Genomic DNA, 72,089 nt, shown 5'->3' with positions numbered 1-72,089 from the left:
CAATGCTACTGTGATCAGGAGTTTGGGAACATTTGGTCTCCCCTGAGAGTTGTTCTGCAGTTTTCTGGGAAATTTGTGATTATGTTCCCTTGCCCCTATGCTACTCATCTTGGTCTGTCCCAGCTTATTTCCTATAATGTATAATTTCTGATGAACTATCTGTCCCTTTGATGGGAGTGACCAATCTATGTAAGAGGGTCAGCTTTTTCCTACCTGGTACTAATGGTAGCTCTGCATGTGAGCCAAGGCTAGGAGGTTCCCTGTTGCCCCTTGCTGCATACATTTCTGATCTCCCTACCTTGCTAGCCTCAGTGTAATAAAACACAGTGTATTTGTCTCCCTGAGAGTTCAAAATGAGCCCTTTTGGATTTCTTCTTCCTCACTTTCTCCTACAGACATACAGGGAATTCTTCAGCCTTTCCTGTCTGTTTTACAGAGCTTCCCTTGCTAGATGTACCAGATAAGGTGCTTTTAATTTCTGCAGGAGGTAGGGGCTGTGTATGTCTCCCTTCCCAGAGGTTTGAATTCTGCTAGGGAATGGTGTTCTGCCTTGCTGTAAATAATCTCAGGTGTTCAACTGTTTTCTAAATTCCAATCCTGTTTTGTGTAGTCCTCAGTCTTCTAGCCTCACTTGGCAGGGGCCTAAAAGTCCCTTTGTTATGCAACTTTATGGTGTCCCTGTGCAGTTGTATTCAGTGGAAGAAAACTGTGCTTTCAGTCTTGCTCATTTGCTTTCAGAGCAGCTGTCCACTGGGTCCCTGCCCTACACACTTCATCTCCCCCTTTGAAAACCTTCTGTGGCATACCCACTGCAATACTGCTTTTTTCATTGGGCACACCACCTTTCCAAAGTCTCTTACATCATGGCTGACCACAGCCTGCTTGTGCAGCTCCTGATAGTTTTGGGAGATAGAGTTCCTCTGTCTCTGGCAGTCTCTCAATTGATGTTTGGCACTGGAGCTACAGACATACTTCTTGCTATGTGTGTGTAGCTTGGATCTCCCCAACTTCATATATCCTTCCAAGTCAACCCAACCTGAGGTCTCAGGCTTCCCATCCCTGGGTTGGAGGAAGTCAGAAAGCTATAATTTATGACTAGTCTTTCCACTGCTGCAGGTGCCAAGCATGGAGTATTTCCCTTTCAACTTATAAAATCTCCTCACTACCCATTGTGAAGTGTCTTCAGTACTCCTTGGCTTCCAAACTTCATATCAGCCAAAATTATGTTGATTGTTCATCTTATTTGTAAGATAAACAGCTGACAATCCAAGTTGGGGAAAAATACAAGTGATCTTGGCTTCCACTTACTTGGCCACTATATTCTTTGTCCCAGAATAAGAAACTAGGATTTTAGAAGTCCAGACCTGCCTGTAAATAAGCTAGAGATCTTGTTTCTTATTCCCTAGCTCTACCCTAACACATACAAATACTTTTTTTCATGAGGAAGCCAAGATTCAGAGACATAAAATTCTTTCACTCAAAGCTCACTGTTCAACATATTACTGGTCCATCAGTGTTTCATTCCACCTTGTAAAAACACATAATGCTGCATAGAGTCATACTCTTTGCTCCTACTTCATTTTTTTTTTCTAAAATGGAAAAATACCCTCTCACTTGTCTTGGGAAGTCTTCAAGAAAGTGTAGTATATATTTGGTCACTTCATAAAGGACATGTCTAAATTTGGCAACAACAGGTTCTGTCACTACTACTTTCTAACCATATATCTTTACGTAACTAGTCCATAACTCATTTGAAAACAGTGAACATGTTGGATATGGAAGGCTGGGCAAAAGCCCAATTTTTCTTTTTATATCCAACTCTTCTCCAGAAGGAATTAAAAGCAGATGTGGATTAAAGTTCAGGGTAGGGTTTTGAGTGATTAGCATCCCCAAGCTAATTATATAAACTGAACTATAGACAGTACCTTGTATTTTTAAAGTCTTGTTTTATTTTATTTTAAAATAAATATATTTTTATTATATTTTTATTATCATTTAGTATTCTTTTGCACCCCTCCTCAGCTTTTATCACCCTGTTGTCCATGTCAATGATATTTTTTTTTTTGCTCAATCCCTCCACCCCCTACATTCCTGTGACCGCCACTAGCTGTCATTTGCTCTCCACAAATAAGTCTGTCTCTCTTTTTTGTTTGTTAGTTTAGTTTGTTGATTAGATTCCACATACAAGTGAAATCATATGGTATTTGTCTTTCTCTGATGGGCTTATTTCACTCCTCATAATGTTCTTCATGTCCATTTAAACCACTGCAGAAGGTAAATTTTTCTTCTTTTTTTCAGCTGAGTAGGATTCCATTGTGTAAATGTCCCATAGTTGTTTTACCCACTCATCTACTGATGGACACTTGGGCTACTTCAATATTTAGGTGATTGTAAATAATGATGCAATGAACATAGGGGTGTTTATGTTCTTTCAAATTGTTTTGAATTCCTTTGGATATATTCCCAGAAGTGGGATTGCTGGATCAAAAGGAAGATCCATTTTTAATTTTTTGAAGTATCTCCATACTACTTTCCACAGTGGCTACACCCATCTGCATTCCCACCAGAGTGCAAAAGTTTCCCCTTTCTCCACATCCTTGCCAGATTTTTTTGGATTTATTGATGATAGCCATTCTGACAAGTATGAGATGCTATTGGATGGCAGTTTTAATTTGTATTTATCTGACAATTAATGACATTAAGCATATTTGCATATGTCTATTGACCATCTGTATCCCCTCAATGGAGAAGTGTCTGTTCAGATCTTTGCACATTTTCCATCACTTTGTTCCTTTGGTGTTGAGTTTTGTAAGTACCTGATAAATTTTGGATATTAAATTCTTATGAGATGTATCAGTGAATATGTTCTTCCATTCTGTGAGTTGTCTTTTTATTTTGTTGACAATTCCCTTTGCTCTGCAAAACTTTGTAGTTTGATGAAGTCATATTTGTTTAATATTTTCCCTTGTCTGGGGAGATATATCCAATTAAAATGTTTCTACCAGGAGTATCCAAGGTTTTGGAGTTCTGTCCAAGATGGAGGCATAGGTAAAAATGCTTTGCTTCCTCACACAATGAAAAGAAGGATAACAACCAATAAAAAATATAAACAACCAGAAGTGCCAGAAAATCAAACTGCATGGAACTCCCACAACCAAGGAGTTAAGGACACATTCACCTAGACTAGAAGAATGGCCTGAGATGGGAAACTGAGTGGAAAAGATTTTGGCAAGGTGACGGACCATGTGGGCTGCATTGGGCTGGCTGAAAGGACTAGTGGCAAGGTGGCAGACAGTGCAGCAAGGCAGGGCTGACTGAATGGGAAACTAAAGACTCAAAGCTAGCTGTAAACTACTGCGAGGGTTGCCATAATAGGAGAAGCTCTCAGTCTCATGAGACAGTTCATTGGAAGATGGGGCTAGAGCAGAGCAAAGGAGCCTCATTATTCCCTCTCTGACAACTCCCTCACAAACAATGCCACAACACAGCTAAGAAGGTTGCCATGCCCTGGACAATATCTAAGGCTCCTCCCCGTTAAAATTATACAGATGCACTGAGACAACAAATATGACCCAACTGAAAGAACAGATCAAAACTCTAGAAAAAAGAGCTAAGCAAAACAGAGATAGTCAACCTATCTAATGCAGAGTTCAAAACACTGGTAATGAGGATGCTTAAAAAATTGACTAAGGTTTCAAAATGAAGGAGGACATGAAGGCTACAAAAAGTGAAATAAAGCAAAATATACAAGGAACCCAACAGAGAAGGGAAGGTAACCTTGGAATCAATCAATGAGTTGGAACAAAAGGAGGAAATAAACATCCAACCAGAACAGAATGAAGATATAAGAATTCAAAAAAAAAAAAAATAGGAGAAGCTTAGAAAACTCTGAGATGACTTTAATGCTCCAAAATTAGAATTGTAGAGTACCAGAGAGAGAAGAGCAAGAGTCTTCTCCAAATTATAAGAACAATGTCTTATAATTTCCTGAGTACAGGCCCACTTTAAGATGTTGAAAACTTATTTTCACAAATAACAGAGGAACACTTTCCCAATCTATAGGAAGAAAAAGACTTCTAGGAAGTCCAGAGAGTCCCAAAGAAGTTGGACCCAAGGAGGAACATACCAAGGCACATCATCATTAACTCACTCAAGATTAAAGATAAACAGAGAATCTTAAAAGCATCAAGAGGGAAGGAGACAGTTGCCTACAAAGGAGTGGCCATAAGTCTATCAGCTGATTTATAAAAAAAAAAATTCTTATAGGCAAGAAGGGGCTGGAAAGAAGTATTCAAAGTCATGAAAAGCAAAGGCCTACACCCAAGATTACTCTATCCAGCAAAGCTATCATTTAAAATGGAAGGTCATATAAAGTGCTTCCCAGATAAGGTCAAGGTCAAGGTTAAAGGAGTTCATCATTACCAAGCCCTTATTATATGAAGTGTTAAAGGGACTTATCTAGGGAATAGAAGATGAAAAACTATGAACAGTAAAATGACAACAAATTCACAACTATCAACAACTTAAGCTAAATAAAAATAAAAACAAATACTAAGTAAAGAACTAGAACAGGAACAGAATCAGAGAAATGGACACCACATGGAGGGTTTTTAGGGGGGAGAGGGAAGGGAGGACCATTGGGGGGAAAATATGGGGAATAATAAGCCTAATTGATAGGCATAAAATAAACAAGGAGAGGTTAAAAATGGTATAGAAAACAGATAATTCAAAGAGCTTATATGCACAACTCATGGACATGAGCTGAGGGGAGGAATGCTGTAGGGTTGGGGATGCAGGGAGAAGGTGGGATAAAGGGGGTAAAAATTTGTAAAACTGTAATAACATAATCAGTAAAGTGTAGTTAAAAGAAAAGAAATATCCAAAGTTTTGCTGCCTATGTTTTCTTCTAGGATTTTTAGGGTTTTTGGTCTAACATTTAAGTCTTTGTTCCATTTTGGAATTTATTCTTATGTGTGGTATAAGAAGATGGTCTAGTTTTATTTTTATTCATGTGTCTGTCCAATTTTCCCAACATAATTTATTTATTTTTATATTTTAAAGTATTTTATTGTTTATGCTATTACTGTTTTCCCAATTTTCCCCTTCTATCCCCTCTCTGCCCTGCACCCCCAATCCTTAGCATTCCCTCCCTTAGTTCATGTACATGGGTTGTACATATAAGTTCTTTAAGTTCTCAGTTTCCTATTCCATTTTTAATCTCACCTTGTGTATTTTATGGCTACTAATTTTGCGTATTCTTCCTTGTACCTCTGCATTCTTGCGTATTCTTCCTTGTACCCTGCATTCTTCCCTTCCTCCTCCCCACTGAAATCCCTCTGTTTGATGTCCTTTTCTCTGATTCTGTTCCTGTTAGAGTTCTTTGCTTAGTATTTGTTTTCATTGTTTTTTCTTTTCTTTTAGGTTCATTTGTTGGTAGTTGTGGGTTTATCGTCATTTTATTGTTCATATTTTTTATCTTATTTTTCCTAGATAAGTCCCTTTAACATTTCATAAAATAAGGGTTTGGTGATGGTGAACTCCTTTAACTTGACTTTATCTGGGAAGCACTTTATCTGCCCTTCCATTCTAAATGATAGCTTTGCTGGATAAAACAATCTTGGATGTAGGTTCTTGCCTTTCATGACTTGGAATACTTCTTCCCAGCCCCTTCTTATCTGCAAGGTTTCTTTTGAAAAATCATCTGATTGTCTATAGGCACTCCTTGGTAGGTAACTCTCTCCTTTCCTCTTGATGTCTTTAGGATTCTCTATTTATCTTTAATCTTGGGTAAGTTAATGATGATGTGTCAGTGTGTTCCTCTTTTGGTCCAACTTCTTTGGGACTCTCTGGACTTCATGAACTTCCAGGAAGTCTATTTCTTCCACAGGATTGGGGAAGTTTTCTTTCATTATTTGTTCAATTTCTTGCTGTTGTTTTCCTTCTAGCACCCCTATAATTCAGATATTGGAATATTTAGAGTTGTCCCAGAAATTCCTAAGCCTGACTGCATTTTTCAGAATTCTTGTTTGTTCATTCTGTTCTGGTTGGATGATTATTTCTTCCTTTTGTTCCAAATCATTGCTTTGAGTCCTGGTTTCCTTCCTGTCACTCTTTGTTCCCCAAATATTTTCCTTTATTTCATTTTGAGTATCTTTTATTTTTTTAAATCCTTTTTTTAAGATTTTATTTATTTATTTTTAGAGAGGGAAGGGAGGGGGGGAGAGAGAGAAAGAGAGGGAGAGAGAGAGAGAGAGACAGAGAGAGAGAGAGAGAGAGAGAGAGAGAGAGAGAGAGAGGGATTCAATGTGCAGTTGCTGGGGCTTCTGGCCTGGAACCCAGGAATGTACCCTGGCTGGGAATCGAACCTGGGACACTTTGGTTCCCAGCCCGCACTCAATCTACTGAGCTACGCCAGCCAGGGCGAGTATCTTTTATTTTTTTTCCATTTTACAACAAAGTTCAGTCAGTTCTGTGAGCATTTTGATTACTAGGACTTTAATTCTCCATCAGATAGGTTGGCTATCTCCACATCGCTTAGCTCTCTTCCTGAAGTTTTGCTCTGTTTTTTTTTTTTTTTTTTGGCTCCTATTTCTTTGTTCAGGGCACTTGTTAAGTTGTAAGGGGGTGGGGCCTTAGGTATTCACCACAGTAGGACAGCCCTCCTTGTTGTGCTTTGGCATTGCTTGTGGGGGAGGAGCCAGAGAGGGAACAACACAGCTCCCCTGCTCATTTGTAGCCCACTTTTCAATGAACTCTCACGTGAGTCTGGGAGTTTCTCCCACTGTGGCAACTGCCATAATCCACAGCCACTTCTGAGTTTCAGTTTCCTGTTAAGTCAGCCCCACCCTCACAACCTGCCACCTTGCCACAGCCAGTCCTGCCTGCACAGTCTGCCACCTCACCATGGATTCTATCTGTCTGATGCCTTACTGGTTTGGTTGTTCTGTTTGACTATTTCTTTAATTCCTTGGTTGTCAAATCATGCAGTTTGTTTTCTGGCACTTCTGGATGTTTATTGGTTTTAGATTGGTCATTATCCTCTTTTTGGTTGTGCATGGAAGTGAAGGGTTTCTACCTACACCTCTACCTTGGCCAGAACTCCCCATTTATTCAATAAACTGTCTTTAGCCCATTGTTTGTGCTTCTTACTCTGCTGCATATTAATTTACTATAAAGGTGTGGGCTTATTTCTGGACACTGTATTATGTTCCATTGCTCTATGTGTCTTTTTTATGATAGTACTAGGCTGTTTTCATAACTATGGCCTTGTAGTATCATTTGATATTAGGTAGCATGATTCCTCCACATTTGAGTTCTTTCTCAGGATTTCTGTTTCTCTATGGGGTCTTTTGTTGTTTCATATGAATTTTTGAAATATTTGTTCTAGTTCTGTGAAATACATCATTGGAATTTTGACAGGAATTGCATTGAATCTATAGATTGCTTTGAGTAGTATGGACATTTTAACAAAGTTAATTCTTCCTATCCATGAGCATGGTATACACTTCCACTTATTGTGTATTATTCTATCCCTACTTTGCTGAGAGTTTTTATCATAAATTGCTGCTGGATTTTATCAAAGTTTTTTTTCTACATCTATTGATATAATCATGTGGCTTTTATCATTCATTTTATTTAATGTGGTGAATCACATTTAGAATTGTGAATGTTGTAACCTCCTTGCATTCCCAGAATACATCTCACTTGATCATGGTATATGATATTTTTGTGATATTGCTATATTCAGTTTGCTAACGTTTTGTTGAAGGATTTAACATCTATATTCACCAGTGATATTCTTTGTAGTGTCTTTTTTATTTTTGTTTATTTAATTGTTGTTCAAGTACAGTCTCTCCACTTTACCTCCCCATTCTCCCCCACCCCACCCATAACCCCTTCCCATCCTTGATCCTGCTCCCTTTGGTAGTGTTTCTATATGGTTTGGAATTAGGATAATGCTGTCCTCACAAAATGATTTTGGGAGCCCTCCCTTCTCTTGAATTTTGTGGAAAGAGTTGAGAAATAGAGGTGTTAGTTCTTATTGGAATATTAGCTAAAATTCACCTGTGAAGCCATCTGGTCCACCATTTTTGTTTGGTAGGAGTTCTTTATTACTGCTTCCATTTCATTAGGTGTAATATGACTATTCAGAGCCTCTGAGTTTTCCTGATTTATTTTTGGAAGATTATATGTTTCTAGGAATTTATTCATTTTATCCCAGTTACCCAAATTGTTGACAAATACTTGTTCATGACATTTTCTTGCAATCCTCTGTATTTCTTTGTTTCAGTTGTTATTTCTCCTCTTAATTTCTGATTTTATTTTTTGGTTCCTGTCTTTTTCTTTTTCTTTTTTCTTGATGAGACTGGTTAAATGTTTTTCATTCAATCTTGTTTATCTTTTCAAAGAACAAGCTTTTTGATCCATTGGCCTTTTGTATTTTCTTAGACTCTTTCATTGATTTCTACCCTGATGTTAAATCATTTCCTTCCTTCTACTGACATTGGGTTTTTTATTTGTTGTACCTTTTCAAGATTCTTTAAGCATAAAGTTAGATTGTTTATTTGAGCTTGTCCTTTTTTCTCCCTTTCTTTTTGAGATATGCCTTTAATGCTCTGAGTTGTCCTCTTAGGATTGATTTCTTAGTGTCCCAAAGATTTTGGGGTTTTGTGTCCTCATTTTTATTTATATAAGGTATATTTTTATTTCCTCTTTGATCTTGTTGACCCATTCATTGTTTAACAACATGTTATTTATCTTCCATGTCTTTGTGTGTTTTCAGTGTTCTTCTTTTGGTAAATTTCTTGTTTCATAGCCTTGTGGTCAAAGACACTTGATATTATTTAAGCGATCTGCTTAAATGTATTGAAACTTATGTAGCATCCTAGCATATGGTCTATCCTAGAAAACATTCCATGTGCACTTGAAAAATATGTATATTCTGCTGCTTTTGGATGAAATGCTCTGAAGATATCAAGTAAATACATTTGATCCAGTATATCATATAAGGCCACTGTCTCCTTGTTGATTTTCTGTCTGGAATTCTGATCAATCCATTGAAGTCAATGAGATATTAAAATTGTGGATTATGAATTTATTTCTGTTGATATCCCCTTTTATTTCCATCAAAATGTTCTTTTCTGGGTGTGTGTGTAAATGCTTACTAGATGTATATCTTCTTTTTGGATTGTTGCTTCTATCATTATGTAGTGTCCTTCATTGTCTCTTACTATATGCTTTCTTTTAAAGCCTGTTTTATCAGATGTAAGTACTACTACCCCAGCTTTTTTCTTTTCCATTTACGTGAAATATATTTTTCCCATATTTTACTTTTACTCTGTGCGTATCTTTAGATCTGAGATGGGTCTCTTGGAGGCAATAGATTTATGTATCTTGTTTTCTTATCCTTTCAGTTACCCTCTGTGTTTTGACTGCAGCATTTAAACCATTTACAGTCAAAGTGATTATTGATAGATATGTATGTAATGTCATTTTATTATTAGACTGTTTTCTTCTGGTTTTCATTCTTTCTATTTTTCTTCTTAAAGAAATCCCTTTAACATTTCGTTGCAGTATTGGTTTGGTGTTAACAAACTCCTTTAGCTTTTTCTTTTCTAGGAAGTTCCTTATTTCCCCTTCAGTTTTAAATGACACCCCTGCTGGGTAAAGTAGACTTGGTTGTAAGTCCTTGCTTTTAATCACTTTGAATACTTCACACTACTTTTTCTGTCCTGAAATATTTCTGGTGAGTAATCAAATGATAGTCTTATTGGTGCTCCTTTTTAAGTAACTACCTTCTTTTCTCTTGCAGCTGTTAGGATTCTTTCCTCATTGTTAAGCATTATCATTTTAAATATGATGTATGTCATTGTAAGCCTCTTTGTGTCCAATATGTTTGGGACTCTGAGCTTCCTGGATTTTTGAGACTTTTTCCTTCACCAGATTAGGGAAGTCTTCAGATATTATTTCTTCAAATAAATTCTCAATCCCTTGCTCACTCTCTTCTCCTTCTGGTATTCCCATGATGTGAATATTGGTATGCTTCATGTTGTCCAAAATGTTTCTTAAGCTCTCTTCATTTTATCTTTCTTTCTTTTTCTTTTTGTTGCTTTATCTCATTGTTTTCTATATATTGTCTTCCAAAACACTGTTTTGATCCTCTTCTTCATCTAACCTACTGTTTATCCCCTCCAGTGTATTATTTATCTCAGATATTGCATTCTTTATTTCTGACTGATCCTTTTTTATGGTTTACATGTATTTTTTCATGTTCTTGAATATCCTTATAATTATTACTCTAAACTATCTAATGAATTGCTTATCTAGTTCTTTTAGAAAATTTTCTTGTTCTTTCATTTGGGGTCTATTTCTTTGTCTTCCAATTTTGACCTCTGTATTTATTACCTTAGATGTTAAACTAATCAGCCACCAATCTTCCCAGTATGTTAATCTACTCAAACTGTAATCAGCAGTCAGGCTTAAGCATCACAGCGAGGGGCAGAGTGATTCCTGTGGGCAGGGATATTGCTTACCTTTAGGCTGATGCCATTGAGAGAGGAGTGCTCTGCAGAGTTGGCTCTTGCAGTTTGGGAGATGACTCTGTATATGGATCCTGCCAGTTGGTTCATCAGTTCTCTCTCCAAGCCAACAACCCCATGCTCTCCTAATGCTTCTCTAGTCTACTCTGTCCTTCCTTTGCCAGGATCCAGGGTAAGTGTCTGAAAATGAAATTTTGTGGTTTGGACCTTTAAAAGGCCCTCTGCCTACCCTGCAGTTTTTCCCTGGCTAACACAATCCCTACTGTTTTTTACAGTTGGATGTTATCTGGGTTCTTTTCTAGCTCTGGTGTTGTAGTCTGGGAGCCCAGCTTGGGGTTTAGACCCCACTCTTCTCAGGGGAAATTTTCAGGTCACTGAAATAAGTATTCCTCTGACACTTCAGCTGCCACCCATGGGAGTCCAGGCAGCCTTCTCATATCTTCTCTGTATCCCCTACTGCTCACATTGTGCTGAAGTGTTTTCTCCTCTCTGTCCCTGATTTTAAGACTTCTCTCTTGAGCTAGTGTTCAGTTGGTTATTCAAGATGGTTTCTCCACAACTTAGTTATAATTCTAAATTGATTCTGGGAGAAGGTTAGTGTAGCTTTCACTCATTCTTCTGCCATCTTGGATCCCTAACCCAATATCTTGTTTTAAATCATAGCAGTTTTTCAAATGCTCTCTCACAATCGTCTGGATTTATATGCCTTACAAAGAGATTTTCCTTTAATGAATTAAAGTCATAATATTATTAAGCAGTGAACTGGCCTTGAACCCAGGTCTTCCAACTCTTATTCTAGTGTCCTTATCAGTTCATTAATATCTAAAAATTGTTTGGTGAATCTGCAATATATTATGAAAGTGGAAGGGTGCCCCATGTAAATTTAGGACTAAGGTGCTTTTGAGTAAAACAAACCAAAGATATTAATGGCTAAAGGGATTTTATAATACAAGGAAGGCAGTACCATGTTTTATACACAGATAAATGGAAGTTTGAAAGGAAAGTGAGTTTTTCAAGTTCATGGAGAAAACTGATTTCACATTCTTGGCTGGAATTTAGGTAACCAGTTGTCCATGCTACCCAGAGCATATGCACACCTTCTGCTAGCACACACATCCTTGATTTAATCAGACACACACTTTTCTCCAGTTATGGAAAGCCACATTGCCCAGATCAGCGTAAGGCTCCCATTACCCTTACCAAAGGTAAATAAGTACATTGGCATGCAATGTAATTCAGGATAAGAAGAAAGGAGAGGAAGTATGATGAGGGATTTTCAGGTGAAGTTTCCTCACAAGGACATAAAATAGAGCCATAGGTTAGAAGCAGCACTTTCTTCTGGCTCTGGGTGTTTTTGGAAGTGTATGTGATATTTTGAACTGTAGCAGACAGGTTTTAATCTTAAGGAACCAGCTTCAGGTTGAACTCAATTTAGGAAATGAGTTAATTAATCTTGCAATATTTAAATACAGAGCTTTGTCTAAAAATAATACCTTTTTACTTTTTTAAGCCACTTTGAATTGCAGTGTCAGGTATTGTTTTTAAGTAATGTAAACCGGAATAAAATATCAGGATACCTGAATGGATAAGTGGGTGAATGGATATGTGCATTAATATGAGTATATAGCTATAACCATCTATTATATAATACTCATGACAACCCAAAGAAGACATTATTATTATGTTTACATTACAGGCAAGGAGACAGGCCCAGAGTAGTTAAATGATTTGCCTAAGGTCATGTAGTTGTTGAGTAGTATAAGAGACCCAAACTCATTTTTTTAACTTTATTTTTATTTTTGACACTATTACAGATGTTCCATTTTCATAGTTCAGTGATGGACAGATGAAAGGGGGTAGGGGATAAGGGGAAGTCCAGAAGGGGATTCAAATGTATTTTATTTGACACAAACCCATGTGTTCTACTGCTTCTCAATACAGTTTAGAGATATGGGAAATACATGAACAGTTACAAAATGCTTCCATTAACAATAAAAAAATTATTATTTTTCTTGGCCAGGTGGCCTAATTGGTTGTAATATCACTCATATATACCAGAAAGTTTCAAGTTTCAAGTTAGATTTCTGGTCATGGCATATAGAGAGGTTTCAAATCTTATCCTTGATCAGGGCATGTATGAGAAGCAACATATCTCCCCCACCTTGCTTTCTCTGCCTGCTGTCTTCCCCTCTAAAGTTAACAAACTTATTCTTGGTCAAATATTAAATAAATAAATAAATAAATAAATAATGACAAAAGCAGAAAATGGTTTTGTGAACTCTCTAAACAAAATTAGAACTTATTTCTCTATTTACTGAGTAGTTATCCAATAGTTCAACAAGAATGATTGCTAGGATAACTACACCCTCTACCATCTAATTCAGGACATATTTAAGAGTAAATGAACAGAATGTTAATAATTAAGCAATCACAATAGGCATATACCAAGAATGTTCTGGTTTAATTGAGATATATGATCAACTAGAGGTCAAAGAGGGTTCCCAGATTACTTTCTCCATTAGAAACAGCATCATAGGGAAAGATGCAGGGTCCAGCAGAAGTAATGCCTGCATGACTGTGGTTGGTAGGGTAATAATATGGGTGTAATAATTTATAAATTCAATTTCAACATTTCACCTAAAATGTCAAATGGTGTGTTTGAGTATGATATTGTTATGTTACAGAATTATATGCTTATACTTTTGTCATAAATATTCTGTAATAAAAAATGGGTGTTATTTGTGCTGAACCCTGTATATATGAAATAATGAGAATTGTCTCATTATTTTCCTATATACATGTTACTCTATTTCTGTACCCTTCCATTTTACATTTAGTAATTAGTAGGTTATTCTGAACTTAAGATAAAATACAGTTCCAGTGTTTGGGGTGGCTTGAGGATTGGAAACAAATGTAAAGTTCTAAGCAGACCTCAAGCTGGAGAAGCAGTAATGATGGTATTTATTATTTTACCCACTGACAGGCGGAGAAGAACAATGTGAAAAGCAGAAGAAAACGATGTCATGAAAAATTGAAACAAAGAAGGACACAAAATGGAAAATACAAAAGAGCTAGTCCTGAAAGAGAGCTGTTATCCAAGAGTGCATTCTACTTGCTATAGTTCACAACAGCCTTTGGATAATTTTAATTACTTGGCTCTTCTACAAATAGTTTCTGATTTTTTTGTCTGAGGGTCATGGGTAACAGCAGGGCCTGCCCTTTCCTAGTGTTTAAAGGAAAGCCATATAGTGTTTATAGAAAATGCCATATGGTTTCAGAAACACCAAATGTGGACCAACTAGAAAGAAGGATGTGCGTTTTTCCTGAGCAATCTTTCCCTCCAAAAAACTCTCCCAGAGACTGTGCTTGCTAAACCTCTGGGAAGCTGCCATCATCAGACACTGATTAATAAACCACAGTAAGGTTTTGTTTGCAGCAAATGCCTAGTAGGTCTCATATTTAGTACTCACACTGAGACTCACCCAAACAATGTAATTTAGAGGTTACATTAAAAAATAAATAGGTGACCTGGCTGGCATAGCTCAGTGGATTGAGCGCGGGCTGCAAACCAAAGTGTTGCAGGTTCAATTCCCAGTCAGGGTACGTGCCTGGGCTGCAGGCCATGACCCTAAGCAACCACACATTGATGTTTCTCTCTCTCTATCTTCCTCACTTCCCTCTCTAAAAATAAATAAATAAAATCTTTAAAATAAATAAATAAATAAATAAGGAAGTAAGTAAAATGTTAGTTGATAAGAAAGAGCTGGTTTTCAATTAAAAAAAACTGAGAAAAACAAGATGACTTATTTTTTTCTTTTGCCTTTCCCTCCATCCTAGATCAGGAAATGTACACTTTTTCTTAAATGACATTAATTACACTTCGTTCACTAATGTTTTAAACTATTTATTTAATAAGCTCCAATAATATTTCATCTGGGAATTTCTATACACTAGAGCTAATTACAAGAATACATGTATAGAAATAATCCAGCCTGTTTCAACACAACAAAAAGAAAACTTTGTCCATGGTATGGTTAAAGGGGGTCATCACTTTCATGTTTGTTCTTTAAATTTTGTACTTTTCTTGTATCCTTAACTGTATGTAAATCTATAAGTGGTCATAGCCCCAATTAAGAGAAATAAAAAGGAAGCTGAGAGCTTGTATTCATAGAGGAACACTGTTGGCTAAGGTTCCAGATTTTTTTATAAAACTTCCAAGAATTTTGGGAAAACTGTAGTGACATCACTCAGCAAAATTTGGAAAAACTTTAACAGGGGAAAGTTGGGAGGTAAAACTGACCTTTTAGGGTACTGATCTTGTAATACTTGTACTCTCTTAATGCTGATAAATTTTTTTAAAAGTCTTAGTTCCCTCCTTCCCTCCTGAATTTCTAGTCTGTTTATTGAGAAATAATTTAAGAATTGAACTACATTTTGTTTTATCTTTGCAACAGGATTTCTACCTTCTCAGAGCTTGCATGTTTATTGTTAAAATATATTTGTGTTATCATATTGAAAAACAAGAAACTAATGATTAGGTTTATTATACTTCAATTCATAAAATAATATGGACTAGTTTTTTTTTTTATTTATTTTTTATTTTTTAGAGACGGAAGGGAGGGAGATAGAGAGAGAGAGAAACATCAATGTACGGTTGCTGGGGGTTATGGCCTGCAACCCAGGAATGTACCCTGGCTGGGAATCGAACCTGGGACACTTTGGTTCCCAGCCCGCGCTCAATCCATATGGACTAGTTTTATATTAAAATCATGATTTGGGAGCTTTGCTACTTTAATATAAAAACTGCATTATATTGAATCACCTTAAACTAAATGGCTGTTTTTGCCTTATTTATTTTATTTTATTTTATTTTATTTTATTTTATTTTATTTTATTTTATAGATCTTATTTATTTATAGAGATAAGGAAAGGAAAGGAGAAAGAAAGGAAGAGAAACATTGATATGTGGTTACCACTCACATCCCCCCAACTAGGGGCCTGGTCCACAACCCAGGCATGTGCCCTGGGAATTGAACTGGTGACCCTTTGGTTTGCAAGCTGGCACTGAATCCACTGAGCCACACCAGCCAGGGTGCCTTTTTTTATTTTAATGAACACAGATTAATGCCATATTTAACACAAAAACTTTTAGAATTTTATAATCTTATAGATTACTTCAAATTAATGTATATTAGAATAGTAGAATGAATTACCAAAAGAATATATTAGTAAAATAGGAAAGAAAAATTGTTTCCTTAAAATATTACTTTTAAATATTTTTCATAGAGAAATATTTTATTAGTAATAATATAGATTTAAGAAAAAACATGAACTAAAACAATCGTGAACATTTATGTGTTATAGAGTTCACTACCATATATTCTCAGTCACTTTTTTTGGTAGTAGCTTTATTGAGATACGCTACATAAAACAAATTTAAACATTTAAACTGTTCAATTCCTAATCAACAAAATAAATAAACAAGCAAGATATAACCAAAGACATTGAACTTGAGAACAGGCTGACAGTGACCAGAGGGGAGAGGGGAGGGAATTTCAGGGAGAAAGGGTGAAGGGTTTTAGGGAACAATTATAAAGGACACATGACCAATAACAGGGGGCAGGTGGAAATGGAAGGGAGGTGAGGAGGGCTGGAGGGTTGGGCTGGGATGAGGGGAAAGGCAGAAAATTGTACCTGAACAACTATAAAAAAATTAAAAAATGTACAATTTAATTGTTTTTATTATAAATGCACATATAGGGAGATATGTACAACCATCAACACAGACTATTTTTATTACTTTAAAAAGAAGCTTAATGCCTTTATTTATTTTTGGTTAGAGTATACAGATTCACTGTTAATATTTTCATGATATCTTATAACATGCAATATATGTTTCCATTATTTTATATTTAAAAATCTTTCTCTCTCTCTCTCTTTTTATTGTTGTTCAAGTACAGTTGTCTCCATTTCCTGTACACTCCCCTCCATCCCAGCAATGCCTACTTTCTGCCTTCTATCCTACCCATCCCTTTGGCTTTGTCCATGTGTCCTTTATACATGTTCCTTGGCAACATTTAGTTATGGCCTCCATTCCCTTCCTCCCTTCCCATTCTCAGTGCTAGGCAATCACTAATCCATATTATGTCTCTATACATTGGCTTATTCTGGAAAGTTCAAAACAATAGAATCATGTAATAAATGGTATTTTTTGACTGGCTCTTTCTTATTTTTATCTTATTATTGTTGTGCAATTATAGTGTCCCCATTTCCCTACCATTACTTTCCCCTGCCCTACCCATCCTCCACCTCCCACATTCAACCTTCACTGGTGTTCCCTTCTGTAGTCTATGCCCTTGGGTCCTTTATATGTGCTCCATGACTTGACCCTTAGTCATTCTTTCCCACCCATTATCCCCTTCCCCCATGCTCTAATTACTGGCACTTTGTTCTTTATTTCGATATCTCTGGTAAAGTTTTGCTTGCCTCTTTCATTTCTTGATTAGGTTCTACTTATAGGTGACATCATATGGCATTTGTCTTTAACTGCCTGTCTTATTTAATGTAGCATAATGCTCTCCAGTTTTATCCATGCTATTACAAAGGGTGGAAGCTCTTACTTTCTGCAGCATAGTATCCCATTGTGTAAATGTACCATAGTTTTTTGTTCGTTTGTTTGTTTGTTTATCCACTCATTTACTAATGGGCACTTAGGTTGCTTCCAGAACTTGGCTAGTGTAAATTGTGCTGCTATGAATATTGGGTTAAGTAGTTACTTTTAGTCTGGTGTTTCAGAATTCTTAGTGTATAACCCCAGCAGCTCAAGTGCCTGGTCAAAAGGAGGTATAATTTTTAGTTTCCTAAAAAAATTCCATACAGTTTTCCACAGTGGCTGCACCAGTCTTCATTCCCACCAGCAATATACTAGGGTTCCCTTTTCTCCACAACCTCATCAACAGTTATTGTTTTTTGATTTGGTCATGATGGTCACTCTGACTTGTGTGAAGTGGGATTTCATTGTTTTAATTTGTATCTCTGATGGCTAGTGACGCTCAGAGTCCTTTTATATGTCTCTAGGCCTTCTGTATGTCCGCTCAGGTCCTTTGCCAATTTTTTAATTGGGTAGCTTGTCTTCCTGGAGTGGAGTCATGTGAGTTCTTTATATAGTTTGAAGGTCAAACTCTTGTCTGAAGTATCAGTTGCAAATGTTTTTCCACAGGGAGGCTTCCTACACTTGATCTTAGCCAAAAGGCCGAGAAGCGATGGTGGCTTCCTTTTAAGTTTGCTGATGTTTTCTTTAGCCTTGCAGGAGCTTTTTATTTTGGTGAAGTCCCATTTGTTTATTATTTTCTTGATGTCCCTTGTTCTAGGGGACATATGAGTGAAAATATTGCTGTGTGGAATATCTGAGATTTTCCTATGTTCTTCTCTAAGACTTTTATGATGTTTTGACTTACACAAGTGTTTTATCCATCTAGAGTTTATTTTTGTTTATGATTTAAGTTGTTGGGAAATTTTCATTTTTTCAGATGTAGCTGTCTAGATCTCCCAACACCATTTGTTGAAGAGGCTATTTTTACTCCATTTTGTGCTTATTCCTATTTTGTCAAATATTAATGGACCATAAAACTTTGGGTTTATTTCTGGGTCCTCTATTCCATTCTATTGATCTGTGTGTCTGTTTTTATTCCAGTATCATACTGTTTTGATTATCATGGCCATGTAATATAGTTTGATATCAAGTACTATTCTGTCTCCTACTTTGTTCTTCTTTCTCAGAATTCCTGAAGCTATTCATGGTCATTTATTGTTCCATATAAATTTTTGAAATATTTGTTCTATCTCTGTGAAATATGTCTAATCTTTTAGTAGGGATTGCATTGAATCTATAAATTGTTTTGGGTACTATGGATATTTGGGGGGGTTATATCAATTTTATTTATTTACTTTTCTCTTTTTTATTGTTCGAGTACATTTGTCTCCAAATTCCCCCCCACCCCACCTATCCCCACCTCCCACTCTTTATCCTATACCCCTTTAGTTTTGTCCATTTGTTCTTTATACATGTTCCTTGAGAGCCCTTCTCCCTTTCAACTCTGTTATTCCCTCCATCCTCCCCTCTGGTTAATTTCAGTTTTTTTTTTTTAAATTTCATGTCTCTGATTATATTTTGCTTGCTTTTTTGTTTTGTTGATTGGGTTTCACTTATAAGTAAGATCATATGTTATTTGTCTTTCACCATCTGGCTTGTTTCACTTAACAGAATGCTCTTCAAATCCATCCATGTTGTTATGAAGGGTATGAATGTGGTATATGCTTCCATTTGTTTATGTCTTCCTTAATTTCTATCTTCATTGTTGTGTAGGTTTCTGAGTAAAGGTCTTTTACCTCCTTGGTTAGGTTTACCCTTAGGTACACTATTTTTCTTGTTGCTATATCTAGTGGGAATTTTCCCCTTGATTTCTGTTTCTGATATTTCACTATGAGTGTACAAAAATTTCTTCTATTTCTGGATATTTACTTTGTATCCCACTGTTTTGTAAAATTCACTTCTTAGGTCAAATAGTTTTTTTGGTGGATTCTACAGGATTTTCCATGTACACTATCATGTCATCTGCAAACAATGGAATTTTACTTCCTTCTTTCCAATTTGGATGTTTTTTACTTTTCTGTTTAACAGCTAGAACTTCCAGTGTTATGTTGAATAAAAGTGTTGAAAGCCATCATCCTTGTCTTGTTCCTGATCTTACTGGCAAAGATTTACATTTTTACTCACTGAGAATGTTGTTGGCTATAGGTTTCTTGCATTTATGGCCTTTAGTATGTTAATGTATGCTCCCTCTTTGCTGAGTATTTTTTATCTTAAATGAGTGCTGTACCTTATCAAATGTTTTTCCTTCATCTATTGATATGATCATATGATTCATGCCCTTCCTTTTTATGTTATATTTTACATTTACTGACTTGCAAATATTGTACAATCCTATCATCCCTGGGATGAATCCCACTTGGTCATGGTGTATAATTTTTTAGTGTATCACCACATACATTGTGCCAATGTTTTGTTGAGGAATTTAACATCTATGTTTATCAGTGATATTCACCTGTAGTTTTTATGTCTTTGTTGTGCTTAATCTGGTTTTGATACTAGGATGATGCTGTGTGGAAGGCAACTCTACGTGGTGTGGGCCTAGCTCCCACTGAGAGAATCATAGGACCCACACCCACAAATAGGTTCTCCTGTAGAGAATCAGGCCTGCATTGTACCTAGGCCACTATGAGTCTTGCTTTTTACTAAAACTCCCTCAACCTGAATTGAGAACATTTACTGCAAAACAACTTCCTAAAATCCATGCTAAACCTTCCAAGGATGAGTGTATCAGGTCCAACTACTTTTGCCCTTTCATTTGCAAATGTCCCTCTTCTGTGATATGATTAGCAGCACTGGCTCTTTTGTTTTCTGTAAAAGGTAACTGTAACAGGGTGCAGCCAAGAGGGGGGCCCCAAATGGGGATTTGGAATGGTGTCCAGAACTCAAGGCGTCCAGTAAATATTAGGATGTCCTCATACCCCGCCCCTCCACCCCACCTCACAGGTGTGGGTTGGGGGAAAGGACAAATAGAGCAGGGCCATTGAGAACTATTTTGCATAGCAACAGCTTTGCAGCTAACCTCTGGCATGGTCATTTAACATATCTATAACCTTTAACTGGTTACATAGATTCGTTAAATAGCTGTGGCCATGCTCTGAGCCAGGGGAATGGAAGTAACTTCTCCACCAGGATGTAACTGGGGGCAGGTCCCCTGAGTTACAGCGCCTGTGTGGGAGCTTGGAGAAGATTGGCTCCATAACATGGGGCCATGCCTGCCCAGATTCACAATGACAGCCCAGTAAAACTGGAAGAATATGAGAGTGTTGGCAAGTGTAGCCGATTGTGGGAGGAGTCGGAAATGGGGCTGCAGAGGAAGATTGGCATGGGGATTTTAACCAAGATGTGGCTATTGTGCCGGGGGTGGGGGGGGCACGCAATTTTGGCAGAGTGTAGATTCTCGCAGCCATGGCAGAGAGAGGACACTTGGCCGTGGCACTGCAGAGAACCATGAGGCTGTGGCAATAGAAAGGAGAGCCACGTAGCTGTGGACATGGGGGAGAACCACTCAGTCTTTAGCAGGGTGGGGACAGCCACCCTGTGTACACAGGGAGCCCTGTGTACTCCCACAGCCCTGTGAGAGAGAATCACCATGCAGCTTTAGCAGAGAACCACCACTTAGCTTTGGCAGAGTGGCGACCCCCCTCCTCACAGCCATTGCAGAGAGAGGACCACTAGGCTGTGAACATGTAGGAGAACCATGCAGTTTTGCCAGAGTGGAGACTCCCATGGTCGCTGTGCAGAGAGGACCATGTGGCTTTGCCAGAGTGGTGACCCCCACAACTTTGGCAGGGGGAACCACCACCCGTCTTTAGCAGAGATTCCAGCAACACAGCTGATGGCGCTGGGATCCGAGGGAGGACTTCCAGCTGATGACAGATTACTGGGAAGAACTGAGGGCTGCCTGAGCCATGGACTTCTCTTTCTTTTCCTGAGATATGGTACCCCAGACTGGACAAAAGGGAAAGGAAGGACTGTGTGTGTTTGTGGGTGTTTTAAGGGAACTTTGGGATTTTGATGAAGACATTAAGTCACTACTTTAAGTCTGTATGGCATTAAATAAACATTTCCTTTCCTTTTTATGAATCTCTGGCATTGAGAGATGTCTTTCCTATAAGGAGGCAGACATAACGAACCTGGGGGGGTTCCTTTCAGGTAATAGTATATCGTCCCAGGCCCCCCTTGGTCCCCTGTTGTTCTGTAACATAACCACCTAAAGGAAGCTTGTGCATAGTTAATGAGGACCTTCTTGTAATGTGCTGAGTAAGACAATGAAAGCTTATTGGAGGAAGGGCTGAGGTTTTTGCTCCCCTTGAGAGAATAGCCATGCTGTCCCTTTTCCTGCACTGGACTTGGTAGTCCATGTGAATGTATCATTTCATCCATAATGACACGGACCCCACAATCTGGGGTCTGCATCAATTCTGGCTTCTTAGAAAGTTTGGTAGTGTTCTGTCTTCTTCAGTTTTTTGGAATAGTCTGTGAAGGATTAGTGTTAGCTCTTCTTTAAAAGTTTTGTAAAATTCTGTGAAACTATACGGTACTGAGCTTTTGTGTTTCAAGACTTTTGATTACTGCTTCAATTTCACCAGCTGATATAAGTCTGTTCATCCTTTCTGCTTCTTCTTCATTTAGTTTTGAAAGATTATATTTTTCTAGAAATTCGTTCATTTCACCCTGTTTTTCAAATTTCTTGGTGCATATTTGTTTGTAGTAATTTCTTACAATCTTTTGTATTTCTGCAATATCAGGTATTATTTCTTCTCTTTCATTTCTAATATTATTTATTTGTGTCCTCTCCCTTTCTCTCTTGAGGGGTCTGCTGAAGTGCTTATCAATGCTGTTTATTTTTTAAAGGAACCATCTCCTTTATTCATTGACCCTTTGAATTGTTTACTTTGTATGTCATTTAATTCTTCACTCTTCTTGGTTATTTCCTTAATCCTACTCACTCGAGGATTTTTTTAATTGTTCTTTCAGTTTTTCTCAATGTAGGGCTGAGATAATTATTTGAAATCTTTCTATCTTTTTTAATAAGCCTGTATCCTAAGAACTTCACTCTCATCACTGTCCTCAGTGTGTCCCCTGGGTTTTTGACTGCTGCATATTTATTTTCATTTGTTTCCATACATTTTTTTCATTTCCTCATTGATTTCATTATTGGTCCATTCACTATCTCATAGCATGTTATTCAATCTTCATGAATTTGAGTGTTTTGAGTTTTTTCCTTGAAGTTGTTTTTTAATTTCAGACCTTTGTGGTCTTAGAAATTGTTGATATCATTTAAATTTGATATCATTCTAGAATTTTTGAGTCTTCTTTCTTTTTCTTTTCTTTTTTAAAAGATTTTATTTATTTATTTTTAGAGAGGGAAGGGAGGGAGAGAGAGAGAGAAACATCAATGTGTGGTTGCTGGGGGTCATGGCCTGCAACCCAGGCATGTACCTTGACTGGGAATTGAACCCGCGACACTTTGGTTCACAGCCCACGCTCAATCCACTGAGCTATGCCAGCCAGGGCTTGAGTCTTTTTTTCTTTCCTATCATATGGTATATGTTTGAAAATGTCCCATGTTCATTTGAAAAGAATGTATACTCTACCCTGATTAGCCTCCTCAATTTTGAGAAAGAAAAACATAGTAGAGGGATCGCAATGCCTTATATCAAATTATATTATAAGGCTATAGTAATCAAAAGAGTCTGATACTGGCATAAGAATAGACACGTGGATCAGTGGAATAGACTAGAGAGCCCAGAAATAAGCTGAAGTCTCTATGGTCAATTAATATGCAACAAAGGGGGCAGAAGTATAAAATGGAGTAAAAGTAATCTCTTCAACAAAAGATGTTGGGAGATATGGATAGTTACATGTAAACAAAACAAAACAGAACAGAAACTCTATCACCAACTTATACCATACATTAAAATAAACTCAAATTGGATAAAAGATTTAAATATAAGTCACAACACTATGAAAGTCCTAGTGGAGAACATAGGGAGGTAAATCTCCGATATTCCATGCAGCAATATTTTCACTGACATTTCCCATAGAGCAAGGGACATAAAAGAAAGAATAAACAAATGGGACTTCATCAAAATAAAAAGCTTCTGCAATGCTAAAGAAAACATGAGCAAAATGAAAAAGGACCAACCTTATGAGAAATATATTTGCAAAGGATACTTCAGACAAGGGTTTTATCTTCAAAATATAAAGTGAAGTCACACGATTCCACTCCAGGGAGACAAACAACCCAGTTAAAAAATGGTCCAAGTACCTCAACAGACAGTTCTCCAAGGAGGACATGCAGAGGACCCAGAGATATATGCAAGGCTGCTCAGCCTCACTAGACATCAGAGAGATGCATATTAAAACCACAATGAAATACCACTTCACATCACTCAGAGTGGCCATCATAACCAAATCCACAAAGAAAAAGTGTTGGAAAGGTTGTAGAGAAAAGGAAACCCTAGTACATTGTTGGTGGGAATGAAGACTGGTGCATCCACTGCGAAAAACTGTATAAAATTTCCTCAGAAAACTAAAAATGGAACTGCCTTTTGGTGTGGCAATCCCACTGCTAGGATTATATTTTAAGAACACTGAAACACCAGTCCAAAAGGACCTATTTACCCCAATATTCATAGCAGCACAATTTACAACAGCCAAGTTCTGGAGGCACCCTAAGTGCCCATCAGTAAGTAAGTGGGTCAGAAAACTTTGGTATATTTACACAATGGAATGCTATGCAGTGACAAGAAGAGTTCCTTACCCTTATGACAGCATGAATGGACCTGGAGAGCATTATGCTAAGTGAAATAATCAGGCGGTGAAAGACAAATGCCATATGATCTCACCTGTAAGTTGAACCTAATCAACAAAACAAAATAGCAAAATACAACCAGAGACATTGAAATTTAGAACAAATTGACAGTATCCAGAGGGAAGGTGGGAGGGGATAACAGGGCAAAAAGGGGTTCAGATTATTAAGGAACATGTATGTATAAGAACACATGGAAAAAGTCAAAAGGGGCTAGAATCGAGGGTGGAAAGTGATGATGGCTGAGGTAGGGGCATGCTATGGGGGTAAAATGGAGCCAACTGTATAAAACAACAATAAAAAAGAAAGAAGAAATAAAAAGAAAGAAAATAATAAGTATTTTGCTTGAAAAGAATGTATTTTTGTTCTTTGGGTTGAAATGCTCTCTCTCTATATATACACACATATATACATAATGTGTATGTATAATATATATACATAATATAATGCGATATATATATATATATATATATATATATATATATATAATCAGTTAAGTTCATTTAATCTAGGGCATTGTTCAGTGCTGCAATATCCTTGTTGATATTTTGTTTGGGAGATCTATCCATTGTTGATAGAGGAGTATTAAAATCTCTTAGTATAAATGTGTTGCATTCTGTATCATTCTTGAAGTTCCCCAAGATTTTCCTTATTTATTTGGGTGCTCCTATCTTGTTCATGTGTATATACATACACATACACATATATAGCACAAGCCAACATATGTATAGCTTATAATGTTTATGTCATCATGATGGATTCATCCCTTTGAGTATTATGATGTGTCCTTCTGTGTCTCTTTTTTTGTCCTTTTTAAAATTTTTTTTCAATGTCTCTTTACCAAATGGCTAAAAATAAAATTCTAATAAGCACCTTTTTTTCTTGAAATTTAGTGGCTTTTCAAAAATGTATTGTTTTTAAATTGTTAACATTCTAAATTTTCTTTATCTTTCTAATTATTTCTTTTCAAAGTGCAATTTATACATTAAGCAAGATATCATCTCTTTCCAAAATCAATGAACATAGAACCCAGTGCTCAGTAAAATATACAATACATGACTATTTGTTCAATAGGGTCAATTTTTGAAGGAATAAATGACATAAATTTATTATAGACATCCTGGGGAAAAAAACTTGTATTGCTTAAAGGATTCTAAGCATGTTTTATGTTCATTCATGATAGATATTATTTATTGAGGACTTATTAGAAATGCTTACATGTGGGTTAACTACTCCTGTGTCTGCTACACAATGTGGAAAGCTTTTTATATATTCATGTTTATTAAACCCTTACATTAATTTAATCTCCAATTTTATGAATCATTTGTTAATGATTGTCTCAGTTTACAAATGGGAAAATGAGGCTTGAAAACTTTCTGGGTGTTTCTCAAAATGACACAACTAGCAAGTAGTGGAATCTAGATTAAAAACCAGAGGCTAATTTTAAATTTCAGTTTTAAAAACCCACAATCTAAATTGTTGTTCTTCAAAATTGTGCTATGTAAATTTTCTAGCATATATGGAGGCTGAAAGTGTTTTAGAGGAGATAGTAACTACATTAATTTTACAATTAACATTATGCAATATTTGGGTTATTCCATATATACCCATTTACTCATTCCTCAGTTCATTCATCAGCCACTACTATTTTAAATTTATTTCATAGCAGGGCCTAGTTTAGGAAATAACCAACTCAGAACATAATCATAGCTCACTTATTTTTTTGTGCCGCATTCTCAACCTCCATCTCCTCATCTTTAAAGTAGAAACAATAATAGTACTATTTGTAATATGGGGAATTGTAACCCATGCCACCATTCTTTTGATGTTTTTTTTAAAATGCTGACTCTCACTTATATGTAGCTTGTAGATAAATAGCATGTTTGTATAAGAATCTTAGGAACTAACCATAAAAGGCACTGACTCCGACCTTCAATCATCCCAGATCTGGGAGACTGCTGACATTCAACCATGAAATCAGAATGATGACAGCCAGGATAATGCACACCAGATCATTGCTTGACCAATTTTAAGGCTCTTATCAGAATGAACTGGGTTGTCCTGCATGTAAAGAACTATTCAAACTTCTCCTCTTTATCTCTTTGTCTTGCTTTCCCTCTGCCTCCTTATAAAAAGTCATGCCTGCACTGAGATGTCAAGATGGCCTTTAAAATAAGAGTCCCCTATCTTCTGAGGGGGCCACTACTAGAGTAAACCAGTTTCCTTTTCATGAGCACTGATCTCACAAGTTTGGCTTTCATTAAGGCAGGCAGCTGTACCTGCACTTGGTTATACTGTGGAAGATTATTTATAAAAATGGTGACAATCTTTCTTCGGCATCAGTGCCACTCTGTTACGTTACTTTACAACCCTTCCCATCAAGAAATGAAGTCTACTTATCTTCCCTTAAATGAGGTCTGGACTTGTCACTTGAAACTTGCTTTGGATATTAGAAAAGAAGCATAAATAATCATGTCCTTGTTCTGAATCTACACTTCAAGAATCTTGTGTATGGAGAAGCTATCTCTTAGAAACTTGCCCAGCTACTATGTGAAGAAGCTTAGGATGGAAGGCTGAAATGAGATACCATCCAGCATCAAGAAAACAACACAGTCAAAGTCATTCTATATCAGCCAGCACCCAAATGACTAAGCAGCTGACCACAGACTCAAAGAGAGGCAGTGAGATCAGAAGAGTCACCCAATGGATTCTATCTTGAATTGCCCTTCCATGGATATTTATGATCTAAACAAATGGTTGTTGTTTTAATTCACCAGGTTTTGGGATACAACATGATATAAAACTGATACAAAAATTTACTTCACAGAGGTATTATGAAGGTTAAAAACATCTACTCTAAATAAAATATTTAAAGCTCTGTCATGAAGGAAATTATCAGTTAACATTAACTATCATAGTTACCACCATCATCATCCATTAGGCATAAAATGCTACAGTTTGTTAATGGCCATTCTAAGACCCATTTCTTCCATGACTGCAATGTTTTTCCCTTCTCTTCTTCCCTTAGAAATATTTCATGAGCCATCTCACATGTAACATCCTTGGAGAAATCTTCCTTGGGTTACCTACCAAATTAGCTTTGTATTCTCCTAAGTACCTTGTTCCTTTACATCATACCATATGGCAATATATGTATTTGAATTAGAGTCCCTTCCCAAACTATATTGTAAGCATTGTGAGTATATCTAATTCATGTGACTTCAGAAATAACACAGTATTCAATTAATATCTCATTTTATTTTTATTTTTTAAAAATATACATTATTAATTGTGTTATTACAGTTGTCCCAATTTCCCCCCTTTGCCCCTCTCCACTCATTATCATTTACCTCCAGTAATCCCCCTCAGTTCATGCCCATGGGTAGTGCATATAAATTGTTTGGTTTCTCCATTTTCTATACTCTTCTTAATATCCTCCTGTCTATTTCATACCTACCGATTATGCTTCTTAATCCCTGTACTTTTCCCCCCATTCTTTCCCTTCCCCCCTAGCTGATAACCCTCTAATTGTTGTCCATATCTATGATTCTGTTCCTGTTCTGGTTGTTTGCTTACTTTGTTTCTTTTCGATGCAGTTGTTGAGAGTTGTGATCTTGTTGCACTTTAATGTTCATGATTTTAGTCTTCTTCTTCTTAAACCTCTTTAACATTTCATGTAATAATGGCTTTGTAATAATGAACTGCTTTAGCTTTACCTTGTTTGGGAAGCACTTTATCTGCCCTTCAATTCTAAATTATAGTTTTGCTACATAAAATAATTTAGGTTGTAGGTCGTTGCTTTCCATCACTTTGAATGCTTCTTTCTAGTCCCTTCTTGCCTGCAAAATTTCTTATGTAGAATCAGCTGTTAATATTATGGAAACTCCTTTGTAGGTAACTCTCTGCTTTTCTTTTGCTGCTTTTAAGATTCTCTTTTCATCTTCAACCTTTGGCATTTTAATTATGATGTGTAATTTAGTGGTCCTCTTCAAGTCCAATATTTTGGGGACTCTCTGTGCTTCTTGATGTTGTATGTCTATTCCCTTAACCAAATTAACAATGTTTTCATTCCTTATTTTTTTTCAAATAAGTTCAAATTCTTGCTCTTCCTCTTCTCCTTGTGACAGCCCTATTATTCTGATGTTAGTACATTTGGAGATATCCCATAGGCACCTTATACTATCCTTGTTTTTGTCATTTTATTTTGAATTTTTTTCCTCTTGTTGTTCTGGTTCAATGTTCTTTTCTTCCTATGTTCCAAATCATTTATTTGAATCGTGGCTATGCCTCCTTCACTGTTGGCCTCCTGTATATTTTTCTCTTGTCATTTGGTGTAATCTATATTTCTTCCTGGGTATTTTTTATTTTGTTGCATACTCAATTAATTCTTTGAGCATCCTAATCACTAGTGTTTGTTTTGCTTTTTTTTTCTCATATTATTTTTTAAATTATTTTATTGGTGTTCAATTACAGTTATCTGCATTTACTCCCAACCACTCCCTCCAACCCCAGTGAAACTCACCTCCCTCCCTTGGTTCTGGCACCTCCTAGTTTTGTTCAATTGTCCTTTATAGTTGTTCTGGAAAACCCCTTCCCTGCCCCCCCACCATTATACCCTTCCACCTCCACTCTGGTTATTGTCAGATTGTTCTTAATTTCAGTGTATCTGGTTATATTTTGCTTGTTTTATTCTTTTGTTGATTAGGTTCCACTTAAAGGCAAGATCATATGGTATTTGTTCCACACTACATGGATTATCTCACTTTGAATAATGCTCTCCAGTTCCATCCATGCTGCTGCAAAAGGTAGGAGTTCCTTCTTTCTCTCTGCTGCATGGAATTCCATTGTGTAAATGTACCATAGTTTTTTGATCCATTCATTTACTGATGGGCAATCAGATTGCTTCCAGCACTTGGCTATTGTAAATTGTGCTGCTGTGAACATTGGGGTACATAGGTTCTTTTGGACTGGTGTTTCAGGGTTCTTAGGATATAATCCCAGCAGTGGAAGTGCCAAGTCAAAAGGCAGTTCCATTTTTAGTTTTCTGAGGGAATTCCATACTGTTTTCCTCAGTGGCCTCATAAGTTTGCATTTCCACCAACAGTGCACTAGGGCTCACTTCTCTCCACATGCTCTCTGACACTTGTGTGTTGATTTGTTTATGATGGCCATTCCCACTGATGAGAAGTGGTATCTCATTGTGGTTTTAATTCATATCTCTCTTTATGGATAGTGATGCTTAACATCTTTTCATATGTCTCTTGGCCCTCTGCATGTTCTCCTTGGAGAACTGTCTGTTCAGGTCCTTGGCTCATTTTTTAATCAGGTTGTTTGTCTTCCTGGAATGGAGTAGTTTGAGTTCATTATATATTTTGAAAATCATACCCTTGTCTGAAGTATCACTGACAAATATATTTTCCCCATAGTTGTTCCTCTATTCATTTTACTGCTGTTTTCTTGAGCCCTGCAGAAGCTTTTTAATTTGATGAAGTCTCATTTGTTCATTATTTCCCATTTCCCCCTTGTTTTAGGGGACATATCAGTGAAGACACTCTTCTGTAGAATGTCAGAAATTGTCCTGCCAATGTTTTCCTCTGGGGCATTTATGGTGTCATGGTTTATATTTAAGTCTTTCATCAACCTTAATTTTATTTTCATATATGGTGTATCTTGGTGATTGAGTTTCAGTTTTCTTTTTGATGTAGCTGTTGACATCTCCCAAAACCAGTTTTTAAAGAAGCTATTTTTACTCCATTTTATGCTTCTGCCCCTTATCTTAAAAACTAATTGACAATAGAGACTTGCATTTATTTCTGGGTTTTCTATTCTCTTTCATTGATCTATGTTTCTGTTCTTATTCCAGTACCAGACAGTTCTGATTACCATAGCCTTGTGATATGTTTTGATGTCAGGTTACGTGATCTCTTTTACTTTGTTCTTCTTTCTCAAAATTTCTGCAGCTATTCATGGTACTTTATGGTTCCATTTAGATTTTTGAAATGTTTGTTCTACATCTGTGAAATATACCACTGGTACTATTAAAGTACTGAGGGATTGCATTGAATCTATACATTGCTTTGGGTAGTATGGACATTTTGATAATGTTAATTCTTCCAATCCATGAGCATGGTACATGCTTCCATTTGTTTGTGTCTTCCTTAATTTCTTTCTTCAGTGTTGTGTAGTTTTCTGAATGCAGGTCTTTTACCTCCTTGACTAGGTTTATTCCTAGGTACTTAATTTTTCAGGTTGCTATATGAAATGTAACTTTTTCCCCGATCTGCATTTATGATATTTTATTGCTAGTATACAAAAATGTTTTCCCTTTCTGCATATTAACACTGTACCCTGCTCTTTTGCCAAATTCATTTATTAGGATGAGTACATTTTTTGGTGGAGTCTATAGGACTTTCTGTGTACACTACCCGGTCATCAGCAAACAATGATGGTTTTGTTTCATCCTTTTAAATTTGGATGCCTTTTATTTTTTTTCTTCTCTGATTGCTGAAGCTAGAACTTAAAATACTATGTGGAATAGGAGTGGTGAATGTGGACATCCTTGTCTTATTCCTGATCTTTGTGGGAAAGCTCTAAGTTTTTGCCTATTGAATATGATATTGGCTGTAGGTCTCTCATATATGGCCATTATTATGTTGAGGAATGCTCTTTCTAGTACCACTTTGCTAAGTAATTTTATCATAAATTGGTACTGTACCTTATCAAATGCCTTTCCCCATCTATAATTATGATCACATGATTTTTGTCTTTCATTTTATGTGATGTATTATGTTTATTGATTTGAAAATATTGTACCCTCCTTGAATTCCTAGGATGAATCCATCTTGGTCATGGTGTATAATATTTTTAATGCATTGCTGGATGCAGTTTGACAATATTTTGTTGAGGATTTTAGCATCTATGTTCATCAGCGGTTGGCCTGAAGGTTTCTCCCTCCCTCCCTCCCTCCCTCCCTTCCTTTCTGTCTCTCTCTCTCTTTCTCCTCCCTCCCTCTCTCCCTCCCTCCCTCCCTTCCTTCCTTTCTCTTCCTTTCTTTCTAAACATTTTTATTGTTCTTCAGGTACAGTTTTCTGCCTCCCCCCCCCACCACTCCCCAGCACACCAGCCTTCCCCACATCCTTCCCCTATTTCCACTGCACCTTGTTATTGTCTATGAGTCCTTTATAAATGTTCCTGTAAATGCTTCACCCTTCCCCCATTATTCTATCCCCTCTCCCCTCTGATGACTATCACCCTCTTCTCAATTTCAATGTCTTAGATTATATTTTGCTTGCTTGTTCATTTTGTTGATGAATTTCCAGTTAAAGGTAAGATCATGTGGTATTTGTCTTTCACCACCTGGCTCATTTCACTTAGCATAATGCTCTTCAGTTCCATCATGCTGTAGCAAAAAGTAGGACCTCCTTTCTTTCTGCTGTGTAGAATTCCATCATGTTAGTGTACTATAGTTTTTTGATACATTCATTTATTGATCAGCACTTAGGTTGCTTATAGCACTTTGGCTATTGTAAATGTGCTTCTATGAACATTCAGGTGAATAGGTACCTTTCTATTGGTGTTTCAGGGTTCTTAGGATATAATACTAGCAGTGGAAATGCTGTGTCAAAATGCACTTCCGTTTTTAGTTTTCTGAGGGAATTCCATACTGTTCTCCACAGTGGCTGCACCAGTCTGCAATCCCAATGACAGAACACTAAGGTTTCCTTTTCTCCAAAACTTCTCCAACACTTGTGGTTTGTTGCTTTGTTTATGATGGTCATTCTCAATGGTGTGAAGTGGTTTCTCATTATGGTTTTAATTTGCATCTTTCTGATGGCTTTCTGAACGTTTTTTCATATGTCTCTAGGTCCTGTGTTTGTCCTCCTTCCAGAAGTGTCTGATCAAGCCCTTTGCCCATTTTTTAATTGGCTTGCTTGTCTTCTTAGAGGAGTCATGTGAATTCTTTATATATTTTGGAGATCAAACACTTGTCTGAGGTATTATTGGCAGATATGTTTTCCCATACACTTGTTTCCCTTTTCATTTTAATGCTGTTTACTTTAGCCATGCAGAAGCTTTTTATTTTTATAAGGTTCCATTTGTTTATTCTTTCTTTTATGCCCCTTGGTCTAGGAGACATGTCAATGAAAATATTGTTGCATGGAATATCTGAGATTTTCCTCCCTAGGTACTCCTCTATAATTTTTATAGTGTCACAGCTTATATTTAAATTTTTATCCACCTTGAATATATTTTTCTGTATTGTTTAAGTTGGTGCTTGAGTTTCATTTTTTTTTTGCATGTAGCTGTCCTGCTTACCCAACACCATTTGTTGAAGAGGATATTTTTGCTCCATTTTATGCTGCTGCCCCCTTTGTTGAATATCAATGGAATGTATATAATTGGGTTAATTTCTGGGTTCTCTATTCCTTTCCATTGGTCCATGTGTCTATTCTTATGCTAACACCAGGCTGTTTTTTATTAGAGTGGCCTTGTGATACAATTTGATATCAAGTATTGTGATCCCTCCTACTTGGCTCTTCTGCCTAAAAATTACTGTAGTTATTCGGGGTGGCTTATGGTTCCATACACATTTTTGAAGTGTTTTCTTTATATCTGTGACATATGCCATTGGTTCTTTAATAGATACTGCATTGATTCTATAAATCGCTTTGGGTATTAAGAATATTTTGATAATGTTAATTCTTCTGATCCATGAACATGGTATATGTTTCCATTTGTTTATGTCTTCTTAATTACTTTTTTTCAGTGTTGTATAGTTTTTTGAGTACAGTTTTTTTTTTTCATACTTGGTTAAGTTTCTTCCTAGGTATTTATTTTTCTTATCACTATATAAAGCGGGATTTTTTACCGATTTCTATTTCTTACATCTCATTGTTGATATGCAAAAATGCCTTCGATTTCTTAATATTGACTTTGTATCTTGCTATATTGCTAAATTCATTTATTAGGTCAAGCAGATTTTTTGGCAGAGTCTATAGGATTTTCTAGATACATTATCATGTCATCTGCAAACAATGACAGTTTTGTTTCCTCTCTTCCAATTTGGATACCTTTTATTTCCTCTTCTTGTCTGATTACTGTGGCTATGACTTCCAATACTATGTTGAATAAAAGTGGGAAAGTTTCTAGTTTTTACCCATTGTGCTTGATGTTGGCTGTAGATCTCTCATATATGGCCTCTATGATGTTGAGGAATGCTCCCTCTTTTTCCACTGTGCCGAGTGTTTTGTTCATTCATGGGTGCTGTACCTTATCAAATGTTTTTCCACATCTAGTGCTATGATCATGTGATTTTTGTCTTTTCTTTTGTTTATGTGATGTATTACATTTATTGATTTGTGAATATTGTATTATCCTTGCATCCCTGAGATGAATATTACTTGGTCATGGTACATGATGTTTTTAATATATTGTTGGATGCAGCTTGCCAATATTTTCTTGAAGATTTTAATGTCTATGTTCATCAGTGATATTGGCCTGATGTTTTCTTTCTTTGTTGTGTCTTTATCTGATTTTGGGGATGAAGAGGATGCTGGCTTCATAAAAAGAGTTTGAGAGTCCTCCATCTTCTTGGATTTTTGGGGGAATAGTCTGTGAAGGTTAAGAGTTACCTTATCCTTAAATAATTTGTGAAATTATTCCATGAAACTGTCTGTTTCAAGGCTTTTATGTGTTGGGAGTTTTTTATTACCACTTATTTTTCATCAGCTTTTACTGGTCTGTTCAGGCTTTCTGCTTCTTCATTGAGTTTTGGAAGATTATATTTTTCTAGAAATTTGTCCATTTCACCTAGGTTTTCAAATTTCTCGACACATAGTTCTTCATAATAATTTGTTACATTTCTTTGTATTTCTGTGGTATCAGTTGTAATCTCTCTTCTTTTATTTCTGACTGTGTTTATTTAGGTCTTCTCTCTTTTTTTCCCAATGACTCTGCTTAAAGAAATGTCAATTTTGTTTATCTTTTCAAAGAATCAGCTCCTGGATTCATTTGATCCTTAGAACTGTGCTTTTAGTTTCTATGTCATTTAATCCTGCTCTGATCTTTGTTTCTTCCTTCCTTCTACTTGCTCTGGGCTGTCTTTGTTGTTGTTCCTCAAGTTCTTGTAGGAGTTGGGTTAGATTGTTTATGTGAAATGTTTCTATCTTTTTTAGGTAGGCCTGTATTGCTATGAAGTTTCCTCTCATAAGTTTTGGGTTATTGTGAGTTCATTTTCATTTGTTTTCAGAAACTTTTGATTTCCTCCTTGATCTCATTCTTGACCCATTCATTGTTTAATAGCATGCTATTCAATCTTCATGAGTTTGAGTTTTTTTTGTTTTTTTTTTCCTTGAGGTTGGTTTCAAGTTTCAGTCCCTTGTGGTCAGAGAAAATGCTTGGTATTTCAATTTTCTTGAATCTGTTGAGGCAAGTTTTGTGTCCTATCATGTGGTCTATTTCTGAAAATGTTCCATGAGCATCTGAAAAGAATATGTATTTTCCTTTCTGGGATGAAAGGTTCTTTTTATATCAGTTAAGTTCATTTCATCTAGGGCATTGTTCAATGCCACAGTATCTTTCTTGATATTTTGTTTCAAAGATCTGTCCATTTTTGACAGTGGGGTGTTAAAATCCCCTACTGTAATTATGTTGCTGTGAATATCTTTCTTGAAGTCCTTTAAGATTTTCTTTATGTATTTGGGTGCCCCTATGTTGGATGCATATATATTTACAATGTTTATGTCTTTTTTATGGATTCTTTCCTTAAGTATTATGAAATAACCCTCTTGGTCTTTTTTTGTAGCCCTTTTTTTGAAGACTATTTTATCTGATATGGGTATTACTATCCCAACTTTTCTTTCCTCTCCATTTGTTTCAAATATTTGTTTCCAGCCCTTTACTTTCAGTCTCTGTAGGTTTTTTGTTCTGAGGTCTCTTATAGGCAGCATATGTGTGGGTCATGATTTCTCATTAATTCAGCTATTCTATGTCTTTTAGGTGGAGCATTTAATCCATTTACATTTAAGGTTATTATTGATAGATACTTATTCATTGCCAGTTTTTAGGTCATGCGTTCATCTGTCGCTCACTTTTTTTTCCCTTTTCTTAAAGAAGACCCTTTAGTATCTCTTGCAGACCTGATGTGGAGGAGGTGTATTCTTTGAAGGTTTTTTTTGTGTGTGTGAAAGTTCTTGTTTCACCCAACTTTTTAATTGAGAGCCTTGCTGTATAGACTAGTCTTGGTTGCAGGACTTTATTTTACATTACTTGGAATATTTCTTGCCAATCCCTTCTAGCTTGGAGTGTTCACATTAAAAAGTCAGCTTCTAGTTTTTTTCAGGGCTCCCTTGTATGTTATTTCCTGTTTCTTCCTTGTTGCCTTTAAGATTCTCTCTTTATCTTATTATATTGCTATTTTAATTATGATGTTTCTGTAACTGTCTTTGGGTTACTATTGTTTGGGACTCTCTGTGTTTCCTGGATTTGTGTGATTTTTTTGCTCTCATAAAATTAGGGAAGCTTTCCATCATTACTTTTTCAAACAGGTTTCCTTTCTCTTGCTCTTCTTCTTCTCCTTCTGGAATCACTATTATACAGGTATTATTACATGGCACGTTTTCCTGCAGTTCCCTTAATACCTCTTCATTCTTTCTGAGCATTTTTCCTTTTCTTGATCTTTTTGGGAGTTTTTTCCTACCTTGTTTCTTTGTCTTCCCATTGTTTATGAGACTCTTATTTTTAGCTTCTGCATCTTAAATAGATCTGTTTTGATTCTCTGAGTTTATGTTTTGATATTCAGTTCTGCAGTCTCCTTGATCTCCTGAGCTTGCTGGTTTTTTGCTGTCATTTATGTTGGCTCTCTGTATGTCTTTGGGTTTTGATTGTTGTTGATCTTTTTTTTTTTTGGTGGGTCCTTCCCTCCAGCTGGTTAACTGAAGGTCACTCCATCCACCACATCTTGTATTCTGTTGTTCAAGTGTGGGCATGTTGTGTTGAAACTGGTTCTTCCATGTATACAATGTTTTGAGGCTTCTCTCTCACTCTTGTTCCGTTGTTTGTTCTAGATAATTTCTCCACTGTTTACCTGTAGTTCTAGATTGGCTCTGGGTTGAGGTTAGTGTAGCTTTCAGTCACTCTTTCACCTTCTTCTGTTATTGTTTGTTGGTGGATCCTTTGTTGATGTGTTTCCTCTTCCAGCAGGTATACTGGTGTTCCCAGCTTCCACCTACTGTTTTATGTGATCAGCTGGAAGGGTAAGGCAAAATGGATGAAGACAGGGGTGGGGTTTTTATGGGACTTGAAGTACCAACACAAAGAGAAGAGTTAGGAGATCCTTTGGATCAGTATAGTGTTAACTGTGATATTTCATCCATGTAGTAACTTTTATAATAGGCTGGTAAAATGATAAGACTCCTGTTAAGGGAGGATAGATTGTGAGTTGGATCCAGAAAACAGGGAGCTTTTGGGATGTCAGATTATAAGATATAGTGAGAGTAATTGACAGAAAATATGTGTAGTATTCATGAGAATAGAGTTAACCACAACAGTAATAAAGTTCCAGAGACAGTGAAGTGAAATAAGCCCTTGGGGGGAGGGTGCTGTGTAGTATTTACAATTGTATGGAACAACACTTATTTATGATAGTAATGGGGCAACAATCATATGACAGAATCTATGTGATCTGCATAATAAGAATAGGAAGTACAAGACATAGAATAGTGTGCTATTAGAACTCAAGTGAATTGAAAGAAGGAAAATTAAAACTACACTATGAAAGAGAGAACAAGAAAAACCAGTTCAACAATGCAGTTAAACAAAGTGAAGAAAACTAAACAGAAAGAAGAGAAATAAAAAAAAATACTAATAAAGTAGTAAAATATGGAAAATAATTAATAATAATAATAATAATACAGATAAACAATAACTTGCAAGTTCTCTAGAATAGCAAAGCAAAATTTATCTCACTGTCTTAGTTGTTGGGATGACTCCTCTTAGAATCTGACTCTGGTCCTTTCACAGTTCCATGATTTATTGTCTCACTTGTGAGGAAAAAGAACAAAAAGAAAAAAAAAGAAGGAAGGAAGGGAGGGAGGGAGGGAGGGAGAAAAGCCTCCTGCTGGCTTTAAACAGTCAAAGCCAATTCTGCTGGTATTCTTGGCTGCAGGAAGCCGAGGGAAAATGGGGTTCATTTTTCTCCCCTCCTGTGGTTTTGCTAGGATGGGGGTCAGGTCAGTAACACTTCACAGTCGCTCAGTCTCCAACCCTCAGTTAGCTGCCAGGGCCCCAGTGCTCTTGTGCACCAAGCCTATGCCTTCAGTCCACCAGTTGTGCTGTCCTTGAGGTGCACCAATTAGGGGCAATTCACACACCACTTTCTCACTCTTTGCTGTCCTAGATGCTACGAAGTCTCAGAGTCTCTTCAGGGTATTTGGGCTCCCCCACTGTGTTAAGTCTTTGTGGGGACTGCTGACTCCCTGATACTTGCTGTTCTCCTCTGTGGGGGGTGCCTCCACCTTCCTCCTAGCAAGCCAGTCAGACCCTTGCAGGGCAGGGGCACTGCTGTGACAATGGTGGCAGATGTAGGTGCATGCCTCCTCTCCTGCTGCATCCAGGGTGGTGGGTTTGGGCCACAGCTCCCCTGAGCAGTAAGTTCAGGCACACTCTGTCCCCTGGGTCTGCAAGCATGAGCATGTGTCCTCTGCTGCTGTGGCTGGGGCACAGTAGTGGGGTGTCACTGTCTGGCCTGTGCTGGCCTCCATTGCTGCAATACCTGTAGTGTGGGGCTTAGCCATGGGGAAGAGAAGCTGGGTCCATCACACATCACTGGGGTCATAGGAAAGGTTGAGTGCCCTCTGTCACTGTGACCAGGTATAGGGTGGGGGTGCAGCCACAGCCCTGCCAGCAGAGGCAGGCCCACAACAAGGCTATGGAGGCTGCACAAGGGCAGCCTGGGGAGGCGAGGGCAGCCGCTGCGTGAGAATTCCTTAAACAGCCACCAAGTGCCTTTTTTTTTTTTTTTTTTTTTTTTTTTTTGGTAAAATTCCTCCTGTTCATGCCTACTGCTCCAAACAAGTGCCTGGTTTCTCACACAGCTCTGTTCTCCAACCAGACCAGGGACTGACCAGGTCAGGGTCTGTCATTCCTAACTCTTCCTAGCTGTGTCCACAGTCTCAGTGGGTACACACCACCCCTGTGTGTTTACCACTTCATCCTTATCCCCTCCAGCAACTTCAATCATCCAGTTCCATGCTGGTGCTTCTCAAACCTTCTTGTTTGTCAGAGGAGAGAGCCATTAACCTGGCTCTCTTCCAAAAATCATGCAGCAGGCCCAGCAGTCACCAGGCCTGGGTCTGGTGGTCCTCATGCTGCCCTGGTCCCCATGCTGGTCCCAGGGAACTTATTGTCTGAAAGCTGTATACTTACCATCTGATTTTTCAATGTTCTCCACAGTTTTGGCCTCCAACCTTCATATATGCTGGGATACTGTTGGCTGTTCACTCTGTTCCTCAGAAGAATGCCCAGGTGTTCCACCTGTGTACAGGGGGAAGTGGACTCTGCTTCCACATATCTCACCACCATCTTTAATCCTGATCAATAGTGTTTTGAACTCAACATCTGAAGAGTTGGTTATCTCCATTCCGTTCAGTTCTTTTTCTGTTTTTTTTTTTCCCCTTCCATTAGGGCCATATTTCTTTGTTTCCTCAATTTGGCAGTCTCCCTGTATTTGTTTCTGTTTATTACCTAAAGCTGCTTTGACTTCTTGTCTTAGTAATGTGGTCTATTTTGGAAAAGGCACCTGTAAATTGTGTAAAGTACAGCTTTAGGTAACCATCAAGTAGAGCAACCCACTTCACTGCTTTCTGGCTCTGTGTGGGGGAAGGTTATGGAGAGGGTACAATGACACTGCCTAGCTTCTGGAGGTTTTCCCAGGACTTGCCCTTTGTGACTGGCACACTTCCAGCTGTTGTTCTTATGATGAATCCCAGAAGAGCTACGTTTGTGTACATTTTATTTCCATGCAAGTCCTTTAAGTGGAGTCTCCTGAAACTGTCAGTTTCTCCTGCCACATCAACCCCCATGGATTTTTATAGCAAGAAGTTATGGGGATTTATCTTCCTGGTGCTGGAACCCTGGGCTGTACAGTCCAGCTTTGGGCTTGGATCACTCACTCCTTAGGTAACCTTCCCAATTTTTATCCATCACATGTGAATTGTAGACTGCTTTCTCTGCTGCCACTGTCTCTCTGAGCCACCACTGCATCTATGCATCTCCACCCATCTTACACAGCTGGATGAATGTGGGTTTTTTTTTTTTTAATCCTTGGTGGTCACAATTCCATACAGCTCAATTTTCTGATTGTTCTGTGTGTTATTTGTTTTGATTTCTAGTTGTAATTCTTTCTGTGCCTGTGCGAGGAGGCAAAGCATGTTTATGCCTCCACATTGAACAGAAGTCTCTAATATTTTAAATATATAAAAATGAAAGATCCATTATGCTTTACATCAGGAAGTCAAATAATATATTGGTGTTTTTATTCTATTCATATAGAATATTGCATTAGTTAATTTCTATTTTTTTAAACTAAATAACCTTTTCAAACTAATTACATGTAAATTCTACTTCAGTCTTTGGAATTCTATATTTCTAAATATATTACAGCTTATCTAAAAATTTCATTGGAACCCATCCATACTTTAAACTTCTTTAAGTTACTTATATAAGAGATTTATACCATAGAACTCAACATTATAGAACAATGTATGAATGTGTTTGTACATTGTTAAACAAAGCTCGTCACCATGCCTAGGCAAGTCTTGATCCTCTCTGGTGAAGGAGTCATTTGGTACATATTTAGTGATACAATGATTAATAAAGTAGAAATACAGCCTAAGTCATTAAATCCCTGGGGGTGGAAATCTACAAATTACAAATCACACACAACTCACTGATCTGATGACTTGTTAGTTTATCCAAAGTTAGCCTTTACTTCCCTTCTTCTTCTTCCCGCTCTGATGCTCACATACAGTTAGACAGCACTGTAGAACAAAGAAAACATTTAAAGTAGGAATCCAATAAGAAGAAAAGGTGAAGGGCATGCTCTGATCAATTAACAAATTGTAATTGGTGACTTTAAACCTAGTTTTACAAAACTTTTTATATGTAATATGTGTTCAGTATTATGTTCCATCACTAGCTACTAATGTAGGAAAGTAGTAAGAGGAGTATTATTTATTTCTTTTTGTGGGGTAGAATGCCCAGAATAGAATCAGTGGCTGCTTTCTTTATTGATTGAATACATAAGAGAAAAACTCTCACTTAAGATTATTAACTCTTTAAGATCTATCATTCTACTTTATCTCTATGAAAAGTGTATTAGTAAAAATATACTGTTCATGAGCCATGAATGTAGTCTAAAACATAAATCTGGGGCTAAGCATGTAATATGAGCTCCCACAGTGTCTTCTGCTATGGACCTGGGTAACCATAGCTGTTCTGTGATTCCGTTTCACTACAAGCATTTGCATGAGTGCTCTTAATGATCCTATAGAATGTGTCTAGGTATTATATATCTAAAGATAGCTATTAATCAAATATTCTGGCTATAGCAGTGCTCTTTTGTAGTACACTGCTTACTCCATCAACATCTCAATATAATTGTAATTTCCTTTTCCAGTACAGAAAAATATTTCAGGTTTTCTTTGTTTTTTGTTTTTATATTTTTTGATTCCTTAGGTCTCATCCATCATCTTGAGCAAAAATATTATTCAGTAAATGCTGGAGAGATGGATGAGTGAGGAATATTTAATAATTCAAAGCTTTGCACTAAGCTTTGCAAGGATTCAAAATATTTCATATGTTCATCTGGAATGTTGCATTGCAGTTGGGGATACATGACATGCACATACATAATGAAATACTAACTTTACGTATACATCTCTTTTCACAATCTTATGTCTACCCGATGTACTGACCAGGGTCATATTTTTTTCAATTTAATTTTGATAAGGAGACAATAATAATAACATAATGATAAGCTTTAGTAGATATTTAAACTTCATTGGTCCTAAAACTGGTCCTACAGTTCTGCAGACTATGTCTAAATGTACAAATTAATTAGTTAACTAGACTCCCTTTATTTTTATTTATTTTTTAAATTAAATTTACAAGGATTAATTAAAAATTATATAGGTTTCAATTGTACAGTTTTATGATACATCATCTCTATATTGCACTGGCTGTCCATCATCCAAAATCATATCTACTTCCATCGCCATATACTTGACCTCTTTTACCCTTTACTGTCCACCACACCCCTTCCTCTGGTAACAACCACACTGTTTTCTGTGTCTTTTGTTTTTTCCCTGTGTTTTTTTTATTATTATTCACCTCCCCTCTTGTTACTGTGAGTTTGTTTTTATTGTTTGTTGATTTGTTTCTTTTAATTGTATATGCCGCATATAGTGAAATCACATGCTTCTTGACTTTTTATGTATGACTTATTTGCTTAGTATTATATTGTCAAGATCTATTCATGTTGTAGCAAATAATAGCATTTCATCTTTTCTTATGGATGACTAGTATTCCATTTCATATATGTACCACATCTTCTTAATCCAATCACCTATTGATAGACACTTCAATTGTTTCAATGTCTTAGCAACTGTAAGTAATGGTGCAATGAACTTAAGGGTACATATATATTTGTTAATAAATATTTTCAAGTTTTTTTAGGTAGAAAGGCAGAAGAGGGATTACAGGGCCATATGGTAGTTCTATATTTATTTTTGTTAAAAAGCCTCCATACTGCTTTCCATATGACTGTACCAGGTTGCATTCCCACTAGCAGTGAAAGAGGATTTCTTCTTCTTCACAAACAGTCCAACACTTACTACTTGTCTTATTGATAATTGCCATTCTAACAGATGAGGTAATATCTCATTGTAGTTTCAACATGGATTTTCCTCATAGCTAGTAAAGTTTAGCATTTTTTATACATCTTTTGGCCATTTGTACATTTTCTCAGGAAAAATATTTTCAAGTCATCTGCCCATGTCTTCATTGGGTTCTTTGGGGGGTGTGGGTGTGTGTTGAGTTGTATGATTTCTCTCTACATTTTGGATATTAAACCCTTGTTTGTGGAGGAGCTTTGTCCACAGAGCCCCCTGTCTGCCACAGATGAGAATAAGTCTAACAAGACATGATCTGCTTGGGGAGGAAAGATGGCCGATCTCTCACAGGAGAAGGACAAAGAGCCTTTTCCTCAACAGCTTTTATTGGGTTCGTTTACACAGGAATTCAGGTAAAGCTCATTACTCATGGCCAAGAAGTAAGGATCAAATAACAAGGAACTCTGAGGGCCTATTTTGAGTCAGGGTCAAATAGGTAAAAAACTTTACCCAGGGTCAGAGCTGTAAAAAAACTTTAAGGAACAAACTTATTTCTTCCTTGGACCCTTATCATTTAATTGAGAACATTCTAAACAAAGCAGGTTTCACAGGATTTTACATATTCTTCCTTAGGCCTGATCACCTAGGGAACCCACCCTTCCTAGCACAGGGCTGCATCACCCTCTGTCATTGTTTCAGGCTTAGGTGGAGCAAGGGAAGTAAGGCAGCTAAAAGATCAGGAGATTTTCTCGCAGACAGTGAGGACTCAGGCTATGTCAAAGCCGAGGGACGAGGGTCCATCACCCGCTTTTGCTGTAGGCCCCAAAGTCCTTCCTTGGGGGCCTCTCATGTGATCATGCCTGTCTTAGATCATTCCCCCCTTGGGGAATCTTACCCGTCATTGGCAAACCGATCAAGCATTGGGGGCCAGGCAGGGTGAAGTAAAAGATGCAGAAGCTGTACTCCTGTCAGGGAGATAAGCTTTTGTCTCCTTGGTGGCTTATGGTCCAAGGTCATTCCCTCAGCCTTAGCTTTGGTGGGGGTTACAGCTTCTGATACCAGGCAGGGCAGTTCCCAACACTTGTTAGAGAAGTTGTTTGAAAATATATTCTCCCATTTTGTTAGTGGCATTTGTATTTTGTTAGTGGCCACTTTTGCTATTTAGAAGATTTTTAGTTCAAGATAGTAGTTGAATGCAACCAGTAGGGTCAGTCCTACCACTTGCTGCCTACAAGGCAAAATTCCAAAGACAGAGTTTGGTGGAAATGAAAGGAATATTTTATTTAATAATTATCAATACCTACTTCTTCTAAGACACCCAAAGAAAAACACTCTGTTATCCTCTGCCAGCTCAGTTCAAGGTTGCATCAAGAACCTCTTCTCCCATTCAAAACTTTCATCAACATAGATGGTTTAGCTGGTCTCCAGGTGTTGTTTAGCTTCTGGTTTCTTTCAGAGCATTTGCATTCAGGCCTCCATTCATGTTGCACTGCCATCTTCCTACTGCCCCTCAAAGGCTTATTCTGGGAACTACTGACATGTTGTGCCAAAGTAGGAGCATAGTGAAGGAGCTGTCACCAACAGGACTGCACTGGTGACCATTGACAGGTCTGCATGGTGACAGGTTATGGGCAGCAGCAACTGTTGACAGGTCCACAGGCCTGTGGCCCAAGCCTCCTTCCCTCCACTCCTCCACTCTCCAAAGTTGGGGCCCAGAAACCTCCCCCTCCCCCAGCAACTGGGAAGGAGAGACTACCAAAGAGAGAGGAGAAACAATAGCACCAACCCAAACACTAGTTCCCATGACAACCTGAGCCATGCTTCTGAAAAGGTTTCCCTAGGACTCAGGGACATGCAGCCATGCCAAGTAAGGGCAAGCTCCCCATGCGCTAGGTTGGCTCAGTGCAGGCAGGGCCCACCTCCTCCAACTCCTTTCCCTACCCCACCCACTTCATCTTCATTACAATTCCTACCTTTTAACACTTTTTACACTTGTAATCTTACAAGGGCAAATTAACAAATATCTCATACTTTTGTAACTAATTCCTGCTGGCCAAGAGTATAGTCCTGCCTACCCTCTGATCCAGAAGTTCCTATAAAAAGGGGTTCTGGAATGGAGGGGCAACTTCTCATGAAGGAGAAGGATCTGGCAAGGTCTAGGTCAGTTGGATGTTCTTGGAAAGTGTTGTGCATGATGTCCAAAGAATTGCATTGGTAGACAGGCTGACAATTTTGCGGTATCCTGGAAGTAACACATTTGTAAAGAGGGTTAGAAAATACAATCAAAACCACAACAATGAAATAAAAATGGTAGCACCTGTTGCAATTCTACCCTTTTTTAATACTTCTGGACCTTTTCCATCCAAATCATTAAGGCATAAAAGAAAACCAGCTTCAAAATGAAGCCAATAGGCCATCTCAAACTTCACCATCTCAATCATCTAGCATATACAAACTACTGAGTCCTTTTAGGAGGTGAAGACTCTTCTCAAGGGGGAAAGATAATCAGCTGCAACACATTTGCTTGAATGATATCCATCATTAATAATTTGAAAAATCTGTTATGAAAACTAATCCAACTTCTAAGTGAAAAAAAATACTTTGAGAACATTTAACTGCACAAAAGTTCAATATGCACAATTGGACATTATGATTTTTCTTAAAATCTGATTCCTCTCCCTAAGATTACCCTTATTATCATCCAAATTCTATGTGTCAGATAGGGAGAAAATACAAAGCAAAAAGGAAAATCCTTGTTATTCCAGTATTTGCCAAAAGTTTATCCATATGACTTATATTTTTTATTACATTACTTTCCAATGTAATGTGAAGTTTCAACCCTTAGGAACCTTGATTTATTTTCAAAATAGAAACAAAATAAAAATCCAAACCAAGAAAGTGTTTCAAAAAGAGGGGTAAGAAAGACTGGCACTAGCCTTAGAACCTTGTCTCACATCAACTAGTCCCACTAACCTATCACACCTCTCTGAAGCCCCAATGGCAGACACTCACCCCAGCTGGTATGCCCATCGGTATCAAATGGCCTTTCCTAAGTCCGAATGGCATAGATGCTATCTCACCCCAACTTGTACTGCAAATGACCTTTACTAGGTCCAAATGGCATATACCCAAATGTCAAATACAAAGGATTCCCAGTTTAAACAACACAGTTAAATTCCCTTTAGTACTTAGAAGATCAGAAAGCAAGCAAAGCATAACTATAACCAAGAACTGGGGTTTCTTTCATTTCAAGTTAAAACTATCACAACTTTCTATACTCATTTAGACATAACCTTATATCAATTTCAACTTTTTTTTAAACATTGGAAAAGACAATATTCTGACTCAGTATCAAGCAGCCAAACATACCTAGATTTGCAAACACATAAATAAAGGAATATTGTCACTTTGAATTGGGGTTCACTGTCTTCTTCCAAAACAGAACTTTCAAATCTCCTTCTGGAGCATAGATTCAGCTATCCTTTTCAGAATCAACCACAGCAGGAGGGTTCAAATCCTCCTCAGGTGGTGTCAATTTTATCTGTGTGTAGTGGGTCCAAGGCTTAATTCCTGCGAGAATTAAAGAAGAGTGCATTATCAGTGGGACATCATTGGAACCACTCCACTGCTCAGCCAGCTGCTTTCAGGACTTTGAGTCTCCCAGGTCTTTAGTAAGACTTGGTTCCCCAGATAAAATAGGTTTAAGGGCTTGTCAGATGGATAGACAGCACTACAATGAGTAAACTTGTTCAAAATGGTTACTGTTGCCTAAGTGCTGTATATATTGTTTAATTTTTGACTTGTGCTCCAAATCTAAAGGGAATATTTCTAAAACAGAGATTGAGAAGGGTCTCTCTTAAACTATTGCAAGAGGGCTTAACTTAAGTTCAGTTTGGGGTGCTACCCTAATGGAGCAAAGCAATGGGAAGTCTCATTTCAAATGTGTTCCTTGGTATATTTTTCCAGGGTCTTCTTTATTGTGTGATGCATTTCCTCAATCTTTCCCATACATTGATGCCTCCAAGGTGCACATAATTTCAATTTTATTTGTTGTGCTTGTCCAACCTTCTGTGTGGTCTATGAAGTGAATGATGGTCCATTGTTGTTCTGAATGCTGTGAGAAATTCCAAACTTTAAAATTGTTTCTTTAAGTAAAAGTTTCATTTTCTCAATCACTTTCTCACTTCTAGTGTGGTATGCATCTACTCAGTCAAAAAAGTGTCTATAAAAACTAATAAAATTTTGAAATTCCCCACCAATTTTAGACATTTGTATAAAATCCACTTGTCAGTCCTCAAATGGGCATAACCCTTTATATTTCACTTACTTTTTCACTGGGGTGTGATCTGTCTTAGGATTGCCTTTGGCACATATCTAATAGTCTTGGGTAATCTTCTGAATGGTCATATGCAAATAAGGGCCTAATGGAGTCTATCAAAGCATCCCTTCCATAATGGGCCTCCTCACATATGTGTTTGAGGATGAGATACACTAGAAACTTGGGGAGTAAATCATACCATGAATGTTGATTTACCATATGGAATTGGTATCATTGTTAGTGAATCTCATTTCAAGGGACTGATTCTCATCTCATTCTGTGTAATGAGTTTTAAATTTTGAACAGTCCAAGTAGTAGATCAAAACCTATAGGCAGGGTGGCTGTCCAGCTTCTTGTCTCACTGTTTCATCAGCAATATTTTTCCATGGCTCATTTGGGAACTGTCCCTTCAGTGTCCTGGGCACTGCATTATGGCAACCTGGTCCAGTAGATTAATTGCCTCAAACAATTAAAAATCTCCTCTGCATATTTAACATCCTTGTTTCCAAAAGTCAAGAGTCTTCTCTCTTTCCCATTGTTCTGTGGGCATGGGCTGCCATAAAGGCATATTTGGAGTCTGTGTAGATGTTAGCATTCTTTCCTTGGGACAGTACCGAGACACAGCCTTATGTTCTGAGGTTACCAGCATAAGGGCTTGGGCTTCTATTACTTTGTCTATAGCGACTACCCTATACCCAGCTGATCAGTGGCCATTGTCCATGAAGCTACTCCCATCTGTGTACAGCTCCCAGTATGGTGTCACCAGCTGTTGGTACAGTAGATCTGGCCTGTTAGAATAAACTTGGTCAATAATTTCCATGCAGTCATGCTGGAGAGCTGAGTTTTCCTCTATGTCTGGGAGCAGAGTGGTCAGATTCAAAGTTATGGTAGTCTATAAGGTAACTTTTAGGTTGTCCAATAGAAATATCTGGTATGTTCCTATGTGCCTTGCCATCAGTCAGTACCTTTCTTGTTTCAAAAGAGTTATGACCTGGTGTGGTACTGATACCATGGTAAGCTATCCCAGGGTGAACTTCTCAGATTACTATAAAATGTGACAGGTAGCTTTTACTGCCCAAAGCTATGGTGGCCATCCCCTTGTAATGTAATCCAACTTCTTTAAGAGATAGGCTATGGGTCTGGAGATGTTTCCCAGAGTCAATCTGGGTTAGTAATCCTATTCCAATCCCCTGCATTTCATGAGTGTGCAATTGGTAAGTTTTCTGTAAATTGGGCAATGTTAGCATGGGAGCCAATTCAGCTTTTCCTTCAAAGCATCAAATGTTACCTAACAATCTTTTGTTCATTAAAAAAGTATAATTTCAGTTTTTAATTTCAAGTTGGTATGATTTACTCCCCAAGTTGCTAGTGTATCTCATTCTCAAACACATATGTGAGGGGGCCCATTATGGAAGGGATGCTTTGATAGACTCCATTAGGCCCTTATTTGCATAGGACCATTCAGAAGATTACCCAAGACTATTAGATATGTGCCAAAGGCAATCCTAAGAGTCCAATCCTATCAAGAAATTATACAGTGGTTTTGCTATAACTCCAAAATTTGGGATATGAATTCAGCAGAAACCTACAATCTCTAAAAACCCATCAAGCTGCCTTCAGTTCTCTGTGAATTTTAGTATAGCAGTGGCTTGCTTTCTATCTGCCATCAAGCTCCTAGTATCTTATTTTAGTTGAAATTCCAGGTATGCCACTTCCTGTTTGCAAACCTGGGCCTTGTGAGCCAAAATCCTTTATCTACTTTTGACAAATAATTTAGAACTGTGATGATGTTGAGCAAACAGTCCTCATAGGTATTGCTAGTGATCAATATCTCATCTACATATCACAGAAGAACTCCTGATTTCAATTAAGTATCCCTTAAGTCCTTGGCTAATACTCCACCAATTATAGTCAGGGAGTTCTTAAATCCTTGTGGCAGCACAGTCCAGCAGTATTGCAGTGTGGCTTTTGTTTCTGGGTCCTGCCATTCAAAGGCAAACAGTAGTTGAGCCTATTTATCTATTGAGGTACAGAAAAAGCCATCCTTCAAGTCTAGGATTGAAAACCATTTGATATTTCCAGGCACTATGGTCAATGGACTAGAGGAGTTTGGCACCATAGGATGAATGTCTTGAACAATGTCATTCTGGCTTTAAGACCCTGTACAATCAATTTTCATTCCATTTAACCCAAATGGAATGTAGACCTGTCCACAGATCTCTGGTGGGAAGAATTTACCTCTGGGACCTTTCTGGCAAGTCAGAAGTACTTGGAGTTGGAGAGAATGTTCCAGTGGAACCTCTAAAAATAATCACTGCTTTCCAGTGTTAAAAGTTATTTGTGGAGTAAAAGGGAGGAAGATGGTGGCATGGTAGGAGGAAGCAGATTTCCCTTCCCACTATGCAAGGTAGAGAAACTGGCAAGGGAGAGAAACTGACCAATCTGCGGAGGAACATAGGAAGGGGCCAACGATATTGCAACATTTATGAAAATAGGACATCAAAAATTATAGTGGAAATTGAAAAACCAGACAGTAAGAAGACTGCTTCAGGATAATAGGGGCCCAGGGATCAGAACGGGGACCAGGGAGGTGGCAGCCCCCAAGCCCGGTGCTCCTTGGTCTGCCTCCAGGCACTCAGGAGAGAGCTGGGTCAACTGCTCCCTCCCTGGCCTAACAAGGATTGAGCAGCACTAGGGGAGGCCTTGTTGCTTGAAGGCACAGAGAGGGGAGTGAGGACTGAGAGAGAATCACACAGAGGCTGTGAGCACCCACGTATAGCCCTGTAAAGAGTGAGTTCCTCAGCCTGCGTGACCAAGGGTGGCCTGGCCATGTGCCCGCAACCCCAACCCGGAGATAGTGTGGTTTTGTGGAAGACCTAGACCCCACAACCCTGAACAAGGAAAGAGAACCTGGAGCCTGCAGTGGTGAACCCAGGGGAAGTACGTGCCCCCTCAGATCCCCAGAGCTTATAATGTGAAGTGTGCACCCACTTGGGATCCCCAGGGCTTGCACCATGAACCTGGAAAAGACACAGGTGCTCTGTGGGATCCCGGAGCCTGGGAGCCCGCGGAGGTGAGCTCCAGAGACCATGCTCGGGACCACCCAGACCCACACTCAGGGACCTGTGGAGAGGCACTGGACCAGCTCTGGGGAGAGCTTGTGGCTAGCCCTGGGGACAGTACTTGAGAGACTGACTGAGTTCTGACTGGGAAGGGTGAAAAGCATTCCTATTGCCCTTCAGCCTGCTGAAGCCAGCAAGACCAAAAAAATTAATTTGGCCAGTTAGAAACCAACAAGAGGTGTTTGTTGTTGTTGTTGTTTTTGATTGTTTGATTTTATCTTTTTTTGAAGTAACTTTTTTTAATTTTTTAATTATTATTTTTATATTTCTCAATTCCTTATGTTTCTCTGCCTTTCACCCTAGTGTTATTCCTTCCTTTCCAAGTGTATCTTTCCTTCATTCCATCTTCTGCTTTTTTCCATTTCTTTCTTGAACCTGCAAGTTACTGCAAATTTGTATTATATTTTTTTAATATTCTAACATTTTTTATTTTAATAGTATTTTGGTACTCCTCTTCTTCCTGTATAGTTTTCTATGCTTGGTTGGTTATACTGTATCGTTTGATAGGTTTCCCCTGTTATCTCATTCATAGGGTATCGCTAAGTTACTGTCCTTCATTTGTGGTCCATTAGTACACTATTCAAGATTCTATACTCCCTATCTTGTTATCTAGATCTCATAGAATCTGCCATATGATTGCTGTTCTAATATTATTGTAAATAAGACCTATTCCATACAATTGTAAACACTACACAACACCCCTCCCAGATCTAAGCCCACTTCGCTGTTTCCAGAACTCTATTATTGTAGTGGTTAACACTATTCTCTTACACACTACTCCTATTTACTATTCTTTACTCCCACCCTACCACAGAATCTGACCTCCCACAGTCTCATTGCCTTCTAGATCAAGCTCTCAATACTTTCCTCACAATAAGAGACTTATTTTCTTTCCATTTTTTCTAAAACATGGCTAGTGGGGTGGAAGATTACAGTTAACACTACATGAAGAAAAAGGATCCCCTATATCTTCTGTACTGGCTGCTACTGTAAATATCATAGAATACTCTCTTGCTGTCTAAAACCATTTTGCCTTTCCCCTCCAAAAGACCACAAAAAAGAGTAAGTGGAAGCTGTGAACACCAGGAGACCTATAAGAGACTGCACTACTGAATCTCACAGGTATTCTACCATAGAAGTTCACACCATAAACCCAGGGAACCAGAACAGATCAATTTAAGAAACAGGGGGTAACAAGAAGAGTGTCACGAACAATGAGAAGACAAAGAAACAATCCCAAAATGAAGGGAAGAAAGCCTCAGAAATAATGATAAATGAAATAGAGGCAACTCAACTATCACATATTGAGTTCAAAGCAATGAGCTTAAAATGAACTACCAGAAACTACAGGTAAGATGAACTCACTGCATACTATATCAACATGAAAAAGAAAATAGAAACTATCAGCAAGGGCCAAGAAGAAATGAAGTATACAATTTCTGAACTGAAGAACACAAATAGAAGGAATAAAAAAGCATGATTGATGAAGCAGAAGATTGGATGAGCCAACTGGAGGAAAAAGTATAAAAAAAAAAAAAAACACCCAGAAAGAGCAAGAAAAGGAAAAGAGGCTCACAAAGAATGAAGAGGGATTAAAAGAAATGCAAGACAATATGAAACATAAAAATATCCATATAATAGGGATACAGGAAGGAGAAGAAGAGCGAGGGATAGAAAACCTATTTGAAAAAGTAATGATGGAAAACTTTCCCAATAGGATGAGAGAAAAAGTTACACAAATCCAGGAAACACAGACAGTCCCAATCAACAGGAACCCAGAGAGGCCCACCTCAAGACACATCATAATTAAAATGGCAAAATTTGAAGACAATGAGAGAACCTTAAAGGCAGCAAAGGAGAAACAGAAAGTAACATACAAGGAAGCCCCAATAAGGCTAGCAGCTGACTTCTCAATGGAAACACTCCAGGCTAGAAGAGAATGGCAAAAAATATTCCAAGTAATGCAAACCAGAGATCTGCAACCAAGGCTACTTTACCCAGTAAGGCTCTCAATAAAGACAGAAGGCCAAATAAGAAGCTTTACAGACAGAAGAAGTCTAAAAGAACACACCTACAACAAACCAGCTCTGCAAGATGTGCTAAAGGGACTGTTTTAAGGAAAGAAAGGAAAAGAGAGAGAGAGAGACAGAGAGGAACACAGGTACGTAAATGACAATGGATAAGTACCTATCAAAAATAACCTTAAACATAAATGGGTTAAATGCTTCAATCAAAAGACATAGAATAGCTGAATGGATAAGAAAACATGACCCACACATATGCTTCCTACAAGAGACCCAACACAGATTAAAAGATTTACACAGGCTGAAAGTGAAGAGCTGGAAAAATTTTCCAATCAAATAGACAGGAGAAAAAAAAACAGGGGTAGCAATACTCATATCAGGCAAAAACAGACTTTCAATAAAGAGCCATAAAGAGAGGCCCAGAAGGCCACTTCCTAATACTCAAGGGAAGAATCCACCAAGAAGACATAAACATTGCAAGTATATATGCACCCAACATAGGAGCACCGAAATACATAAAAGAAATCTTAGAGGACTTCAGGAAAGTTTTTGGCAGCAACATACTTATAGTAGGGTATTTTAACACCCCACTGTCAAAAATGGACAGATCTTCCAAACAAAATATCAACAAAGATATTGATGCCCTAGATGAAATGGACTTAACTGATACATATATAGAGCCCTCCATCCCAAAGAAGCTAAATATACAATCTTCTCAAATGTACAGGAAACATTTTCAAAGATACACCACATGATAGGACACAAAACAAGTCTCAACAAATTCAAGAAATTGAAATCATACCAAGCATTTTCTCAGATCACAAGGGACTGAAACTAGCAACCAACCCCAAGGGGGAAAAAAAACATTCAAAATCATGGAGATTAAATAGCATGCTATTAAACAATGAATGGGTCAAGAATGAAATTAGGAAAAAATCAAAAGGTTTCTGGAAACAAACAAAAATGAACTCATAACAACCCAAAACTTATGGGACACAGCTAAGGCAGTCCTGAGATGGAAGTTAATGGCGATACAGGCATACCTGAAAAAATATAGAAACATTTCAAACAAACAACCTAACCCTACCTCTACAAGAACTTGAGGAACAACAACGAAAAACAGCCCAGAGCAAGCAGAAGGAAGGAAGCAACCAAGATCAGAGCAGAATTAAATGACATAGAGGCTAAAAGCACAATTCTAAGGATCAATAAATCCAGGGGTTGGTTCTTTGGAAAGATAAACAAAATTGACAAGCCTTTAAGCAGGCTCATAAAGAAAAAAAGAGAGAAGACCCAAATAAACACAATCAGAAATGAAAGAGGAGAGGTTACAACTGATAGCACAGAAATACAAAGGATTGTAAGAAATTACTATGAAGAACTGTATGCCAAGAAATTTGAAAACCTAGATGAAATGGACAAATTTCTAGAAAAATATAATCTTCCAAAACTCAATGAAGGAGCAGAAAGCCTGAAAAGACCAATAATAGCAAAAGAATTTGAAGCAGTAATCAAAAAACTCCCAAAACACCAAAAGCCCTGGACCAGATGGTTTCACAGGAGAATTCTACAAAGCATTTAAGGAAGGGCTAACCCCTATCCTTCACAGACTATTCCAAAAAATCCAAAAAGATGAAAGATTCCCAAACTGTTTTTATGAAGCCAACATCATCCTAATCCCAAAACCAGTTAAAGACACAACAAAGGAAGAAAACTTCGGGCCAACATCTCTGATGAACATAGACACTAAAATCCTCAACAAAATACTGGCAAACCACATCCATATACATTGAAAATATCATACCCCATGACCACTTGGGATTCATCCCAGGGATGAAAGGATGGTTCAATATTCACAAATCAGAAAATGTATTGCATCACATAAACAAAAGCAAAGACAAAAATCACATGATCATATCATTTGATGCAAAAAAAGCAGTTGATAAGGTACAGCACCGATTTATGATAAAAACACCCAGCAAAGTGGTAAGAGAGGGAACATTCCTCAACATAATAAAAGCCATATATGAGACATCTACAGCCAACACCATACTCAGTTGGCAAAAACTAAAATATTTTCCACTAAGATCAGGAGCAAGACAAGGCTGTCCACTTTCACTGCTTCCATTCAACATATTACTGGGCATTTTAGCCACAGTGATCAGACAAGAAAAAGAAATAAAAGGTATCCAAATCAGAAAGGAGGAAACAAAACTGTCAGTTTGCGGATGACATGATAGTGTACATAGAAAATTCTACAGACTCTGACAAAAAGAACTACTTGACCTAATACATAAATTTGGCAAAACAGCAGGATACAAAGTCCATATACAGAAATTAAAGGCATTTCTGTACACCATCAATAAAACAGCAGAAGCAGAAATCAATAAAAAATCCCATTTGATATAGCAAAAAGAAAAAGAAAATACATAAGAATAAACCTAACCAAAGAGGTAAAAGACCTGTATTCAGAAAGACCTGTATTAGAAAACTACATAACACTGAGGAGAGAAATCAAGAAAGACACAAACAATTGGAAACTTATACCGTGTTCATGGATTAGAAGAATTAACACCACCAAATGTCCATACTATCCAACATAATTTACACACTCAATGCAATACCTACTAGAGTACCAATAGAATATTTCACAGACATAGAACAAAGACTTCAAAAATTTATATGGAACCATAAGCACCCACAAATAGCTGCTGCAATTTTGCAAAAGAAAAGTAAAGTAGGAGGGATCACAATACCTGATACTAAACTACATAACAAGGCCACTGTAATTAAAATAGCCTGGTACTGGCATGAAAACAGGCACATGGACCAATGAAACAGAACAGAGAGCCCAGAAATAAACCCAAGTCTCTATGGTCAATTAGTATTTGACAAAGGGGGCAGCAACATAAAGTGAGGTAAAAATAGCCTCTTCAAGAAATGGGGTTGGGAGAACTGGACAGGTGCATGCAAAAAAATGGACCTCGAGTACCAACTTACACATTACACAAAAATAAATTCAAGGTGGATAAAGGATTTAAATATAAGCTGTGACACCATTAAAGTCCTAGAGGAGAACTTAGGTAGGAAAATCTCATATATTTCATGCAGAAACATATTTACTGACATGTCCCCTAGAGTAAGGAACATAAAGGAAACAATAAACAAATGGGACCTCATCAAAATAAAAAGCCTCTGCACAGCTAAAGAAAATAGTATTAAAATAAAAAGAGAACCAACTGTATGGGAAAACATATTTGCCAATGGTACCTCTGAGAAAGGTTTAATCTCCAAAATACATTAAGAACTTACACAACTCCACTCTAAGAAGGCAAGCAATCCAATTAAAAAATGGGCAAAGGACTTGAACAGACACTTCTCCAAGGAGGACGTACAGAGGATCCAGAGACACATGAAAATATGTTCAACATTTCTGTCAGAGAGATGCAAATTAAAACCACAATGAGATACCACTTCATATTGGTCAGAATGGCCATCATAAACAGCAACAAACAAGTGTTGGAAAGGTTGTGGAGAAAAGGGGACCCTGGTGCACTGTTGGTGGGACTGCAGACTGGTACAACCAGTATGGAAAACAGTATGGAACTTCCTCAGAAAACTAAATATGGATATGCCTTTTGACCCAGCAATTCCACTGCTGGGACTATATCCTAAGAACCCTGAAACACCAATCCAAAATATCTTTTGCACCCCAATGTTCATAGCAGCACAATTTACTATAGCTAAGTGCTGGAAGCAACCTAGGTGCCCATCAGTAAATGAATGGATCAAAAAACTATGGTACATTTACACAATGGAATTCTATACAGCAGAAAGAAAGAAGGAGCTCCTACCCTTTGCAACAGCATGGATGGAGCTGGAAAGCATTATGCTAAGCAAAATAAGCCAGGTGTTGAAAGACAAATACCATATGATCTCACCTTTAACAGGAAACTAAACAACAAAACAAAGAAATAAGCAAAATATAGTCCAAGACACTGAAATAGAGGACAGCCTGAAAGTGACCAGAGGAGAGAGAAGAGAGAATTTCAGGGAGAATGGGAAAGGTTTACAGGAACAAATGTAAAGGACACATGAACAAAAACTAGGGGGTGGTGGAAATGGGAGGCAGGTGGGGAGGGATGGGTGTGTGGGCTGGAATGGAAGTAAAAGGCAAAAAACTGTATCTAAAGAATGATTAAAATAAAATAAATAAAAAGTTAATTGTGCATTCAGTTTTCAAATTAATTGTCAACCCAACAATCGAGTGGGACAATCTGGCATGTAGTGAAAACTTTGTATAATTCTTTGATCCTCAGACTGACATTCTTGAGTTTGAAGGAATTCGTGTTTTTATAATTGTGCCATCAGTCCAGTAACCATTACTGCATTTGAACTTTTCTTGGCTACTTTTGTATTCAGCACTGAGTATGTAGCTCTTATGTGTACAAAGAAATCAACTGGCTTGTTCCCCACTATCAACTGTACCCAGGGCTCCTGTGGGGAAATAGTAATATGTCAGGAGATGTCTAGGGAACCCCTGGGCTTCTTCATTCATCAGACTCCCCTTACACTTTTGACATTTCTTGGTAGGGGTTTTCATATCCATTTTCTCTTTTGAACCTCAGGCACTCCTTTCTCCAGGGATCTCCTTGCAATAGGCACATTGATTTACACCAAGGGGACCTCCCTTTTTCCTTTGAGGATTCTATCTCTTGTTCTGCTCCCACCACCATGTTTCCAAGAACATGGTGGCCTGCTATATCTTTTTTGCCTTCAATCCATTATAGACTTAAAATCTATGCCTATCAGCTGAGTGGAATTTATTCACAATGTCCCATCTAAATTCTATAGCTTCCTTCTAATACCTGGTACTTTGTCCAATAAAGATCATGTTCGCCATCCACACATTTTCTGTTGCCTACGGGTCACATCATTATGTTTCCTATAGGCCTGATAGATCCTTTCTAAAAATTCAGAAGGGTGTTCAGTTGTTTTTTATTGAAGGGCTTATGTCATATTCAGAGTCTTTTTTTAAGCACACCTTTCCTAAGCCCTTGCAGTATGCACTTTCTTCAATGTTCCAGTAGGGCAAGTTTTCCTCCATTTGAGTCCCAGTTTGTCTCTGTGAAAAGAATTGCTTCAGCTGGGTTGGGGTACCCAATGGGATTCTTTTGGTGGAGACAGTAGGCTTCTTTCTTTCTTTCTTTCTTTCTTTCTTTCTTTCTTTCTTTCTTTCTTTCTTTCTTCCTTTCTTCCTTTCTTCCTTTCTTCCTTTCTTCCTTTCTTCCTTCCTTCCTTCCTTCCTTCCTTCCTTCCTTCCTTCCTTTCTTCCTTTCGTTCGTTCTTTCGTTCTTTCTTCTTTTTCTTCTCCTCCTTCTCCTTCTTCTTTCTTCTTCTTCTTCCTTCTTCCTTCTTTCTTCTTTCTTCTTCTCCTTTGCATTACTTATCACCAGCACTCTCTCATCTGGACTTAACAACATGTTAAGGAGAGCCTGCACATCTGCCCAGGTCATATGAGGGGTGGCAAAATTTGAGGTGATAAGATCTGCCATTCTCTGAGGATCTTCCCTATATGAGATTGAAATTCTTCCAATTCAGCAAGTCTGAAGTGGAGAACAGAGTATGGGCCCGATAGTAACCAACTGGCTGGCCTTCCTGAGTTACTCTAACATGGGTAATATTTCAAAGGAAACTTCATTGTACATGATAGGGAAGCTCCCTCATCAAATTTGGTGTCTTGATGGTTGTTCAATGGGGAGATTCATCCTTAATCATACAGAGATGTGGTCATTGTCTCTCTAGGCCCTAATTCAGGGGTAGCTAATGGTGGGGGTGGAGATGAGGGTATCCTCCTAAGATAAAGCCAGTGTCCCCTGCATTCGGGGCATTAATAAAGCTTATTTCCTCATTCTCTTTTTCTTTCTATGTCTTACTATCTGGAAGAGGTTTCAAGGCCCATTCCCTTCTATGTACCATCAAGTGTACCTCTGTCTCTGGTAATATTCTATTAGGCAACAACATAAATGCCTTGATATAATGGATTTCATCCCATTTGTGTAACAATTGGCAATATTAACAAGTGCATAATGATACAGCAACCTAGGGAACAATCCACATACCATCTTTCCCCATAATCCAAAGCACACAAAGGGTATACAGTATTACCAATAATAAATCAAAAATTCCTTGGATATTAGATAATGATTGTACATATTCTAGTCTGCTAAAATTCTATCCAGTAGGCTTCCTTCAGGAATAAACCCAGAACAGTCCCTGCTGGCCTACATACACAGCAGACCCAATTGTATGAACAGAAAAACCAAGGTAACCTGGGAACATACAGAAAAACTGGCACCCACAGCTCCACCCACAAGTCCAGTATTCCAACATATGCTCTCAAGCAAGTTTTCTGTCAAACAATCTAACAAACAGTGGCCCCCAAGCAATGGTCTCCCCAAAGCTTGACCATACCTCACCTGGACCCTGGTTCACAGCCCCAAAACTCAGGTCTGAGTCTTCCTCCTTCCCAGAATTTCTTCCCTTTTCAGACCAATTTCTTTTCCAGTTGCCAGACATGTGTAAGTGGCCAATGCCTCTAATGGGTGTGCAGAGGATTTCTCAGCACTGCCCTGCTCTTCAGGGAGTGGACCTGTCATGAATGGCTAGAGTCCTGGTAGAGTTATCATTTTCTGTTACCAAACCCAAACAGTTGGAGGGGGGGTGTCCTACTACATTCCACCTACCAGGCAATACTCCAAAGACAGAGTTTGGTGGAAAGAAATATATTTTATTTAACAATTTTTAAAGTCCGTTTATTCCAAGACACCCAGAGAAAAATCACCCTCTCACCCTCTTCTTGCTTAGTCCAAGTTTGTGCCAAGAACCTCTTCTCCAACCTAAAAGTATAAATGTAAGTGGCTTAGCTGGTATCCAATTGCTGTTTAGCTTCAGGCATCTTTTACAGTCTTTGTGGCCAGGCTTTGTGGCACAGTGCACTTGTGGTACACTTCCCTCTTCCTATTTCTCCTTAGAAGGCCATGTTGGCAACTGTTGACGTGTCCATAAGAGGGTAAGGGGATGAAATGGGGCCTGTGACCAGCAGGTCCAGGCTGGCAATCACTGACAAGTCCAGATGGGGTAAGTGTGTGGCTGTGACCACTGACAGGTCCACAGGGTTCATGGCCCCAAACTCTTTCCATCCCCTCTTCCAAGGCCTGGGACCCAAGCATCCCATTCCCCTGTGTCCAGGAATGTGGGGTGATCAAAGAGAAAGGAGACCTGACAGGGCTTAACCAACTGCCAGTTTCCATGACTACCAGAGCAATACTTCTGCAGCAGGTGCTCCAGGACCTGGAGACATACAGCTGTCGTGAGTAGTGGTGACCACCCCATACATAAGGCCAGCCCCTAACAGGCAAGGACCACCTCCTCTGACTCCACTGCCTAGTCTCACCCCACCTTGCATCTGTTATACTACCATGCATTTATTTGTATTTTCACATTCATTGTACTTGTGTAAATTTCATAAAATTCTCTGTAAGACCAGTGTCCATAGTTCAGTGCCTTACTTACTTCCATGTAATTTATTGTTTCAAGTTATATATATATATATATATATATATATCCTATATATATATGTGTGTGTGTGTGTATCACACACACACACACACATATATAGGTTTTTAATCCAATCTGAGTTAATTTTTAAAGTATATTTTATTGATTATGCTATTACAGTTTTCCCAATTTCTCCCCCCTCCACCCTGCACCCTCCAACCCTCCAGCATTCCTCCCCTTAGTTCATGCCCATGGATTGCACATATAAGTTCTTTGAATTCTCTGTTTCCTATGCCATTTTTAACCTCTCCCTGTTTATTTTATGCCTACCAATTAGGCTTCTTATTCCATGTAACTTCCCCCACTATTCCTCCTCTCCTCCTCCCCACTGAAAACCTTCCATGTGATGTCAATTTCTCTGTTTCTGTTCCTCTTCTAGTTGTTTGCTTAAAGTTTGTTTTCATTCATTTTCTTTTTTCTAGGTTAATTTGTTGATAATTGTGAATTTGTTGTTATTTTATTGTTCATAGTTTTTGATCTTCTTCAATTTCTTAGATAAGTCCCCTTAACATTTCATATAATAAGGACTTGGTTATGATTAACTCTAACTTGACCTTATCTGGGAAGCACTATATTTGCCCTTCCATTCTAAATGATAGCTTTGCTGGATAGAGTAATCTTGGCTGTAGGTCCTTGTCTGTCACGACTTCAAATACTTCTTCCCAACCTCTTCTTGCCTGTAAGAAATCAGCTGATCATCTTATGGATACTCTTTTGAGAAATCAGCTGATCATTTTATGGATACTCCTTTGTAGATGACTCTCTCCTTTTCTCTTGCTGCTTTTAGGATTCTCTCTTTATATTTAATCTTGGGTAAGTTAATGATGATGTGTCTTAGGGTGTTCCTCTTTGGGTCCAACTTCTTTGGGACTCTCTAGGCTTTCTGGACTTCCTGAAAGTCTATTACTTCTACCAGATTGGGGAAGTGTTCCTACATTGTATGTTCAAATATTTTTTCAATTTCTTGCTGTTGTTCTTCTCCCTCTGACACCCCTATAATTCAGATACTATAATGTTTAAAGTTGTCCCAGAGGTTCCGAAGCCTTTCTTTCTTTTTTTTTTTTTTTTTGATTTTTGTTTCTTCATTCTGTTCTGGTTTGATGTTTATTTCTTCCTTTTGTTACAAATTGTTGCTTTGGTTCTGGTTTCCTTTCTGTCACTGTTTGTTCCCTGAATATTTTGATTTATTTCACTTTGGGTACCATTTGTTTGTTCTTTCATTTTGAAACCAAGCTCAATCAGTTCTGTGAGTATTTTGATTACCAGTATTTTGAACTCTCCATCAGATAGGTTGGCTATCTCCTAGTTGCTTAACTCTCTTTCTAGGGTTTCTCTCTGTTCTTTCATTTGGGCCATATTTCTTTGTTTTTGTGCACCAGTGTGGTTGAATGTTTCTTTAATTCCTTGGTTGTTAGAGTTTTATGAAGTTTGATTTTCTGGTACTTCTGGTTTATTGTTTTTAGATTGGTTGTTATCCTCCTTTTGATTGTGTGAGGAAGTAAATGGTTTCTACCTATGCCTCCTCCATCTTGGTATGAACTTGTATGAGTTAATTTTTATATATGGGGACAAACAGTAGTCTAGTTTCTTTCTTTTGCTTGTGGCTCTCCAATGTTTCCAGAACCATTTCTTAAATAGACTTTCTTTTATCTGATGTGTGTTTTTGTATCCTTTGTCAAAAGTTATTTACCCACTTATAGGTGAGAGCATATGGTATTTGTTTTTTACTACCTGGCTTATTTCACTTACCATAATGCTCTCCAGTTCTATCCATGCTGTTGCAAAAGGTAGGAGTTTATTGGAACCTAATCAACATAAAAAAATGAGTGATCAAAATATAACCTGAGACATAAAAATAAAGAACAAACTGACAGTCCTGGCTGATGTAGCTCAGTGGATTGAGTGCAAGCCTATGAACCAAAGGGTCCTTCATTCAATTCCCAGTCAGGGCACATGCTTGGGTTGAGGGCCAGGTCCCCAGTAAGAGGTGCACAAGTGGCAACCACACATTGATATTTGCCTCTCTTTCTCCTTCCCTTCCACTCCCTCTAAAAATAAATAAATGAAATCTTAAAAAAAAGAAACAAACTGATAGTAACCAGAGGGGAGCAGGATAATGGAGCAAAGAAGGGGAAGGGTCATCAAGGAACATGTATAAAGGACACATGGGCAAAGGCAATGGGGGAAGAGGATTGAATGTTGGAGGTTGGGGTGATTAGGGCAGAGGAGAGTAATGGGAGAAAATGGGGACAACTGTAATTCAACAACAATAAATTAAAAAAAAGAAAACATGTATGCACAAAAAAACTTGCAAAACAATAAAAGTTATTTACCCATATGCATATAGATTTATTTCTGGGCTCTCAATTCTGTTCCATTGGTCTGTGTATCTATTTTTCTGCCAATAACATGTTGTTTAGATTATTGTCACTTTGTAGTCTAGTTTGAAATCAGGGAGTGTAATACTTTCAGCATTATTTTTCTCATGACAGCTTTAGATATTAGGGTCTTTAGTGGTTCCATACAAATCAGATGATTTTTATTTTGTTCTATGTTTTAAATGTCATTGGAATTTTGATGGGGATTGCATTAAACCTGTATATTGCTTTGGGTAGTATGGACAGTTTAACTGTGTTGATTCTTCTAACCCATGAAGATCTTTCCATTTCATATTTTTTCAGTCTCTTAACAGAGCTTTCTAGTTTTCAATGTATAGGTCCTTTAAATCCTTTATAAAGTGTATTCCTAGGCATTTTAGTCTTTTTGTAGCAATTGCAAAAGCAATTGTTTTGTTTTCCATTTCTTTTTCTGAAATTTCATTGTTAGTATATAGAAATACAATGAGCCCTGCTGGTGTGCCTCAGTGAATTGAGTGCTGGCCTGTGAACCAAAGGGTCACTGGTCTGATTCCCAGTCAGGGCACATGCTTGGGTTGCAGGCCAGGTACCCAGGAGAGGGCACTGGAGAGGCAACCACACATTGATCTTTTTCTCCTTCCCTTCTCCTTTACCTAAAAATAAGTAAAAAATTTAAAAGAAGAAATACAATGAAGTTTTACATTAATTTTGTGTTTTGCAACTTTGCTGTATTTATTATTTCTAAAAATTTTTTGATGGAGTCTTTAGGGTCTTCTGTACAAAGGATTATGTCATCTGCAAAAAGTGACATTTACTTCTTCCTTCCCAATTTGGATGCCTTTTATTTCTTTGGTACCATAGTTACATTGTAATGCTCAGTTCTGATTTCCTACTCATTGCCTTAAAAAGTGGATAAAGTGTTATGTGACAGAGGAAAAAATATTTTTAAAATTTCCCATGCATTTTTTTTTGCTTTTTAAATGCCATATTAACATTTTTTAAATTATGCAAATTAGTGGCATTAAGTACATTCATAATGTTATGCAACTATCACCACTATCCTTCTCCAGAACTTTTTTATCATCCCAAACTGGAAATCTGTACTCATTAAATAAATTTTCATTCTTCCCTTCCATCAGCCCCTGGAAACTACCATTCTACTTTGTCTCCATGAATTTTATTTTATATATGTCACATAAGTGGAATCATACGTTTGTTTTGTGTCTGACTTATTTTACTTAGCATGTGTCTTCAAGGTACATCAATGTAGTAGCTGTATTAAAATTGTATTTACTTTCAAGGCTGAATATTATTCCATTTTATGAGCATACCAAATTATGTTTTTGTTCTTTCACAGATGGAAATTTGAATTTTTTTCACCTTTTTAAAATTGTGAATAATGATGCTATGGGCATTAGTGTACAAATGTATATACTATAGGCCTTGATTTAAATTATTTTGGTTATATACCTAGCAATAGAATTGTTGGGTTCTATTGTAATGCTTTGAAGAAGTGGAATACTGGTATCTACAGTGGCTGAACCATTTTACATTCCTACCAGCAATGAACAAATATTTCAGTTTCACCACATACTTACCAATACCTTTTATTTCTCTTTTTATAATAACTGTTCTTATAAATATGAACAGTTATTATAATAACTGTTCTTATAAATATGAACAGTTATTATAAACTGTGAAATATGAACAGGTATTTCATTGTGGTTTTGATTTGCATTTCTTATAGTTAATGATGTTGAAGTATGATTTTATTTATTTATAGACCATTTGTATACATTATCTGCAGGAATGCCTATTCATGTCTTTTGCCCATTTTTAATTGTGTTGTTTGTTGCTGTTTAGTTGTAGGCATTCTTTTCATGTTCTGGATATAAATAATATATCATGTGTGATTTGCAAGTATTTTTTCCCATTCTGTGAGTTGTCTTTTCTATGATAGTGTCCTTTGATTCATAAAATTTTTAATTTTGATGAAGTCCAACTTAGCTATTTTTCTTTTATTACCCATGCTTTTAGTGTTATGACTAACACATTATTGTTTTATCCAACTTCACAAAGATTTTCCCCTGTGATTTATTTTAAGAGTTTTGTAGCTCTTGTTATATTTATATCTTTGATCCAATTTGAGTTAGTGTTTGTATATAAGGTAAGGTAAAGTTTCAACTTCATTCTTTTTATGTAGATAACCAACTCTCTGCTACCATTTGTTGAGAAGACTGCCTTTGATCATCAAATGGTCAGTCTTAGCACCCTCATATTTGACAATATATGCAAGAGTTTATTTCTGGGCTCTCTACTCTACTTGTATCATTTTCCCGCTATTTTCTATGTACTCCAAAACTACATATGATGATACTATTCACTGTGCAAAGGATAAAACCAAGCAGAAGAAAATTAGAAACTCAAAAAATACATACTAATTAAATTATTTAGAAGAAGATATCTTTTATTTTCTTGTGACTAGAACATCCAGAATAGAATCAGCATATACTATATAGATGGAACAGAGGAGAGAAAGGGCTCTCACTTAAGAAGAATGACTCTGTATAAATCTGTTAAAAGTCTCCAAATATCCAACATTTAGTTTGAAGGGTTGAATTTATTGCTCTTTCCAGATGATCTAACCTATAAGTGGAACCTAATCAACAAAACAAACAAGTAAGTAAAATATAACTACAGACATTGAAATTAAGAACAAACTGACAGTAACCAGAAGGAAGATGGGAGAGGATAATGAGGGGGGAAGGGGGAAGGATTGTCAAGGAACATGTATAAAGGACACGTGGACAAAGCCAAAAGGGATAGGATTGAGGGTGTGAGGTGGGGATGGCTGGGGAGTCGGGGGAGTATTGGGGAAAATGGAGACAACCATACTTGAACAACACTGAAAATATATATATATTCCAATTGACAATTTTAATATATCATAATCCATCCAAAAACTGTTCTATCTTACCCATTTTTTACCATTCACTTTCTATATTATTCTGCATTATAAGGTATTTTTATTGATAGATAATGGATATCTTAAAATACACATGGAAGAAATTCCACAAAAATTTAAACTATTCTTGTTACTATTATTTTTAAATATTTTATTGTTTATGCTATTACAATTGTCCCAATTTTCCATCTTTGATTCCCTCTACCAAGCCTTCCCCCAACTCCCACAGTCAATGGACTCCCATTGTCCATGTCCGTGGGCTGTTCATATATTTCTTTGACTAATACCTTCACCTTTTTTAACCAATTCCCACTTTCCCCCTCCTCTCTTGAGGCTCTCAGTCTTTTTGCTGTTTCTATGCTCCTAGTTATATTTTGCTTATTAGTTTATTTTGTTCATTAGATTTCACTTATAAGTGAAGTAATATGGCATTTTTCTTGCATTTACTGCCTAATTTCACTCAATGTAATAGTCTCCAGCTCCAACCATGTTCTTGGAAAAGGTAAAAATTCCTTCTTTACTACTGCTGCATAGTATTCTATTGTGTAAATGTACTACAGTTTTTTTTTTTAATTCACTCATCTACTTATGGGCACTTAGACTGTTTCTGCCATTTGGGTATTGTAAATAGAGCTGCTATGAACACAAGGTTGCATATATTCTTTTAAATTGGTGTTCTGGGATTTTTAGGATATATTCCCATCAGTGGAATCACTGGGTCAAAAAGAAGTTCCATTTTTAATTTTTGGAGGAAATTTCGTACTATTTCCCACAGTGGTTTCATCCATCTGCATTCCCACCAGCAGTGCAAGAGGATTCCATTTTCTCCACACCCTCGCCAACACTTGTTTGTTTAATAATGATAGCCTTTCAAAAAGGTGTGAGGTGATATTCTATTGTGGTTTTAATCAAATCTCTCTGATGGCTAGTGATGTTGAGAGTTTTTACATGTCTATATACTATCTGTATATCCTTCTTGGAAAAGTGTCTATTCATGTTCTTTACCCATTTATTAATTGGATTTTTTGTCTTCGTGGTGTTGAGTCATATAAATTCTTTATATATTTTGGAGGTTTAACCCTGGTTGAGTGTATCATTGGCAAAAGTTTCTCTCATCAGCATGTGCCCTTTTAATTTTCATTATGCTTTTTAGTCATGCAGAAGCCTTTCAATTTGATGTACTCCTATTTGTGTATTTTCTATGTTTATCTTGTCCTAGGAGATATATCATCAAAAATAATTACACAAGATATCTGAAATTTTACTGCCTAAGTTTCCTCTAGAATTTTTAGGATATCATGATTTACATTTGTTTTTTTCTTAAATCCATTTTGAGTATGTCCTGTTTATGGTGTAAGTTGGTGGTCTAGGTTTTTTCTTTCTTTTCTGTATTTTAAAAATTTTATTGTTGTTCAAGTATAGTTTTCCACCTTTTCCCCCTAATACTGACCCCTAACCCAGTCACCCCCACCTCCCTCTCCTGACTCCATCCCCCTTGGTTTTGTCCATATGTCCTTTATAGGTGCTCTTGAAAACCCTTCACCGTTTCCCCCCACTAATCCCTAACAACTCCCTTCTGGTTACTGTCTGTTTGTTCTTAATTTCAATGTCTCTAGTTATATTTGTTTACCTGTTCATTTTTTTGATTAGGTTCCACTTAAAGTTGAGATCCTATGGTATTTGTCTTTCACCACCTGACTTATGTCTCTTAGCATAATCCTCTCCAGTTTCATCCAAGCTGTCAAAAGTGTACGAGCTCTTTCTTTCTGCTACATAGTATTCCACTGTGTAAATGTACCATAGTTTTATGATCCATTCATTAACTGATGGGCACTTAGGTAGCTTCCAGCACTTGGATATTATAAATTGTGCTATTATGAATATTTCAGTTCATTGGTTCTTTGGATTGGTGTTTCAGGGTTCTTAGGATATAACCATAGCAGTGGAACTGCCAAGTCAAAAGGCAGTTCCATTTCTAGTTTTCTGAGGAAATTTCATACTGTTTTCCACAGTGGCTGTACCAGCCTGCAATCTCACCAAAAGTGCACTAGGGTTCCATTTTCTGCACATCCCCTCCAACACTTGTTGTTTGTTGTTGTTTTCTTTTAAATTGGACATTCTCACCAGTGCAAATATGTAGCTCCTTGTGGTTTTAATTTGCATCTCTCTGATGACTAGCAATACTGAGCATCTTTTCATATGTTTCTGGACCCTTTGTATGTCTTCTTTGGGGTAAGTGTCTGTTCAAATCCTTTACCCATTGTTTAAGGGTTGTTTGCATGTACTAATTCAGTTCTCCCAATACTATTTGTTGAAAAAGCTGTCTTTAATCCACTTTTTGCTCTTGTCTTCTTTGTCAAATATTAGTTGTCCATAAAGGTTTGGGTTTATTTCTGGGCTCTGAGTTCTGTTTCATTCATCTATGTGTCTGTTCTTATGCCAGTACCAGGCTATTTTGATTACAGTGGCCTTGTAGTATAGTTTTACATCAGGTATTATGATTCTTCCAACTTTGTTCTTTCTAAGATTGCTGAAGCCTTTAAGAGATTTTTTTGTTGCATATAAATTTTTGGAATATTTCTACATCTGTGAAATATGCCACTGACATTTTCATAACATTACATTCGATGTATAGATTGCTTTGTGTAGAATGCATATTTTAATGAGGTTAAGTCTTCCTATAAATGAACACAGTTTATACTTCTACTTATTTCTGTCCTCCTTGATTGCTTTCTTCAGTGACCTGTAGTTTTCCAAGTACAGGTCTTTTAACTTCTCATTTAAATATATTCCAGGATACTTTTTTGTTGTTGTTATTGCAATAGTAAATGGGACTGTTATCTTAGTTTATCTTTCTGATAGCTCATTGTTTGTGTATAAAATGCTATTGATTTCTAAATATTGAATTTGTATTCCATTCCTTTGCCAAATTCACTTATTAGGTCAAGTACCTTCTGGTGAAGGCTTTAGGGTTTCTACGTACAGTATCATGCCATCTGCAAATAATGGCAGTTTTACTTTCTTCTTTCCAATTGTGAATGTATTTTACTTTTCTTCTTGTCTGATCACTGTGGCTAAGATTCTAGTACTGTGTTGAATAAGAGAGGTGAAAGCTGACATCCCTTTCTTATTCCTGATCTTAAGGGAAACATTTAAATCTGCCCATTGAGGATGATGTTGACATTAGGTTTATTGTATATAGCCTTTGTGATATTGAGGTAGTATCCTTGTATTCCCACTTTGATGAAAGCATTTTTTTTTAATCATAAATGGTTGCTGGATTTTATCAAATGCTTTCTCCGCATCTATTTATATGATCATGTGGTTATTGTTTTTCATTTTATGTAATCTATCACAATTATTTTTTGTGAATATTGTATCATCCTTGCACCCTGTCATTAATCAAACTTGATCATAGTGTATGACCTTTTTAATGTATTGCTGGATCCAGTTTGGTAATATTATGTTGAGCATTTTAGTATCTACGTTCATCAGCAGTATTAGCCTGTGATTTTCTTTCCTTGTTGTGTCTTTACATGGTTTTAGAATTAAGAAAATACTGGCTTCATAAAAAAAGGTTTGGAAGTTTTCTATCCTCTTGAATTTGATGGAATACTTTTAGAAATATTGAAGTTATTCTTTCTTTGAATATTTTGTAAAATTGTGAAGCCTTTAGGTTTAGGGATTTTGTATGCTGAAAATTGGTTGATAACTGCTTCAAAATTATGAGTTGTTATTACTCTATTCATATTTTCTGCATCACCCTGATTCATTTTTGGAAGATTGTGTGTTTCTAGAAATTTGTCTGTTTCACCTGGGTTGTCCTTCTTCATTTCATGTAGTTATTCATAGTATAGTCTCATAAACATATGTATCTTTATCATATCAATTGTTACTGCTCCTATTTTATTTCTGATTTTATTTATATGGGTCTTATCTCCTTTTTTAAATGAGTCTTGTAAAAAGATCATTTCTTTTGCATAAATTTTCAAAGAATCAGCACCTTGATTAATTTACTTTTGAATTTAATTTTAGACTCTGTGCCATTTAATTCAGCTATGATCTGGATTATTTCTTTTCCTCTACACATTCTGGTTTAGGCTTACTGTTTTTCTAGTTCTTTCAGTGAAATATTAGGATGTATTTCAGTTTAGTTTAGCTTATTTTTATTTAACTATATGTTTATTTTTATAGAAGGAACATGGAAAGAAGTGAGGTAGGTGGGAGCTTAACCCACTTGTTTGTGCATGCTGCTGGGGAACCTAGTCAATCTTCTGAAGCACAGAGTGAACAGCAATGGAATCCCAGCTTATATGAAGCTTGGAAGACAAAAATTACAGAGGACATTAAAAGTGAATGATAAGGTGGGAGTTGTGAACACCAGGGAACCCACTGGAGGAGACAACCAATCAACATCAACAACAACAACAAAAAATACCAACAGGTAAAGCACAATTACAACAAAATAACCCACACAAATACAATAAAGGGCAACCCTAGAGCATCTAGAGAAGGAGATCGAAGAGACCACACCACTGAATTCCTCAGAATTTTTACAAAGCAGTTCACCCAACAAAGACAGCTGGTAAAGCAGAGCATCAGGATTCATAGAAACAAACAAAAAGAGTCACCTAAAATGGAGAGACAAAGACAGAACCCTCAATTAAAAGGAATGGGAGCTGCCCCACTAAAAGAGATAAATGAAATGGAGGCAAGCAAACTATCCAATATAGAATTCAAAAGAATGGTCATAAGGACATTTAAGGAACTCACAGACAACTACAAGGAAATGAGTCAGAACTACAACAGTATGAAAAGATAAATATAAATTAAGTATAAAAACCAGGGAGAAATGAATAATGCAATTTCAGAAATAAAAAGACACATTAGAAGGAATTACAGGCAGGCTGGATGGAGCAGAGAACCAAATTAGTGAGCTGTAAGAAAAGGTAGAAAGAAACACCCAGGTAGAGAAGCTTCATGAAAAGATAAAAAATATGAAATGCCATATGATCTCACCTTTAACAGGAACCTAATCAACAGAACAAATGGACAAGCAAAATATAACCAAAGACACCGAAATATAGAGTGGGCTGACAGTGACCAGAGGGGAGAGGGGAGGGAATTTCAGTGGAAAAGAGGAAGGGTTTGCAGAAACAAGTATGGGGGCACATGGACAGAAACAAGGTAGGGTGAAAATTGGAGGGAGGTGGGGAGGGCTGGGGAGGTGGGCTAGGATGGGAGTAAAAGGCAGAAAACTGTACTTGAATAACAATTAAAATAAAAAAAAAAGATATCCTAAAAGAAGTGCAAGATAACATATAACACAAACAACATTCAAATCTTAGGAATACCAGAGGAAAACATAAAGGACCAAGGGATGGAAAACATGTTTGAAAAAATAATGACAGAAATCTTCCTGAACCTGGAAAGGGGAAGAGAGAAGCAAGTTCAGAAAGCACTCAGGGTCCCAATGAAGATGAACCCAAAGAGGACTACTCCAAGACATATCATAAGTAAAATGTCCAGTTTTAAAGTCAAAGAGGTAATCTGAAAAACAGCAAGGGACAAACAAGAAGTAATATACAAGCCCTGGCTGGCATAGCTCAGTGGATTGAGCACGGGCTGGGAACCAAAGTGTCCCAGGTTCGATTCCCAGCCAGGGTACATGCCTGGGTTGCAGGCCATAACCCCCAGCAACCGCACACTGATGTTTCTCTCTCTCTCTCCCCCTCCCTCCCTTCCTTCCCTCTCTAAAAAATAAATAAATAAATAAAATATTTAAGAAGTAATATACAAGGGAGCTCCAGTAAGGCTAGCATCTGATTTCTCAGTGTTAATGTTTCATTAACATTAAATGTTCATGGAATAAATGCTCAAATCAAAAGACATAAGGTAGCTGAATGGATAAGAAAATATGATCTATACATAAGCTCTCTTTAAGATAACCACCTCAGAAAAAAAGATCCCCAAATACCTAAAGTGAGGTGTTGGAAAAAATATTCCAAGCAAATAGGAAAAAAAAGCTGGGGTAGCAATACATATATCAGACAAAACAGACTTCAAAACAGAAGCCATCAAAAAAGATACTGGTTCTGGCTGTTGTAGCTCAGTGGATTAAGCTCTGGCCTGCAAACCAAAGGGTCGCTGGTTCAATTTCCAGTCTGGGCACATGCCTGAGTTGCAGGCCAGGTCCCCAATAGGGGGCTCATGAGAAACAACCACACACTGATGTTTCTCTCTTACTCTTTCTCTCCCATTCCATTTTCTCTAAAAATAAATAAATAACTTTATAAAGAGAGATACTGAAAGAAGCTTTGTAATATTCAAGCGAAGAATCCATTAAGAAGACACAAATATTGTAGACATATATGCAACCAATAAAGGAGGAGCACCCAAATATGTAAGGAAAATCTTAGAGAATTTCAAGAAGGATATAGACAGCAGCATACTAATACTGGGGCATTTTAGCACCCCACTGTCAAAAATGGATAGATATTTCAAACAAAATAAGGATATTGCAGGATTGAACAATGACCTAGATCAAATACACTTAGATTATATATAATTTCATCTTAAAGAAACAAAGTACACATTCTTTTCAAATGCACATGTAACATTTTCAAAGATAGACTACATGATAAGACACAAAAGAAGCCTCAACAAATTCAAGAAAACTGAAATCATATCAAATATTTTCTTGGACCAAAATGACCTGAAACTAGAAATCAACATCAAGGAAAAAACTCAAAAACAGTCAAATTCATGGCTATTGAATAGCATGCTATTAAACAATGAAGGGGTTAAGAATGAGATCCAGGGAGAAAGCAAAAAGTTGGAAGGAAGAAATGAATATGAACACACATCAGTCCAAAATTCATGGGAACAGCAAAGAGAGTCTTGAGGCAGAAATTCATAGCAATTCAGGCCTATGAAAAAAGAAATAAATATCTCACATAAAAGACCTAATCCTACATCAACCAGAACTGAAAGAAAAACAACACACAAAGCCAAGAAAAAGTAGAAGGAAGGAAATAACCAAGATCAGAACAGAATTAAAAGACACAAAGACTAATACAACAATCCCAAGAATCAATAAATCCAGGAGTTGGTTCTTTGAAAAGATAAACAAAATCAATAAGTCTTTAAGCAGACTCATCAAGAAAAAAAGAGGGGACCCAAATAAACAAAAGTGGAAATGAGAAAGAAGATATTACAATATTACCACAGGGATATAAAGGATTGGAAGAAATTACTACAAACAACTATATCCCAATAAATTTGAAAACCAGGGTGAAATGAACACATTTCTAGAAAATTATAATCTCCCCAGTTTGAATGAAGAAGAAGCAGAACACTTGAACAGACCAATAACAGCAGAATCAATTGAAGTAGTAATCAAAAAACTCCTGGCATACAAAATACTTAGATCAGATGGCTTCATAGGAGAATTTTACAACAATTTTAAGGAAGAACTAATCTCCATCATTCTGAGACTACTCCAAAAAAATCAGTAAGAGGGAAGACTCCCACACTTTTTTCATGAGGCCAGAATCATCCTAATTCCAAAACCAGATAAAGAAACAACAAAGAAAGAAAGCCACAGGCCAATACCACTGAAGAACATGTAGCTAAAATCCTCAAGAGAATTTTGGCAAACTGCATCCATCAACACATTAAAAAGATCACACCCCATGATTAAGTGGGATTCATCCCTGAGATGCAAGGATGGTACAAATTAGCAAATCCAAAAATGTAATACATAAACAAAAGGAAAGACAAAAGTCATAT

General features: G+C 37.2%; 1 long non-coding RNA gene across 1 annotated transcript; it reads left to right on the top strand.

The window, feature by feature from the left end:
- The first annotated feature begins 35,880 nt into the window (after positions 1-35,880).
- On the top strand, positions 35,881-54,541 carry LOC118500249. Its single transcript, XR_004902810.1, has 3 exons — positions 35,881-36,016; positions 36,203-36,205; positions 54,511-54,541. It is a non-coding gene; the product is annotated as an uncharacterized LOC118500249 (long non-coding RNA).
- The last annotated feature ends 17,548 nt before the right edge of the window (positions 54,542-72,089 follow it).

The sequence above is a fragment of the Phyllostomus discolor genome, chromosome 1 (genome assembly GCF_004126475.2).
Source record: "Phyllostomus discolor isolate MPI-MPIP mPhyDis1 chromosome 1, mPhyDis1.pri.v3, whole genome shotgun sequence".
NCBI classification, from domain to species: domain Eukaryota; kingdom Metazoa; phylum Chordata; class Mammalia; order Chiroptera; family Phyllostomidae; genus Phyllostomus; species Phyllostomus discolor.
This window is presented reverse-complemented; position numbering and strand designations above follow the sequence as displayed.